The sequence below is a fragment of the Haemaphysalis longicornis genome, unplaced genomic scaffold, assembly GCF_048455015.1.
Source record: "Haemaphysalis longicornis isolate Haplotype H1 unplaced genomic scaffold, Haemaphysalis longicornis Haplotype H1 scaffold_14, whole genome shotgun sequence".
NCBI classification, from domain to species: domain Eukaryota; kingdom Metazoa; phylum Arthropoda; class Arachnida; order Ixodida; family Ixodidae; genus Haemaphysalis; species Haemaphysalis longicornis.
The window spans coordinates 53,144,990-53,217,078 of NW_027526245.1; the positions used below are offsets into that span (position 1 = coordinate 53,144,990).

The 72,089-nt window shown below is 49.8% G+C and overlaps 1 pseudogene; it reads left to right on the top strand.

Annotated features, from left to right (window-relative positions):
* The first annotated feature begins 7,858 nt into the window (after nt 1-7,858).
* On the top strand, nt 7,859-49,481 carry LOC144164906 (uncharacterized; annotated as a pseudogene).
* The last annotated feature ends 22,608 nt before the right edge of the window (nt 49,482-72,089 follow it).

Sequence of the window (72,089 nt, forward strand, 5' to 3'; positions counted from 1 at the left end):
GCTGCCTCAGCAAGCGGCGTGGTGCCGGGTTGGGCTGCGTGAGGCAACCCAGCGGGGGGCGGGGGCGGGACCAAGTCCGACTCGCGGTACTGGGTCCCCGCAGAAACCAGACGCCGCTCCGCCCCCCGGCGAGCTGCGTCGGCGTACCTTCCCAGAGGGAAAGAGGCGAACCTCTTCCGCGCCTCTGGGAAGGTGATGTTCTCAGTTACTTTGACATTGATGATTTTCTTTTCTTGTTGGAATTTCTCACATTTGCGGGAGTACGCCGCGTGCGATCCCCCGCAGTTAACACAAGTGAAGGTGGTGGAGTTGCAGTTATCTGTCGGGTGGTCCTGTGCGGCGCATTTCGCACAGGTCGTTTTGCCGCGGCAAGAGTTGGTACCGTGCCCGAATCGCTGGCATTTAAAGCAGCGGCGCGGGTTTGGTATGTACGGTCGGACTGGACATCGTATGAAGCCTGCATTGACCGACTCGGGGAGCGTTGAGCAGTCAAATGTCAAGATCAAGTGTTTCGTACGAATTTCGGTGTCATTTCGACGCATGATTATCCTTCGCACTGCCGTCACGCCCTGATCTCGAAGGCCATCGAGCAGATCTGTCTCTGTTTCGTTCATCAGGTCAGGATCGGAGATGACGCCCTGGGAACTGTTCAGCGTGCGGTGGGGTGTGATCTTTATGTCTGTATCTACCATGCGGGTTTGTTTGAGGAGGTTGATAGATTGCTGCCTGTTGTTAATTTCGACCAGGATTTCCCCTGTTCTGAGTTTCTTGGCTTTGTAGGATTTCCCTACAATGCCCTCAAGGAACTTGGAGATGAGAAAAACAGACTGTGCAGTGACGGGCTTTGACTTGTCAAGAGATTCCATTATTAGAAAGCGGGAAAAATTGTCAGGTTTTGGAAATGTCAACTCTGTCAAGGGAGGAAAGGAGACTTCGGTGCGGCCCCTTTTCGGGGGCCGATCACGTTTAGGGGGGGGTTTTGAATTATCCATATAGCATAGGAAAAAGCAGGGAGACGGGGGTACTTTCTTCTTTGACCTTACCCTGGTAGCCAAAGAGGTCCCGGAGCTCCCTGCCTGGTAAACAGACAGGGAGCCCATCCGCCGGAGCTTGACCTGGGCTCCGACGGCCACCGTTCGTGGTTTCTAACCCTCCACCTGTAAACACATCGCCACGGTTGGATCCAGCTTATGTTTGGGGGCTCGGGGTCCGCGGTATCGCCAGTACCGTCACCAAGATTGCTCAAGGTGCCCCGTGCGGGGCGCAGAAAAGTTGAAAAGCGTGGATGGCTGCAGGCCGATATCTCTGTGTAACGTGGATTACAAGATATTCGCGAAGGTGCTGGCACGCAGGTTACAGATTGTAATCACAAGTCTTATAGGTTCGCACCAGACTTGCGGTATTCAGGGGCGGAGCATTCAGACCAACATCCATATTGCTCGTTCAGTACTGGACTGCGTATCCGATGGTGGTGGGCAGGTTGCGCTTCTTCAAATTGATCTTGCCAAAGCATTTCACAGCGTTAGCCATCCTTTCCTTTTTGCAGTTCTGGAGTCATCTGGGCTTGGGGAAGCCTTGTGTTACGGAAGGACGAGAGAAGCGACACCAGGGCCATGGCTGCCCTTAGCGGGGATGATCACTTAACTAACACGGTCCCACGATGATGGTGTGGCGCATACCCATTGGGAGATTCAACATCCTCCCGCGCCCGCAACGTTCGTATCGGGCCTTAAATAGAAACGCTGTACGGACGCCGAACAAGCAATCCACCATGCTGACAATTTGTTTCCGGTCCATAACGTCAATCCTGGTGAAGCTGCCCGGAAATCCTGTTCCTTTTTTGTCTCCAGCGGTGCATCCATCGTCTCGCAGCTTTCACTACAGCCAAACGCCGCCAAGGTGCAGCAGCCGACAAGAAAACTATACTCCAAACCTGCTGAGACGTCTCCAGTCGCTCAGTGGAATACGTGCTTCGCTGAAGCTGTTGCCGTGAAAGTCTCAAGCGTCCATTGCACCTGCAGCTACGATGCAACGAGTCGGTCGGTGGATTCTGGTCGGTCCTGTGCCTGCCCCGCGTTTGCATTTTATCGGTTTCCGACACTAGCGAGCACATTTTCTTGATGAGAACCGAGTCAGCATATGGGTCGGCTGATCTCGGACCAGGCGTCCGCGTCTGTTCGCTGGGACGAGAAAGGGTCATCAAGGGTGGTTTAGACTTTCCACGCTCAGTAACATGGAAGGACTGGCTTCCAGGAAGGTCCGGTAAGGATTCATCCTTCATGAAGTCGGGAACAAAGATGTATTCGAGCACATACGGTTGACGGTCGACCTTTTCTTTCACATCTTCGACTTCACGTTCTCTGTCGTCTTCTCGGGTTACTGTCGCTGAACCTTCTTTGACGGCGACAGGCGCTTTATCATGTACACCACGCTTATCGTTCGTGCGTACGCTCGAAGATACGTCGTCATTTAGGAAAGGTGAAGCTTCGGCTGTTGCGATGGCTTGTTCCTCGACGGACACTTCAGGGGCGCTAGTGGACGAAATACTCAGGGTATTGGGCTCTATCGTATTATCGCGTTCTCGTAGAGGCAAAAAGCGCATCCGCGCGTCACACGTCGTGTTGGACTGAACAGTTTCTTGAACAGCCACCTCGGAGCAGTTCTGCGGGCGAGCTCTTGGGCTCCCGTTGCTACAAGTCGAGGTTGTGGACGTCGCGATGTGCTGGAAGCGGCAAAATGGGTTTTTGGTAGGTTTTCCCCGCGTGATGGGCGTGAACGTCAAATCCTCTTCCCGCTGCATGTCGGACAAGTCGGTGTGATCACGGGACGTCGCCTGCAAATGGTTCCCAAGCCTCTGCAGTTGAGGCGACGCACTCTTAGCCGTGCTAACCTGCAGCGTTGGTGGGTCAAATTGCAAGGTTGATGTATGTAAGTCGACGTGAGAGGGGTCACCTGTACGAGTTGCCGTGCGAACACCGTTCGATATAATGGTGAGTGGTCGAAGGAAATTTGGCCTGCTAGGAGTGGCGTTGGTGGTGCCTCTCATGCCGGACGCCTTTGAGACCTTCAAGGCATTGCGGAGCCGGTTGAGGGCGCGGCATATACCTCCTCGGTACGCCAAGGCCTCGAAGTATTCGCGCTCGACTTCCTCATGGTCGATAAGGTCGATAATGTTCTGATCTATCTCGTACATTGTGGCATCTTTGCTCTCCAGAAGGTCAATGGTCGCTTGCAAGTCGTGCGGAGCTTGAGACGGGTCTTCTAGAAGCTCATTCGCTGCCTTGAGCAGTCTTGCAGTAGCTTCGCGAAAGATACGTTGCTGCCGGCGCAGCTTATCCATTCGACACTTACTGTCGATCGTCACTGGACGGTCTGGGCCAGCCATGCCGACCTCCGGCTGAGGGCGGTGTGATCAGCAGAAACAGCAGTCAACAGAACGGGGTTCTGGGTACCTCAAGCCGGAGGGGACGTCGATGGTCTCCTTCGTCGTGTGCGGTCATCCTCCCGGGTTTAGCGGCACCAGAAATATTAACGGAAGGACGAGAGAAGCGACACCAGGGCCATGGCTGCCCTTAGCGGGGATGATCACTTAACTAACACGGTCCCACGATGATGGTGATGGTGTGGCGCATACCCATTGGGAGATTCAACACCTTGTATAAAGGCATATCTCTCTGTTATAAAAGCTGTACGACCCGGTTGATTATAAATCGCGAACTCTTTAGACCTATTCCCATTAGATCTTCCGTACGGCAAGATTGCCGGTTGTCACCCCATTTATTCGGTTTGTACCTTGAGCCCCTCTGCATTAGTATTCTCCAAAGCAGTGCCATTCACGGTTTCTCACTGGAAAACTATGAAGTCAAAGTTTTAGCCTATGCAGATGACCTTGCCTTTTTTTGTACGGACAAGAAAAGTGTCTTGGAGGTAATGGTGCTGACACAGCGGTTTTGCGATGTGGGTTGTGCTAAGGCTAACTTTGAAAAATCAAGAGGTTTTTGGAAGGGCTGGTGGGGTACGCAGCCACGTCACTATGGAGGCTAACATGGGACTCTGAAACAATACAGTACCTTGGGGTTCCTCTACATCAGATTCGGAACAGTGAACCTCATTGGTCTTCTGCACTTACTGTAGTGAAGCGTAAAACGCAGGCATGGATGGGGCGGGAGCTGTCTATATTTGCGCGTGCAGAACTGTGCAATGTATTCCTTGTCTCCAAACTAGTTTATGTTCTGCAGGTCCTTAGTCGCGCACGAAAAAACGTTCAAGCATTTCACAGAGTGTTGGCTATCTTCGTATGGCGATCCAAGTGGGAGCCCATGCGCCGCGATAACCTCTTCCTCCCGTTGAGGTCTGGTGGTGTTGGATTGGTGCATTTGTTTGTACACCAGCTCGTTTCGCGGTTATTTTTTATCAAAACGGCTGATCATCTGCTTTTAAAAGTTTTTAATCAGCATAAATTGAGTGCTCATTTGCCTTTTTATTTGCTTTAACTCACCCCGCGAATTCTAGGCCGCTTTGGGGCGTTCTGAAAGAGGTTGTTGACACTTTCAAGTTTCTTATTGTGCGTTTTTCTCTCGAGCATTTGTACGGTCTCTCAAGGAAAGAATTGACGGGAAGTTTAATTGAAAGTTTATTTCCAGTGCCCATTTTCAGTCAACCATATCTGATGTTTTTAGATGACAGTGTGTTGAAGCGCGTCAAGAAAATGTGCATCCAAGCGGCTGCAAAAACTTTCTTTTTTAAGTTGCACACATCAACGTTGCCTGTTAAAACATGCCTCGATAGTAAAGGTGTATATGTGCCTTGGTCTGTTAACTGTCGCTTGTGTAATCAGCCGGAGACAACTGATCAATGCTTTGTTTTATGTCGGGATGCTGTGTTTTTTGGAATGTTCTGCAGCGGACTCTTAAAAAGGACATAGACATCACCCCTTACAGCATACGATTCCTGCCAGTGATGAAGAACTGCTCCGTGCCATACGACCTTTTCGTGCTGATAGGATTGTTTAGCCTATGGAAGTGTCGCATGATTGACCGCCATACCGAGGAACCTCGTGGAACTAAGTCAATTTTTCACGAACAATGTGGGCTTGTGTACAGTGTCTATGCGGCGCAATCGCAGCTTGCGGACTGGTTGCATCTTCTTGACGCGTGTGTGTGCCTGCCTGACTTTTAAAATGTATTAGTGAATGTACCGTTATTGTAGTTAGGGTGGGACTTTAAACTATTCGGGCTAGTTTCCGTGGTCGAGCGGTTGCGCGCTTGTGTGCTGGCGTTTTGTTTGGAAAGTCAATGGTTCAAATCCTGGCAGAACTTCCACATTTTTTTTGCAATGAGGGCTTCATCGGGGTTTTTTTTTGTTCAAGGCAAACAAAGGGGGCCAGAGCACCTAGCCGTTTAACCTACGAGTGACGTTCGACGCTAACCTCAGAACCAAGGCAGCCCTGAAATTTACTTTGCTCACACTTTGAATTCATGAGAAGCTGCAGTCAGCACATAACATCAAGGTTAAACAAAGTAGAAGTAAAGTTGTGCTAAGTGCGTCATCGTTCATCACCCTAACTTATTTTGTTCAGATTGGATAGTAATGACTTATATCACAGCATGTCAACATTTGCCCGCAAATATTTTTTTGATGAGGCTAGGATCTTCATAACTGAAGTTCAACAATCGACAATACCTGCTCATAAATTACTTTAACTAATGGCATGGTTAATACAAACGTGTCCAGCAGCGCACCGACGCGGCGGCTGTTGCGTGACTTCGCCAGTGTCATACGGTTACTCGGCCTCTTCTGCGTGTGTGCGCGTTGCAGCCGAACGACGCCGACGCTCGCGTGACGCGTGATTACGCGTCTATGTGGTTATGGCTTTAACCCGAACGCAAACACTCTGATAAAGTGAAGACAAAATTTTATTTTCGTCTTTTGTGGTCGCGCTGCTTCGCGGCGGTCCATGGTTTCGCACCGTGCGCGAGCATGGCGTACGCGCTGGGAAGCTGAAGCACGAAGTAAACCTTTGCTTACCTGTTCTCGCCTCTCACTCTCAGCACTCTCTTGCGCACCTGCAGACGCTCGTCTTCCATCCTGTTCCTAGTAAAGCTAGCGCTGGGCGCGGTGCTTTAAGTGCGCGCGCACGCGGACGCTTTTTCGCCTATATATGCATGGTTATTGTTTACGTTCCTGAAAGCGAACAATCTCGACGCTTGCTTTCATGCCAGAACACTTCCATAACGACCCACAAATTTTGCTTCTTTTCACTGGCGCAAAGTTCTGACGCCTCCCAACTCTACAAGCTTGTTAACCACTCGCCGACAGAAGTACGAAATGCTGCAAGTCAACCTAGAACGTTTCTCCACACTGATGAGTACCACGCTGTTCGCTTATTAGTGCACGCGTACGCTGAAGCCACTGACCAAAGAACCGAAGCACACGCGAAAGTTGCCGGCCCGACCTGATGGGCCCAGCGGCGGCAGCGGCAACAGAGGCTCGCCCGCCGCCGTTTGCGTGGCCAGAAGTTTCGTTTTGCAGCTAGTACGTCAGCCTACTCCTCGGCCATGATTCGCTATCCAGTTTTGGCGCCGCCGCGACGGCTGGCTCATCGTTTTGTGGCGACGAGGCGAATCACCAAGTGGAAAAATGCCTACTTCTGCGTCATGGATGTGCACGTGCAGCCGCTCGAGGTCGTCAGAGATGACCTCGCGTCAACAAATCAGGAGTCGGTGTTCCGCGCGAACCTTCTAGACTAAACCGCAGTCAACGCCTTCGTGGACACTTACAGCGGGTGTGCAAACACTGCCTGGATTTCCAGAAGGTCGAGAAACGCGGAGAAAGGTACGTTTTTTGATACGATGCGTTGTAGTACGTGAAGCGGCGTTTTGAAACTTGGGTTGTACTGTTTATATTTTTATTCTTGCTATTTCGTGTTTATATATTTGCATTTTTTGCGTGTGTGTCGCTTACAGTTGAGCCGCGAACTGTGACGCAATGCGCGCTCATTAAAAGGACGCACAAATCGACACAAACCGCTCATCTATCGGCCGAGTGGATCTCGAAAAGTGACAATCCTTGCCGCTATTTGGACTCGCAGCAGTTCACTGGCCCAAAAATAGTGCGCTCAGGGGCTAACTGTTTCCTTTTTTTAGTGAGTTTTATCTCTACTGCGGCTACCGTGATCCCAAGATCACGTGCAGCTACTCATTAATCCCATCAAAAAGAATATACATATCGTATGCAGCAAAATATGTGTGCATGAAGCAGAAATTGTTAAAAATAATAGACATTGACAACAGTGTGAATGGTAGCGCAGATGATTACTGATATCAAACTCTGTCTTGATGGCGTTAGTGCAGAGACTGTGGTCGATAGCCTTGTACAGAAGACATATATCAAATTCGTCGAGTACTTCAGAAGCTGTACAACCCAACCATTACTTAGCCCTTGGTTTGTCTAAAATTTCGATATTGTTACCCTAAATTGTTATGACCACCAGTGAACATTATGCAGCATTCAGGACCAACTGTAAAACGACTATGTTTGAGGTAATGATTTCCAGTCAACGTATCACTACAGTATCACGCTTGCCAGAAGGATTCACATCTTCTGTTGTTGTTTATAAAAATGTCAATGTTTTCCTTAGTGGCACTGTTCCTGAGAAAGAAATCATGCAATGAAATTCTTGTTTACAATATTGAATGCAATAGTGCTTATCATGCAGCTGTAATATTTCACAAGTGCAGGACAGTTTGTAAATGCAGTAATGGTTAATTGGATGCGTTTCTTGTAATCCTCACCTGAAGCACCGAATAGTGTTTTGAGGCGTGTATACAGTGAAAGAGCACTCAACTCAACTGTTTACACTTCTCTGTGTTGCAGAATGGCCTTTCACAAGGTTTGGCGCTGCCAACACCACAAGAGAAACAAGGTGTCGGAGAACCGCAATGCCATGTGCATGGCAAGGTTAGATATTAAGATAAAGCTCGTGACAAAGTCCACGAAGAAGAAGGACCCGTATTTGCGCCTACCTGTACCCCTCGTTGCTGTTATACGCATCGACGCAAGGCACACACACAGCCTGGAGTCAGCGGATGCACTACGCCTCCTTCGTGGCACTGCCGCAACTAGGGAGACATTCATCGGCTACTTCAACGACGGCATGGGAATCGGGGAAGCGAGGAAGCTCCAAGAGAGCAAGCTGTGCCTGCAAGAGAACGGCCTTATGCTTCTGGCGAACGGGGCCATCACCCCTCTATCCAGAACCGTGCAGCATTGGCACTGCGTTTGGAGGGCCACAAGCTTCGGGGGTGGAGCCATCGACCCACTGGCCAAACTAGAGGAGAAGGCGCCCCTCTATTCAGCGCAAGGTACAGTGAGGATTATTTCCCACTAACAGCTTACTCTTGGGAGTAGGCTTGGCATTGCTCTATAATTTGCTTTAGGCTCACTTGCTACCCTACTGAGGGTACAAGAGTACAGCCATTGCAATTATAATGCACAATTTTGCAGTTCTAATTGCACTTCTAATGCACAACAACAGACTTTGCGCAGAGCTTTAGAGACTGTAGTCTTTATTGGGATACAGTCGACCCTCATTTTAACGTAGTATCAGGACACTGATTTAGTTCGTTATATCCAACGGTAGAGTTACAAATAGCCTGAAGCCAATCAGCAGCCTCACTCCCACAAAAATCGTTGATAAAAGTACGAAACATTTTAGGCTTCAAGCCCACTGTAAACAAGGTAACCCTTATTTCAAGCTCAGTGAACCAGAGCATGGCACGTGAAATAGCAACAGAACAAAGCTCATCTTACAAAACAAGCCTGCGTTCTTTTTTTTTTTAATTAGGATGTGATCTTCGTCTGTTGGCTATTCACAGCACTGAGCAGGATGAAATTTTTAGTGTCCAGGAACAAAAAGGCTCTTTCTACTTCTTTTCCAAGTTTTTCCACATAGCTTCTTGGGCTACTGGCCAATATTTCTTCGTTATAGTATCCGATATCACGCATTCCTCTCACGGAATAATTTTCAATTTAAAGGAATAGGTAACATTGAAACGAAGCGTGACCAACCAATGTTGATGATGATGGTTGGATGTTAATGGCGCAAGGCCAACTAGGGCAAAGAGCGCCAAAACAGTGGTTAAATATGAGAGGTGAGAACTTAGACACTGATATCAGTAAGCAAGAACAAAAGTAAAATCAATAAAAGACAGTGAGGATGGCTGGTGTAAAGGGCCAGGTTGTGATGGTGCGTGGCATGAAATAAAGCTTTAAAAAACTACGCGTGATAGGAAATGAGATGTAAAAACTTGATGTCACTGAGAAACTTAAAAGTGCGTTGCACAGGAATCACGGGATCATCCGCTAGAAAGAGTGCTGGGTGTAGTGGAATGTGTTGTCTGTAGAGTTGAGGGAAGTGCTTGCGTCTTGTTGTCTGGAGTGCTTTGCATGTAATGAGGATGTGAAGTACGGATAGGCCCTCCCCACACCTGCTACACAGGGGTCTTGGAGATCCGGTGAGCAGATGGGAGTGTGTCGCGTGTGTGTGGCCTATCCGTAATCTACCTAGGGCAACTTCGATGAATCTGTTGTGTGAGTCACTAGTGTATTGTCCTAAGTGTGGCTTTACTATGTGTAACTTGTTGTCTGTCTGTGTATTCCAGTCGGCTTGCCATGTTTTGCGAAGGTGTTGTCGGATGTGTGGCTTGAGGTCAGTGTAGGGTATTGTTGTTATGTCCACTGTGTTTGCAAGTGCAGCAGTGGCGGCCATTTCATCTGCGGTCTCATTCCCCGCGATTCCAGCATGGCCTGGAACCCAGCACAGGATTAGTTGAAAATTATTTGCATATATAGACATTATGAAATTAAAGACAAGATTGACAATGTGGTTTTTCTTGGGTCTGTGTGAAGACAATGCAAGTACAACGCTCAAAGAGTCTGTGAAGATGACGGACTTAGGAATTCGTTTTTTAAGAATGTGCTGAACGATGAGTAAAATGCCATATGCTTCTGCAGAGAAAATAGTGGTGTGTACACTCATGGTTCTGCAAGCAATAAAGTTGGGGCCATGAGCGGCGCACGACACTGTAATTGAAGTTTTCGAGGCATCGCTATAGAATTCGGCACATTTATATTTATCCTGAAGCGACAAGAAATGCTGCAGAATCGCAGCTCTCGGAACGCTGTTTTTATCTATTTTCATAAATGAAACATCACAACAAACAGGCTGCAGTTGCCATGGTGGTATAACGTCAGAAAATGATGAAGATGTACAGACATCTAAAAACCCAACGGAAAGACCTGAAGCTTCCTCTCTCACCCTCAGAGAGTAGGGCAAAGGAACAGATGGACGATTTGAGAATAGCTGGGTTGTAGATGTATCATTGAGGACAGGTTTAAAAGGATGGTTATTGAATGATGAGACCTTAAAAGCATATAATAAATCTATGTACATTCGTTGATGTTCCAGGCACCATTTGTTACTTTCAGCGTACAGACTCTGGGCCGGGCTAGTGCGGAAAGCACCACACGCAAGGCGCAGGCCCAAATGGAGAACTGGGTCAAGCATTTTAGTGCTGTTTTTGATGCCGACCCATACACAACACTACCGTAGTCTAGCCGAGACCCGACTAAGGCGGTAAAAACGCGAAGAAGGAGTTCTTTGTCTGCACCACAGGACTGGTGGGAGAGGACTTTGAGAATGTTTAGTGTTTTCAGGCATTTATGTTTAAGTTGTTTGATTTGTGAAATGAACGTGAGTTTTTCATCAAATATGACACCTAAAAACTTGTGCTCCTTTTTTACAGGGATAGAAGCGCGATGAAGGGTGATCTCCGGGTCTGCCTTAATCCCGCGCTTGCGGGAGAACACAACACAAGTACTCTTTCCAGGGTTCAGTTTAAAACCGTTTCTGTCCGCCCAGCCAGCAAGTTGGTTCACCCCAAGCTGGATTTGGCGTTCACAAACTGAAAAGGTACAGGACTTAAAAGATATTTGAATGTCATCTACATATATAGAACAGGAAATGGTTGGTGGCAGTGCCTTCCGAAGTGAGTTCATCTTAACAATAAACAGTGTGCAGCTCAAGACACCGCCTTGAGGGACGCCATTTTCCTGCACGTATACATTCGAAAGGGCACTGCCAACCCTCACTCGAAAGGTCCTTTCCGACATGTAGCTACTGAGCGTGTTCAGCATGTTGCCGGAAACACCAAACGACTTGAGGTCACACAAGATGCCGTACCGCCAGGCCGTGTCATAGGCCTTCTCCATATCGAAGAAGACTGTTATACAATACTGCTTATGAATGAAGGCATCTTTTATATATGTTTCCAATGCAACCAGTTGATCATTGGTGGATCTCCCAGCCCTGAAGCCAGCCTGGCAGCTGTCGAGAAGACCATTGTACTCTAAGAAGTACATGAGTCTCCTATTGATCATCTTCTCGAACAGCTTACACAGGCAGCTTGTGAGGGCGATGGGACGATAACTTGCGGGAGAGGAAGGGTCCTTCCCTTCTTTCAGAAAGGCCACTACAATGGCCTCCCTCCATGACACTGGGAGGTGCCCCAAAAGAAATATTTTGTTGTAGAGGTGAAGGAGGGTTTCAAGTGTGTCTGTGTGCAAGTGTTGAATCATAGTGTATGTAATGTTGTCTGCGCCTGGAGCTGAAGGTTTACAAGTACTAAGTGCGATCTTCAGCTCATGCAGTGAGAAGGGGGTGTTATAAGATGAGGTCGACTTATTACTGTCTCGTAAGGACTTCTTCTCACAGGATGTTTTGTGTTTTATGAAAGTGTTGGTGTAGTGCGCTGAACTGGACACATGTTGGAAGTGTTGTGCGAGCGCGTCAGCCTGGTCTTCCAGTGTGTCCCCTGTTGTACTAACCAGGGGCAGGCTGTGTGTCTGTTGTCCTTTTAGTTTATGTATTCGTGTCCATACTTTTCGCGTGTCAGTGTAGGAGTTGATGGAAGTGAGGAAGGTGCGCCAACTCTCCCTTTTCGCCTCACGGCGCACTCGCTTCCCAAAAGCCTTGGCCCGTTTAAACGAAATGAGATTATCTGATGTGGGGTACCGGCGAAGGACACCCCACGCCTTGTTCTGGGCCTCTCGCGCCCGCCTACAGTCCTCATTCCACCACGGCCTCCTTTGGTTGCGCGGAGCGCTGGAGGCGTGGGGAATGGATTTTTCGGCAGCGTCGCGGATGTGTGCCGTGATGAGTTGGGATGCTTCCTCTACGTGTAGGTGTTCTATGGTTGTGTGGTGTAGTTTAGATGTTTCTGTGAATATACTCCAGTTTGCTTTTGATTCATTAAACCTGTAATGGGAAGATGGACTGCATGGGCCTTTACCTATATATGTTAGGGAAGTGGGGAAATGGTCACTACCATATGGGTCTGTGCCCACACCCCACTCAAGACATGGAAAGAGAACTGCGGAACCAATAGCCAAGTCGAGATGTGAGTATGTATTATGTCCTAAGTTATGGTATGTAGGCTGCTTTTTGTTGAAAAGGCATGCTCCTGAAGATGTAAGAAATTTCTCTATCAGGCGACCTCGGGCATCCGTTCTGGAGGAGCCCCAAAGAGAGTTGTGTGCATTAAGGTCGCCTGTCAGGATGTACGGTTCAGGCAGCTGGTCGACCAGCGCCTCGAAGTCAGAGCTGGAAAGTGCATAATCAGGACGAATGTAAATTGAGCATACCGTTACCAACCTATTAAAAATTTTTGTGCGTATTGCTACAGCCTCAAGGACGGTGTTGAGAGTGATAGGGTGGCATGCTAGGGATTTCCGGGCTATTATGGCTACACCGCCCGAAGAGTGTCTGCAGCCAACCCTATCCTTTCTGAATACCATGTACCTATTTAAGAAATTTGTGTGATTGGGATTCAAATGCGTCTCCTGAAGACACATCACACTTGGCTGGTTCGAATGCAATATCTCATGGACATCATCAAGATTTTTAATGAGGCCTCTACAGTTCCATTGACTAATATTTTCTCTTCCCGTTATGGAGATTTAGAAGCTACTGAAGTCTGTGTGTATTTGTGTTCATGTGTCTTTCGGGGCTGTTACTCTAGGATTTGGCTTTTTGGGCCTTTCTGCTGCTGGCTTGGGCGTCGGAGGCCGCTCCTTGCGCTGCGTTGCAGGCAGGAACGGCCCGACATCCATCTCATCGTCGGATGTCCGAGGGGTGCCCGACGGACCGGGCCCCCCGGACTTGGCCCCCATTCGGGAGCCCTTCGTTTGAGCCGCCACCGCCGCGGGCGTCGGGGACGCCAAAAGTGGCACAGGCGGTGCGGTGGCGGTGGGAGCCGATGCGGGGCCCGTGGTGTCCATCACCTCGGTAGCCTCCAACGCACTGGAGGACGGGGAGGCGGAGGCGGGAGCAGCACCGGTCCCTACAGAAGAGGTTGTCACCACAACCGCTGCTGCCTCTGCAAGCGGCGTGGCGACAGATTGGGCTGCCTGATGCACCCCAGGGGGGGGCGGGGAAGGGACCAGGTCAGACTCGCTGAACTGGGTCCCTGTAGACACCAGACGCCGCTCCGCCCCCCGGCGAGCCGCGTCGGCGTACCTCCCCAGGGGGAAAGAGGCGAACCTCTTTCGCGCCTCTGGGAAAGTGATGTTCTCAGTTATCTTGATGTTGATGATCTTTTTCTCTGTGTGAAATTTTTCACATTTGCGGGAGTACGCTGCATGCGGCCCCCCGCAGTTCACACACGTGAGGGTGTCGGATGGGCAGTTGTCACTGGGGTGATCGTACGCGGCGCATTTTGCACAAGTCATTCGGCCACGGCAAGAGTTTGTACTGTGCCCGAACCGCTGGCACTTGAAGCAGCGGCGCGGGTTCGGAATGTAAGGTCGAATGGAGCATCGGATGAAGCCTGCATTTATATATTGTGGAAGTGCCGAGCGGTCAAAGGTCAGGATGATGTGTTTGGTGGGGATTATCTTGTCGTCCCTGCGCATCGTGATGCGCCGCACAGCTGTGACGCCCTGATCCTTTAAACCTTCGAGAAGGTCGGCATCTGTTTCCGTCAGGAGATCTGTCTCAGAAATCACACCCTGAGAGCTGTTCAGGCTCCTGTGTGGCGTGACCCTGATGTCGAGATCATGGATGCGGGTTTGTGCAAGAAGAGTGCGGGCTTGTTGTTCAACATTGACTTCTACCAGGATTTCTCCGGTCCTGAGCTTTTTAGCTTGATATTTGCCACCTATGGTGCTTTGCAGAAATTTAGAGATCAAGAATACGGACATGGAAGCGACAGGTCGTGCTGAGTCAGCAGACTCAATCACAAGAAAGCGAGCATAGTTATTCGCGGATGTTGACAAGACAGTTGTTGAAAGAGGTGGGTACGAAACTTCGGTGCGGCCCCTTTTTGGGGCCGATCACGTTTGGGGGGGTTTGGAAAATGCCATATGACACATTGGAAAGCAGGGAGACGGGGGTACTTTCTCCTTTGACCTTACCCTGGTAGCCAAAGAGGTCCCGGAGCTCCCTGCCTGGTGAACAGACAGGGAGCCCATCCGCCGGAGCTTGACCTGGGCTCCGACGACCACCGTTCACGGCTTCTAACCCTCCACCTATAAACACATTGCCACGGTTGGATCGAGCGTATGTTTGGAGGCTCGGGGTCCGCGGTATCGCCAGTACCGTCACCAAGATTGCTCAAGGTGCCCCGTGCGGGGGACCAACCAATGTTCGTATTTAGTTCAGTATAACCAATAATTTACTATATCAGTGTTCATCATAACGCGGTTAAACTGTATGTACTTTACTTAAACAAAAATTGTAGTCTGTCTGTACTGTACATTTGCCTGTCTTTCGATCCAGTCACCTATCCAAAAGTTAACAGAAGTCAGGTCTCAGCATTGTTGAGCAAAAAGAAAACATTAGGCATATTTGAAACAGCAGATCGATTCATAACTGGTACCAGCAGTGTTCTTTCAAATTACATGGGCAATGAAGAGAAAATATGTTTGTTTTATTCAAAAGATTTTGTGTTTCATAGTACCCTTAGCGCTTGTCCAGCAGCAGGTGATGCTTTATTCACTGCGAAATTGAACAATTTAAAGCAAAATTTCAATTCTCCCGGTGCATCGTGCATTTCGTGACGTCAGCACTGACGTAGTCCAGGCACATACCTAAAACAAAGTTTAGTATTTTGATGGAGGGAGGTGGTAACAGTGAAACGTCTTTTGTTACCTTGGGTACTGTCCGCCCTCCTAGATGTCGCAGTGATACCACTTAAAGACTACTGTGCGGGCTCTCTTTTCTTTTTGACCGGAGTTGTAGCTGGCGTTTTTTATGTTACATGTGATGATTGTTTCGTAAAACATTGTGTAAGGCTTGATGGGCAGAATTGTGTAAGTGGCACCCTCGCTTATGTCAGTTGGCCAGTGTCGTGTTACACAAGCCCAACCCACTCAACAGCTGTGCAGCATCTGCCACAATACCTGGTGCGCACCATACACAGTGTTTATATGTTTATGCATTCGTTTGCTGTTTCCGTTGTTTACCTCACCATTGCTCTGATAAAAAGAATAAGCCTGGAATCCAAGCTCGCAAACCTCTTTTTGTGAGCTTATAATCGCTCATTAGTTTGTACTTGATTTTGTCGGTCTCAGAGTATTGCGAAAAGCAACCCATTATAGGTCACAAATTCAATGCAGAAAAAAAGCGGGTGAGTTGTATGCCCATTATTTTCTTCTTCATTACATAGTTTATTTGATCGTAGTTTACATGAAAAATAGTGTCAGTTTAATTCTAATGAGGCAATCTTTCAAATGAACCGAGCTTACATTTTGTCTTCATTGCCCCTGTAAAATAGATGTGCACTTTTTTTTTAATTCCAAGAGTTTCCTATGCAGCAGAAAATGGTGGGTACAAGTGAGGCTAAATGTACTGGAACAGGTAGTTCTCAGTGAGGAAGTCTGAAGTCTCCTGCGATGGGGAATAAAAAGCCAGTGTCAGACTAGTCAGGTGGCTGCTCTGGGTTGAGCCCCACACTACTTAAGGAGGCACATGGGTCTTTGGGACCAAAAAATTGCCCAAAAAAGCATTTTTTTAGGTGTCACTTTTCTCTTGATTTTCAGTTTTTCCTCCAAAAATTCCGTATTTGAAACAGTGCCGCGCACTCAAAAAGCCATAGAGGCCCGATTCTAACAAACAAATAATTATTTTACCATAATTCCCCACTTTTTCGCCTCGAGTGGTATCGCACTGATACAAAATTCTCGAGAGGTACATCCCAGCATGTCGTGCAGCTAGGAACATAAGTTGTTTTGCACTTTGAAGCTGAATGTGTAAACCATGTGATATGGGAAGCAGATTTTGCATTATGTGTTTCAGTAGTTGTTTAATTAGCATTATTTTTAATTGGTTAGGAGAAGTAGTTCAAACCTAGAAGTTAGAATTGATGTAAACTTGTACGTGATTGCACAACAACAAACTGCTTTCCACATTTCATTCTCCACAACTTCTGTTATGTATTCATGTCCTGCTGGTAATGTTTTGTTGAATACTTTTTTTCCTACTTTTCTAAAAAAATTAAGAAATATTTCCAATTAACCCAGAAACTAGTCATCTCACATCAAAACTAATTATATATTTGAGATCAGCTAAAAAAACTGAACACGCCTATGACGTTTAATGGTACTTGTTGTTAGAAACACTGCAGACCACGCTAAGTCCACAAAATGTGGTGAATGTCTGTGGTCGGTGCCAACATACAGCAAAATAAATGTGTAGGCCCGAATAAACCCTGTCGACCTAGCGGCCAGGTGTGGGTGAAAGCAGGCGTAAATGTGGCATCAGTGCAAATTGTTACTAGTGCCACCTGTTTGCGGCGGATGAGACCACCAGGGAGGTTACATCCACAGGGATAAGCGCACGTGTGGAGCACTGAAGGCATTTTTTCCAAGGTGAGCTCTGTAATAGAGTCAACTGAAAATAGAGGTAGTAGATGCGTCATAGCAGGCATGTGTGTCTGCAACCATCTACCTATCTATGTCCAGGAGTTGACGTCCTCTGGGCCCAAGCAATCTTCACTGTGAAGCTAAGTGTTGTAGTCTTTGCGTGGAACGTTTAGGATGTGGGTACTTGGTGGGGTATTTTCCAAGGGCCTTGTACAGCTTTTATTAAGTCTGAAAATCACAACAGGTTGTGATTGTTCTCACCTAAGACGCTCTATAGTCGTCAATGCTTCGGAAATTGCTTTTAGCCCAGCAAGTGTTGGCAGGGGTCACTGAGTGGCGTAGTTGTAGCAGGTTTGACAAAACTGCACGTCAGGGTTCCCGATTCTCAACTACTGTGGTGACAAGGCTGCCTGAAACACCAGCATTGGCATAAAATGTGTCTTGACTAGCACAGGGTGCAAGTGTGGCACACCACGGCTAGCAAACTCAGAGGCTTGCAACCAGCAATATTTGTGTTTAAGAATGGGGTTCTGGAGAGGTAGATGGTGGTGTATTGAACTAGGTGCATATACCACCTTAAGGCAACCACAAATGAGTACACCTTTGCTTTAAGCAAGCATACCTGTCACCATTGCTGTTAAGGCTAGCTTCTTCCTGTCATGTAGAGATGGGTGTTAAAGGAGCCATGAAGAGAAAACACAAGTTTCGTTCATTCAAAAGATTGCCTCGTTGGAATCATACTGACACCACTTTTAGCGCAAAGCGTAAACTTCGCTCAAATAAGCTACATAATTAGGAAAATAGAGAATGGCCAGGCGACCCACCAGCTCATTTCCCGCAACAGAACCTATGATGTCATTCGAGCCAGCTCTGCGATTGGCGGTGGCCGGCACAAGCACACGCAAATTAGGTAGAGCTTAGAAGCAGGGCCGAACAAGCGATTTGCGCTTAAATTTACGGCACATTCTTTACCAAGCAATAGGAATGGTGGGACAAGCAGTGCAAGTTTAGCTGCACAGCACTGCGGGGCTTGGGGTTGCTTGAGACGACACTGGCCGATTGACGCAAGAGACAGTGTCTCACGTCACAATATTTGTCGAGCGAGCACTGTTTCAGGAAATTATTATTTTCTCCCAGAACAAAAACAAGCCAGGTTTAAATATGGTCAAAAACAAACCAAAGGCTTGCCACGGTATGGTGGCGCCAATCTAGGTTCAGGTAACATAAAGAAACGCGGAAACGCCACTGTACGGTACCTGGAGTCAGTAGTATTAACTCTATGCCTGGAGGCCAGCACCGCCGTACAGGGTGGAGACACCCTTTCAACGGTCCCGTGCCGTCGCGATTGGGCCAACGTGCTCAACGAGTTGTTCTTTTTATTTCCCACCAGATTTAGCAACGCGACATAGATAAGATTTTTTAAACTTCGCCAATAACCCGCGTTGCGGCGATAATTTAGCGGTGTTCTGACACATCGAGTTGCTTCGGCGGCGAGCGAGCGACCCAAAATGGCGGCGCCAGCGTATATGCGTGTCTACCCTGTACGGCGGACGCGTGAATCAAGGAACTCTAGGCTGCAGAGCGGTCGGTTCCCCTGATATCATTGCAGACTCCGAAAACAAACGATTTAGCGGGAAAATCAAACTTTTAACTTAAATTGAATAATTTCACAGTGAATAAAGCATCGTTTGTACCTGAACAAGCGCTGGGGGCACCATAAAACACGAAATCTTTCGAATAAAACGAACTTCATTTTCTCGTCATGGCTTCTTTAAATGAGGAAGGCAGCTAATGATTTCCTTTATGGTCTCTCAGTGAGCCCACTCTGCCCTTGTCATATACTGAAACTGCGCCTGGTGTGCGAGATGACGCAGCGGGATTGCATCAACGAGAAGAGCCATCTTTGTGTGAACTGCTCCTGTGTTTTGTGGAAATCCAGCAAACTAAATGTAACGGTTGAAGGGCATGCTGGTGGGCTTCTTGGAGCCATGGCGTAGTTGATCTGGAGGCTGTGACGTCTATGCCAAGATTGCGGTAGCAAGTAACTTCCATTACAGGTTTGCCATAAAGGATTAAGGAAACGTGCGGTTTTGCAGTCTTTGTTGTGCCCTCCGACTACTGGCGATAAGTAACATGGTCTTATCTTCATGGGATACACTTTTGCACCACGTGTTTAAGAGTATTTTCAGCACTCTGAAGAGTTTGTTCAAATTAAAAAAAGAGGCATTGAAAAAGGTAGTTGGACCCAAAATACAAAAAGGGCTGGCACCTGGGTATATACCTTTAAAGGGGCCATTCAGAAAAAAGGTTTGTTTTATTCGAAAGCTTTCATGTTTTATAGTGTCCCCAGCACTTGTTCAGATGCAAACGATGTTTTATTCACTGAGAAATAATTCAATTTAAGTTAATTCTTTTATTTTCCCGCTAAATCATGAGTTTTCGTGGTCTGCGATCACATCAAAGAAACTGACCGTTCTGAAGCCGATTGTGAAGCTTTGTTTACTGTTAGTGAGCCTAGATGGTGCCACCATACCGCAGCAATCCGTTTTATGCCGTTGCTTTGTTTTTGATCGTATGTATTCCTGGCTTGTGTTTTGTTCAGGGAGAAAATAATCGTTTCGTGAAACCTTGTGCTTTCTCGACAAATATGGTCTCGTAGACACCGTTGCATGCGTCAACTCGCCAGTGTCGTCTGAGACAACCCCAAAGCCCCGCTGTCCTATGCAGCTAAACCAAGCATGTGCACGGAGCACCAACAGCAGTACACATTGGTACTTCTATGTTTACGTGTGCTTTCGTAACTTCCACTGTTTGTCCCAACATTCTTACTGCGGTAAAAAAATGTAACCTAAATTTAAGTGCAAATAGCTTGTTAGGTGAGCTGATAAGCTCTTCCTAATCTGCGTTTGCTTTTGCCGGCCTCCGCCTATCACAGAGCTGGCTGGTATGACATCATAGGTTCTGTTGCGGCAAATGAGCTGGTGGGTCGCATGGCCATTCCCTTTTTTCCTAATTTTATAGCCTATTTGAGCGAAGTTTACGTTAAGAGCGATGTCAGTATGATTCTAACGAGGCAATCTTTTGAATGAACCAAACTTGTGTTTTGTGTTCATGGCCCCTTAAGTGGCATTCCAAGTGCAACGGGAACAAAAGGTTCCGATAGATGGCATGTGAGCAGTGAAATGCAGCAAAAGTGAGCCGACCTGAACAAACTTCCACTGTGTTTGTCAGGAGCGGAGGATGACGTAAAAGTCAGAGCGCAAGAAGTGGGCGGGAAGAGGCATTGAAGTGGCAGGGGCAACAGACAAATATTCTTCTTCGGCGATATTTTCAGTTAAGTGAGCACATACAAGGCCAGTTTTTTTTTGTGTACACAAGGTGGTTCTGAGGCCATGAGGGCCCAACACAATTACTTAAGGGGGACTTGATTGTGAAAGTGCAACTGATTCTTTGTAGAAAAATTTGGAGGCACCACCGTGACTGTCAGTAAGAGCGACAGCAGTACCTGCTGGGCAGTTCTGGTGGCGACCCCCATCATGCAGCGAGCCCATGCACTAGATAGGGCGCGGGACATTGTGTTCATCGACTCAACCTCCTCTTGCGACACAACCAGGTGCACCGTGACGCTGGTTGCTGGTGGCAACAAGCGCTGGTGCAATCCCCGTCGCAGCGCTGCTCCACAACGAGCAAAGCACTGAGGGTTACCTAGCAGCCTTCCAGCTGCTGAAGGCCACCTATCCACTTTGCTTTGGGAATAAGTATGTAAGTTGAAAATGTTAAAGATGATTTCATTGTTAATGTTTATTTTGGCACTGCTTGTCAGACATTAGATGAAACAAATTGGTCCATGTTTCCTCTATACCATCTTTTTATTGATTGGCATGCATCTGCATGCTAAGCAGGGCCCAAAATCTTATGGCCACTGCTGAAGACAACTTCCAACTACCACCTCTCTATGATGTTACGATGTCATAAAGCATGTGTGAGGGATGTTGTGACACTGTTTCAAAAGAGCCGTGGCAGTGTGTTATACTTTGCATGAGTGTCCTGCAAAGTCAGTATTGGGTTTGACTGTAACAATTAAATTAGAAAAAAAATATTGCGTTGTAGACAAATTTAAGTGTCAAAGTATGGAGTTACGTTGCTCTAAATTAGTGCCCAGGCTTCACAGTAGTATTAGTAGGTTGTTTTCAATAAGTACAAAAATTTTCTCTTTGCAAGAAGGAATCGAACTGAAACATGTATAGCCTCCAGTTTTAGTACAGTTGTGTAGCCTTCCATTTGGCCTGTTATGTGTAATAAGCCACATTTTACCATTTTGCAGGCCCCACAAGTCTTCATGACTGACAATTCAAGTGCACAGAAGGCTGCATTGCAGGAAACACGGCCAACAGCAAAACATCTTCTGTGCCACTTTCATGTGGCGCATGCTGAGTGGTTCTGGTTGACTGCAGCTCGAAACAAGGTGGACAGAGACCAGAGGCGTCATCTGATGTCGGCTTTTCAAATGGCAAGATATTTTCATATTCAAACGAACAAGGGCATGTTTTTTGTCCCCACTTTGGCGACACCACATAAAAGTTGCAGTTTTAGCATTGCCGTTTTTTTTAAGCTGCTTCTAGTGCCCACTGCAAAAGCATTTATGCACAACAGACAGTGTGAACACAGTCTGCGTACATATAGACAAGACCTTCCCGAACTAGGGAGACAGGAGGCATGGCTGATACATGTTAATGTGTTTCAGCACAAAGAAATCCTTGTGCATATTTGAGGTGGAAGACTAGTCCATAACCAAGACTGGTGCTGTCCTTTTAAAGGCTCCATGAGGACAAAATACAACTTTGTTTAGTTTGAAAGAACTATGCTTTGGTAGCTCACTCAACTCCACTCCAACCACGCCAGATGTCTTGTAACAGAAAAAAGCAATGAATATAGAAAAGCTTTCAAACTCCACCCCGTAGTGATGCACTATGTGTAGGAGTGGAATGTTATAGGCTGGCACTAAGAAATGCTCATGAAAGTGTCAACTATGGGTTAGCATTGAAGTGGTACAATCAAATGGCACTAGAGCCACTGCCACACTCGCCCAGTCGAGTTTCTTGGCGATGGCTTTGGTCGGCAGCCACCAATTGCAGAAACAAGATTCTGTGACGTCAAGAAAAAGAACCAGAAATAGGATAGGGAGGCGCCGCTGCAGACTGTTTCTTCTAAAATCTTGATTATGAGTTTTCAATACAATCTCCATTGTTGTTATCGTTACAAGGCAGCCTTTTTATTCAACCAAACTTGTATCTTGTCTTCATGGCCCCTATAACTAAAATTCCCCACCATATTGCCCAAAATGAATTTCAATGAAAAAAATAAGAAAACAACATTAAAAATGTGTCGAAAGTAATGTAAGAGCAGATTATAAACAAAGCATGTTGGCTCTGGCTGCAACATGCACAAAAAAGCAATGAAGGAACATGTGCTGGCTCGTGGCTTAGGCTGGTGCAGCACCAACACGTTGAGGTGGGTACAGTCTACGTTTATGGCAAAGCAAAGGAGAGACAAACTGCCACCTGTTGCTACTGTGTTTGTAACATGACCGTAAGGTGGTGTGGCCACTTCGGTGGTAACAGTGCCTATATCCCCGCGCTCAGCGGTTTGTGGAACTGCGGGCGATGACCTATTTGACTTTAATCACCGAGGCCAACAGTCCCTCAACACCATTTTAGGCTCATAAAAATAAACTCACGCTAGTCACATTGTAAACACTTGTTTTATCAAGAGAAACTAATGACCCCCTCCCAGCAGATGCCTTAACATAATTAGGGTTGTTCGTTTTGGGGCTTTACATTTTTAGAAAATCAGTGGTAACAATCGGGTGCTATTTTCCAAACTGATAATTAAAGGGAAATCGAGTCTTTTTGCTGAACCATTCCCGAATTCGGGTTTTGTCGGGTCAAATCTACAGATGTGCTGAGTAATACTCAGCTTATTTTATCAGTAGGTATCACAAGATTGTTAACCCTTTCAGGGTCAATGGTGTTCATGTACGTCCCCGGCAAACACCTGCAAAATGGTCAATGATGCACATGTACGCCATCGCTGGGTTCTTTCAACAGTGCGCCTTTTTCGTTCATTTCTCTCACTTGGCTTGTAATGCCACACTGCAGAAATACGTGAAATATTTCTCTTGCGCCGATGGCTCTGCTTTTCTTTTTTAATGCTTTACTACAGCAGCACGCCAGCTATCGCTCGCGCCACGGCTGCTGGATGAAAGGCCTGTGCTCTCATCCAGAGGCCGTGCTTGCGCATCGGGTCACGTGTGGGCGCGCAGTGGCTGATTTCGGTTTCATCCTCTGGGCGCTTCCTGCTTCTTGCGCCCATAAAACTTTCCTAGAATTTTTCTTGTGTTACTCATGAATAAACCCCGTGTATGTAACAACACAAATGATTTTTTCTCACTTTATGATCACACTAAAAAATTACAATTTTATCTCGATATGGACTCGTCCAAATAATTGATAACAGCAATAAAACAATGACCCTGGGGGGTCGCATTTGATGAAAACATTCGACCCTAACGCGTTAAAAGTGGTGTTTGTTCCAAGCTGTTTATCTGGAGGAATATCGAGGTTTTTTAGCAAATTCTCTACTATATTTGGCGTTTGTTGGGAAATGGATCAGTAATGATGAGAGTAAAGAGCAGTAATAAATTCTAATAAACGAAATATTTTATTCACAAAAAGCTGCTCATTGATTGTTTACACACCCTTGTTTTCGTACATAATTATCCGCATGCACAACATGTTGGTCTCCATTCGAGGTCTGTCCGATCGTTGAACGTATTTTAGCCGGGAGAAAGTTCTTTCGACAACATAGCGTCCATTAGGTAGGCGCAACAATGTCAGTGCAACATTTTCCAGCCTGGGTAGCGAGCGGCAGTCATGCCAATACTCAACAAGTTCGAAAGCTGATGATGATGTTTGGAGTTTAATGGCGCAAGGCCGACTAAGGGCAAAGAGCGCCAAACAATAGTGATTACATGAAAGTGGCATGGAAGTAAAAGTAGAACAATTCAGTAAAAATAAACAAAGTAAAACACAACGTAATGAAGATGACTGGTGTAAAGGGCCAGGTTGTCAACATGCATGATAAGAAATGAGATGTAAAAATTTTACGTCGGTAAGAAACTCGAAAACGCGTTTGACTGAAAACATGGCTTCATCTCCTAGGAAGTATGACGGGTGTGGTGGAATATGTCGCGTGTGTAGTTGTGGGAAGTGTTTGCGTCGTGTAATGTCGAGTGCCTTACATTGTATAAGGATGTGGATCACGGTTAGGGCCTCTCCACACCTGCTGCACAGAGGTCTTGGAGATCCTGTGAGCAGGTGAGAGTGTGTTATATGAGTGTGGCCTACCCGTAACCTAGCAAGGGCAACTTCAGTGTGTCTGTTGTGTGCGTCAGTCGTGTATGGTCCCAAGAGTGGCTTTATTATGTGTAGTTTGTTGTCAGTTCGAAAGCTGTGTTTGTGGGGCTTGCCTCTATCAAGTACTGGTTTAGAACAGCGGACCGTCAGCACACGATAGTGCACTTTGAAAATGTCCATTCGGGGAGAAATTGGGTTTAACCCGATCCTCCTTAAATATGTTCGGGGTGTAAAAATAAGGTAAGATTGGGTTGTACTACAAAAAGAACGACCATAAACATAATATATTGATTATGTCTTGCATATCCCAAGCAATCCTTTGAGGAATCTTTTTTAATTATCGATATTTTATGATAACAATCTGCAAACATTCTCTGGCCTGAGAACCTTTCCTGTTTGTGTACAAAATTCACACAAACTTACATTTCATGTTTGTCTGTCTGTTTAGCTTTGGCTTATGGTGCTAGCCTGAGCAGAAAACAAAATGGCATCTTTATAGCCCAGCATAAACCAAGCTTAAAAAAGCATCTGTAAAAACACAGCCAAAGGTAGGAGTGTCTTAAATTTGTGCCTTAAATAAGTAGGCACGGTCTGGTGACATTTTTTTAAATACATAATACAATTTCATTTTCACTTTAATCTGCTAGGATAAGAAACAAGCAGTCTGATTTTTTTTAAAGTATTTTAAAGAAGCTTCAAAGTGGTGTATTTACAGCACTTTTCATAGAAATCGATTGGAAAATAAATTTGCATGTTTGCGAAATGAGAATTGTGAACTGTTGCTGGGCACATTTCTCACTGCAAGATTATTATCTGTTATTTCAGGTCATGTATGCTGACACGGTGGAAACGCTGTCGGCTGCAACGGCCAAGCTGAAGTCCGAGTCCCACGTTGCCTATGTGGAACGAGTGGAGGCTTTTCTCGCAAGACAGGAGGAGTGGGTGCTGCTGTTCCGTGCTGGTGTTGCAACACGGGGGCACAACACTAATAACATTGCGGAGGCCACCATCCGTGTCCTGAAGGACGTTGTGTTGAACCGGACGGAAGCGTTCAACGTGGTTGCTCTGGTGGACACGGTGGCTGTGGTGTGGGAGCGCTACTTTGAGAGCCGCATCCTCAGCTACGCCAACAACCGCGTTTCCCATCACCGCCTGGTGTACAAGCGGCTGCTATCAAGAATGCCCGAGAGTGCAGCCGAGAGCATTCAGCAGATTGGTCCCCAGCTGTATGCGGTGCCCAGTGCCACGCACCGCATAAGTCACCGCATAAGTCATAAGTTCATAAGTCACCAGGGTGTGACTTATGAAGTGTATGCACACTTCGGAGCCTGCAGCTGTGCCACCGGGAAGCAGGGGGCATTCTGTAAACATCAGGCCCTGGTGCAAAAAAAATTTGGGGGCCTGTTTCCCAATGCTCCTCCCCTGAGCAGCGACGACCGCCACCGACTGGGCAAGCTGGCCTTGGGCGACCCATGCCCGCCCCGGGAATTCTTCCAGCCTTTCCGGGCAGAGCAGCAGCTACCAGAGCACAATGCAGACAGCAGCACCACTCCGGAAGGTCCGCACACTGAGGCCAGCAGTGTAGTTGACGCACCCCCTCAGCCCTCTTCAAGCCTGGCACCCATTGTGCGAGAGACAGACCCTGCCCAGCTTGCTCAGGTAAGCATGTGCTCGGCAAAAGAGTATTTGCTTGTTTCTGTTTGTGAGCACGTGGAACCCGAACTTCAGAGAAACAAGGTGTGCAGACATGACGAGGCACTATCCAGTACAGCTCTAAGTCGTACGCATATATTATAAGCCTGGCTCACTGACATTAGTGCACCCTTCATTACTGCTTGTCTGGGCAGCCAAAATCTAAGCAAAGTCTGAGGCTTTTTTAAAATATTGGCATTTGGGAAAAAAGGTGAGAGCACGCAAATGCAGACACATAATGCAATACTGTTGCTCACTCTTACATGCGGCAAGTCATTTTTATGTGACATTACCACAGTGATAACGGCAAAATAAAGAAAAACAGAACAATACCTGACAGTAATAGAAAGTGGGAAGAAATGTAGTGTAAACTTACATGTAAACAATAAAATGCAAGGACAACAATTCTCTGTGACTGCAGCGCAGCCCCTACGTTCTTTACACAACACCTGCGCTGTTCTCCCAAAAGTACAGGGCTACCACTCGGAAGACTACTCTCATTGGAAACACACCCCCTCAGTTATATCAAAATGGTCCTTCATATGTAAGAACCCCGCCAGTATATTCTGTAACCATTGCACCAGATATGGCCCAGCACTCAGGGAGTGGATTTCTCCCTCCATGTAAACACCCTGACATGATGCATTTGCATCGCTGCAGCACTTGCTGGGGGCTGGGAAGGTGGTGATGGTTGGCAAAACACGCATCCACTGACAACCCAAACGGAACAATAAATCTGCCGCATTCAGCCTTCACTGGCTGTCTACGTCAACGTGAGAGGGGGGGGCGGGGTCTAACTGGCTGTGAGTGTTGAACCTCCATGTAGCTTTCCCTTTGCCCCGGCAAGCATTACAGCACCACTGCATACCGTACGGTCAACTGATGACAAGGGCATAAATGCTACCAGATAATAGCAACAGTGCGTGCACAGCACAGTCCAAAGACTCATTCTAAAGGCTGGTGTTATTGCACCACGTTCTAGTATGGTTTGGAGGTGCTGTGTGTCAGCTGTGTACCAAGGAGGCTGATACACCGTGCCGTCAATTTCTCTTCGTGCGCGACTTCATGCGACGTGGATTTTTTTTTTCCTCGTTTTGGGCGGCGGCCGATAGTTTCGCTCCGTGCGCGAGGCTGGGGCTGCGGCGCTGGGGAGCTCACGCACATTTACTAGAAGTTCAAGGTCCAACCACATGCAGCGTACTTTTGGCGTTTTGTCGCGTGGCGACGCAAGCTGACGCACGAGCAACGCCGATGTCTACGCTCGCCAGATATAGGCGTCGACGCAGCGCGAGAAAGCAGCGGAAAGCTGGCGGCAGCGGGCGGGTTTCACGTCCTTCTCGTGCTTTGGGGTCATTCCTTTCAGCAGAAGAGAATCAACTTCTATTTAACTTGCGGGTATCGGTTGCCTTGATACAAATTGCAAGCTATTTCTGTTCGAAGGCGCTCATACACTTGTGGCTTGTTTGGCTTTCATCGGGGAGATCGCGTATTTGCGGTAGCTTTTTTTAGTTATATAAGGGAGCTCTGGCTACGTCGCTTGTAGTATTAGCATGATAAGGCTTGGCTGCAAGATTGGTGTGTGACGACCAAGCCTTATCAACGCCAGAATGCTAGCGGCGCATGCCATTCCATTCGTTGCTACCGTGGCTTGCATAGGGAAGACCGAGGTTTTGCGATAGCTTTTCTTTTCTCAAATAAGACGGCTGTGGTTACATCGCTTGTAGTAATAGCATAACTGCCCTCGGATGGGTGCGTAAGAAACAAACGTTACCACGGCTCAAATCTCAACAAAATAAGATAGGATGATGAACTAAGGCGCCCTTAGCACAACTTTACTTGCTACTTGACTTAACCTTGATGTTATGTACCGACTGCAGCTTCATGAATTCAAAGTGTGAGCGAAGCAAATTTCGGGGCTGCCTTGTTATTGAGGTTACCGTCGAACGCCACTTGTAAGTTAATCGGCAAGGCACTCTGGATCGGTCTTTTGAGAAAGAATCGGTCTTTTGATGCACCGCTTGAAACTAATTTTACAGCTCATCAAAATTTGGTGGCACCAGTGGCAAGGAACCCTTTCGAATGCCCATTTCAAACACCAAAGTTTAGTGTGCTGTACAATTAGTTCCAAGCGGTGCATCAAAAGACCGATTCTTTTATTCCACTCACCAGGGTTCGTAGTTTTACAAAATATAAAGATTAGTTTTATGGCCAGCACTGTTTTGTCTTTGTTCCTCCAAAAATGACTAATAACCTCTAATCATCTTGGGAACTAATTGACTTACTCAACAAATAATGGCACATTTTAAATCAGTGGGAAAAAAGCAGCAAGACTGACAAGGTTCACAGAGTTTACTGAAAAATTAAAGGAAGCTCTTTTAAGAGCAGTCTCCCCGCTTAACAACATTTTTCCACTTTATTTAATTTTGCCCTCGCTGTTCACCACAACTTTGCAAATCGTATTCATTTCTCGGGGTGTGTTCAATCCTTTTATGAGTGTCTAATGGCTATAGCTTTCACGCACCCATAGGCCTTGTGAGGTGGACTAGAAGAATGAACTTTAAGCAGAAGGCGAATTACGGAAGCAAAAATGCAAGCTGTAATGGGTGAGAAGACAGGAAGTAACTTGCTGCTACCAACATCTCTCTTGCAGGCTCGAGAAGATGCCTACCAGAGCCTGGAGTCCCAGTTGCGACGCCTGCATGCTATGAGCGAGCATAACTCGGCATACCTGGAGGTACTGCAGGGCCTTGGGCAGGAACTTGGCCGTGTGTCAAATGGAAGTCACGCAACTGCTCTTATGCTCGCCTTGAGGGCTCAATTTGTACCAACTAATGGCTATAACTCACCTCTTTCTAAAGTAACATCTGGCGTACCGCAAGGTTCCGTTTTAGGCCCTTTACTTTTCCTTATATTGTAAAAAGGGTAGTAGCGAAAACCCGCACCTACCGGCGCGGGCACGGAGAGGCGATTGCGCCTCGCCCGGACGCAACGTCCCACCTCCACGTCACGCACCACGTGAGTCCAGACGGCCCAATGGGGCGCGGGGGAGAACGTGGTGACGTCACGAGCAGCACGGCCGGGCGGGAGGAAGGACGGCGGCGCGCGCGCCCGGGCAGTCCGTTCCGGGACAACGATGAGATCGGCAGCCAGGTAATCCCTCTTCCCTTTGCAGGGAACTTCATACGCGGGCGAGCCCGTCACGAGCCGAACGGCTCCGGCCGCCACCACATCGGAGCAAGAAGAAGGGGTACTGGGGTTCGGACAATAAACGCCGCCATTGCTTGTTGGACGGTGGCCTTGGTGTTGCCTGCCTCTCACTCCGGCCCGTATACACGGCAGCCGCGTGCGGAGGACCGCCCGAGTCAAATCCACGCAACATTTTGGCGCCCAAAAAAGGGGCAGGGGCTGTCGAAAAGAAGGACGAAGCGGGCGTGAGCACGCGCCAGGATCATCATCGGGAGTTGTTCGAGGACAGCCAATAAAGAAACACGTATCGCTCCGTCTAGGGCTCTGGGCCGTGACTCGCGGTAGCTTCCGCGACATCTTTGGTGCCGATCAACCGGGGAAATCGCCCTTCGGAGCATCACCCGCATGGCTTCGTCCATCGACCGCCTTCCGAAGGCTCGTGGCGTCGTCAGGAGCGGCGTCACGCGAGCTCTCAACCAGCTGAATCACCTGCTGCAGCAGCCGTCTCCCGACGCGGCAACCCTGAGCTCCCACGTCGAGTACATCGTACAGCGAGAGCCTGAGCTCACCGCCATGAACAAGAAAATCGCCGATGCCACGGATGACGACGGGCTGGAGCAGGAGCTCGAAGGAGCGGCACAGTATACTCGCAAGATATCCTACGCAGTCTCTCAAGCACGCTTCCTCCTACGAAACGCCCAGCAAGTGTCCAGCGCGACCGATTCCATCGCCAGCGGAGGGACAGTCGCTCCAGTTATTGATCCCACGGGTGCGTCAGGCAGGCACACGCATGCTTCACGTCATCGGACGGTTATGCTTCCCAAGCTCCAGATCCCATAGCTTTCGGGACATCTGCACGACTGGCAAGCGTATTGGGATCATTTTAATGTGGCGATTCACGAAAATGCCCAGCTGCCGAAGATTGAGAAGTTTAAGTACTTATTGACATACTTGATCGGCGACCCCAAACGAGCCATTGAGGGAATCCGGCTTGCTGACGCGAACTACGACCTCGCGGTGAAGACCTTAGTTCAGCGGTTCGGCCGACGAGACTTGCTCATCAATGATGATGATGATGATGATGGTTTGATTTTATTGGCGCAAGGCCGACACGGGCAAAGAGCGCCAAACAGAAAGTTATTTGATGAGGAGACAACCCGAAATAAAATCAGTTAAAAACTATGAGTACGGCTGGTGTAAAGGGCCAGGGTGAAGAACAAGGGTGGTTAAAAAAAAAATAAGGTGGCTGGTGTATAGGACCAGGGGTAAAACTATGGGTGGTATGAGACGAGTTGTAAAAAGTGAACTTCTGATAGGAACTTAAAGGTGCGCTGAACAGAAAACATGGCATCGTCTCCTAAGAAGTATGATGGGTGTGGTGGAATATGTCGTGTGTGTAGATGAGGGAAGTGTTTGCGTCGTGTAATGTCGAGTGCCTTACATTCTATGAGGATGGGGATCGCGGATAGGGCCTCTCCGCACCTGCTGCACAGAGGTCTTGGAGATCCAGTGAGCAGGTGCGAGTGCGTTGCGTGAGTGTGCCCTATCCGTAATCTAGCCAAGGCGACTTCAGTGTATCTATTGCGTGTGTCGGTGGTGTATGGTCCCAAGTGTGGTTTTATTACGTGTAACTTGTTGTCGGTTTGTTCGCTCCAGTGTGTTTGCCATGTTTTGCGAAGTTGTTGTCTGATGTGTGGTTTCACGTCGGTGTAGGGTAATGTGGTTATGTCTACTGTATTCGAGAGTGTAGCAGCAGCGGCCATTCGATCCGCTGCTTCGTTCCCGGCTATACCACAGTGGCCAGGGACCTAGCAAAGGACTAGTTCAAATTTGTGGACACACACAGACATAATACCCTTGACTATTAGATTTACAACGTGATTTTTTGAAGACTTTGTTGACGACAACGCCCGCAACGACACTGAGGGAGTCTGTATATATAATGGATTGTGGGATGTGACTATGAAGGATATGATTAACAACAAGAAGTACACCATAAGCCTCTGCCGTAAAGATACTGGTATTACTGTTAAGAGTTCTAGTGACATTAAGGCCGGGCCAATGTGCCGCGCAGGACACAGAGGTGGCAGTTTTAGAGGCGTCCGTATAAAATTCAGAAAATTGATACTTCTTCTGCAAATACAAGAAGTGCTGCAGAATTGCACATGTGGGAGCTCGGTTTTTATCTACATGTGTGAAGGATGTGTCGCATGATACAGGGCGGAGATGCCATGGTGCTATAAAATCTGTTTGAGAACTTTGTATGGTGTCTAAAAAGGAGACAGAAAGCTCTGACGCTTCCTCTCTAACTCTGTAAGAGAAGGGCGCAGAGAACGATGGTCGGTTTAGGAGTAGTTCAGTCATAGACGCATCATAAAAAGCCGATTTAAAAGGATGGTGTGGCATAGATGAAATTTTAAAAGCAAAAAGGAGATCTGTGTATGCTCGCTGACGTTGTAGGTTCCACTTATTACACTCCACATAGAGGCTTTCGACCGGGCTAGTCCGGAAGGCGCCACATGCCAGCCGGAGCCCCAGATGAAGCACTGGGTCCAGCATTTTGAGGGATGTCTTACTTGCTGACCCATAAACAACGCTTCCATAGTCTAATCGTGAACCTATCAGGCTGGTAAAAACACGCAAAAGTTGTTTGTCAGCACCATATGAAGAGTGCGAGAGAACCTTGAGTATATTCATGGCCTTAAAGCATTTATGTTTAAGTTGTTTTATGTGTGGAATGAACGAGAGCTTTTCGTCAAGGACTACACCTAAAAACTTGTGTTCATTTCTGACTGGAATTGAGACACCATTGAGTTTGATGTCTTGATCCGGCCGAATGCCGCGCCTTTTCGAAAACAAAACACAAGTACACTTCACTGGATTAAATTTAAAACCGTTGCTATCTGCCCAGCCAGCTAGCTTGTTAACACCAAGCTGGACTTGGCGCTCGCAGATAGACAGGTTACAAGACTTAAAGGATAATTACACGTCGTGTACATAGATTGAGCAGGAAATGGTTGGTGGCAGAGCCTTCCGAAGAGAGTTCATTTTTACAATAAACAAGGTGCAACTCAAAACTCCACCTTGCGGAACCCCGTTTTCCTGCACATGAACTCTAGAGAGTGCACTTCCAACACGCACGCGAAACGTTCTTTCAGAGAGGTAGCTGGCAAGCGTGTTCCACATGTTACCCGACATACCAAAGGACTTCAAATCGCTGAGGATGCCGTACCGCCAAACAGTGTCGTACGCCTTTTCAAGATCAAAGAATACTGTCATACAGCACTGCTTATGGAGGAAAGCATCTTTAATATATCACTCTAACGCAACGAGTTGATCGTTCGTAGATCGCCCAGCCCTAAAGCCCGCCTGGCAGCTCTCGAGAAGACCGTTGTACTCTAAGAAGTACACGAGTCTCCTGTTTATCATCTTCTCGAAGAGCTTACACAGGCAGCTTGTCAGGGCAATGGGGCGATAACTGGCGGGAGAGGAAGGGTCCTTCCCTTCCTTTAGGAAAGCCACTACTATGGCCTCCCTCCAAGAGCGTGGAATGTGCCCCGAAACCCATATTTTGTTGTATAGGTGTAAGAGTGTTTCAAGAGTGTCTGGGTGTAGGTGCTGTATCATGGTGTATGTAATCTTATCTGCACCTGGAGCTGAAGGTTTGCACGTGCTCAGGGCAGCCCTCAACTCATAGGGAGTGAATTCAGAGTTGTAGGAAGTTTTTGATCGGTCTTTGTCGTGTAAGGGCTTTTTTTCTACAGATGTTTTGTGTTTCATAAAAGTGTTCGTGTAGTGTGCTGAACTGGACACGTGTTCGAAGTGTTGTGCAAGCGTGTTAGCCTGGTCTTCAAGTGTGTCCCCTGTTGTGCTAACCAGGGGCAGGCTGTGTGTCTGTTGTCCTTTGAGCTTGCGTATACGTGTCCAGACTTTGTGTGTGTCTGTGTATGAATTAATGGATGTCAAGAAGGTGTGCCAACTCTCTTGTTTTGCCTCACGGCGCACACGTTTTCCTAATGCCTTGGCCCGTTTGAACAAGAGGAGGTTTCCCGACGTGGGGTACCGACGAAGGATACCCCACGCCTTGTTCTGGGCCTCTCGCGCCCGCCTGCAGTCCTCATTCCACCAGGGCCTCCGCTGGTTGCGCGGGGCACCAGAGACGTGGGGAATGGACTTTTCGGCGGCGTCGAGGATGTGCGCCGTGATGAGTTGGGTGGCTTCTTCAACGTGTAGGTGTCCTATGGATGTGTGGTGTAGTTTGGATGTCTCTGTAAATGTGTTCCAGTTAGCTCGTGCTTCATTGAACCTATTATGGGAAGATGGACTGCATGGGCCTTTACCTATGTATGTGAGTGAGGTGGGGAAGTGGTCACTACCGTATGGGTCAGTGCCCACAGCCCACTCCAGGAGAGGAAAGAGAACTGCGGAGCCAATCGCCAAGTCAAGACATGAGTATGTGTTGTGTCCTATGCTATGGTATGTAGGCTGTTTATTGTTGAAAAGGCATGCTCCTGAAGATGTAAGGAATTTCTCTATAAGGCGACCTCGGGCATCCGTGCGAGAAGAGCCCCAAAGAGTGTTGTGAGCATTAAGGTCGCCTGTCAGGATGTATGGTTCGGGCAGCTGGTCAACCAGCGCCTCGAAGTCAGAGCTTAAAAGTGAAACATCAGGAGGAATGTATATGGAGCATACCGTTATCAACCTATTAAATATTATCAAGCGTATTGCTACAGCCTCAAGGATAGTGTTCAGAGTGACAGGGTGGCAGGCTAAGGATTTCCGGGCAATTATGGCCACACCGCCAGAAGAGTGTGTGCAGCCATCCCTGTCCTTTCTGAAGACCATGTAACTATTCAAGAAATTTGTGTGCATTGGAATTCAAATGTGTTTCCTGAACACACATTACACTTGGCTGATTAGCATGCAGTATTTCGTATACATCGTCAAGATTTTTAAGAAGGCCTCTACAGTTCCATTGAATTATGTTTACTCTTCCCATTATTTAGTGTGAGAGCTACTGGAGTGTGTGTGTTTATGTGTCGTCTTTCGGGGCTGTGACTCTCGCCTTTTTTGGCTTGTCGGGAGGCTTTGGCGTCGGGACGCGTTCCTTGCGCTGCGTTGCAGGCAGGAACGGCCCGACATCCATGTCGTCGTCGGATGTCCGAGGGGTGCCCGACGGACCGGGCCCCCAGGACTTGGCCCCCCCTCGGGAGCCCTTCGTTTGAGCCGCCACCGCTGAGGGCGTCCGGGGCGCCAGAGGTGGCACGGGCGGTGCGGTGGCGGTGGGAACCGGTGCGGGGCCCGTGGTGTCCATCACCTCGGTACCCTCCAACGCACTGGAGGACGGGGAGACAGAGGCGGGAGCGGCACCGGTCCCGACGGAAGAGGTTGCCACCACAACCGCTGCTGCCTCAGCAAGCGGCGTGGTGGCGGGTTGGGCTGCCAAAGGCAACCCAGAGGGGGGGGCGGCAGAGGGACCAGGTCAGACTCGCTGAACTGGGTCCCTGTGGAAACCAGACGCCGCTCCGCCCCCCGGCGAGCCGCGTCGGCGTACCTCCCCAGAGGGAAAGAGGCGAACCTCTTTCGCGCCTCTGGGAAGGTGATGTTCTCCGTGACCTTGATGTTAATTATCTTTTTTTCAATTTGAAATTTTTCGCACTTGCGGGAGTACGCTGCATGCGGACCGCCGATGTTCACACAAGTGAGGGTTTCGGATGGACAGTTGTCAGTCGGATGATCGTGCGCCGCGCATTTCGCACACGTCGTTCGGCCACGGCAAGAGGTTGTACCGTGCCCGAACCGCTGGCACTTAAAACAGCGCCGCGGATTCGGGATGTACGGACGGATGGAGCAACGGATAAAACCTGCATTGATGTGTTGTGGAAGAACTGCGCGGTCGAAATCAAGATAATGTGTTTGGTGGGTATCTCCTTGTCGTCTCTGCGGATAGTGATGCGTCTCACGGCAGTGACGCCCTGATCCTTCAAGCCGGCAAGGAGATCCGCATCCGTTTCGTTCAGGAGATCTGTTTCGGATATCACACCCTGCGAGCTGTAGAGGCTCCGATTGGGTGTGACCCTGATGTCGAGATCAGCCAGTCTAGTCTGAGCTAGAAGCTTTGCAGACTGCTGCTTGTCATTTATTTCGATTAGGAGTTCACCAGACCTTTGTTTTTTGCACTTATATGATTTTCCTATTATGGCTTCAAGATATTTTGCGATGAAGAAGACTGACTGAGATGCAAGAAGGTGGGTTGGATTGAGGGACTCCATGACCAGAAATCGAGAGTAATGATCTGGTTCAGGAAATGTCAAAGATGGCAATGAAGGAAAAGATACTTCGGTGCGGCCCCTTTTCAGGGACCGATCACGTTTGGGGGGGGGTTTGTAATTACCATAGGGCATAGTATAAAAGCAGGGAGACTGGGGTACTTTCTTCTCAAACCTTACCCTGATAGCCTGAGAGGTCCCGGAGCTCCCTGCCTGGTAAACAGACAGGGAGCCCATCCGCCGGAGCTTGACCTGGGCTCCGACGGCCACCGTTTGAGGCTTCTGCCCATCACCTTTAAACACATCACCACGGTAGGTTACAGTTTATGTTGGGGCTCGGGGTCCGCGGTATCGCCAGTACCGTCACCAAGATTACTCAAGGTGCCCCGTGCGGGGTGCTCATCAATGAGCACATTGATCAACTCATGGCAACGAAGCCGATCAGAAGCTCAATGGACATCGAGAGGCTCCGCGAAATGTGTGTAACGAAAGAAGACCAGCGTCTGGCTTCCGATGTAGTGATCGAGTAGATAAGCGAGGCAGTGCGCACCCCCCATCCTCCTCTTCCTTTCCTCCTACTGTCGCCACCTGCCTGCTCATCTTTATTTCTCAACACACTCCCGCCGCCGCCCAGTTGGTTGGGAGCTAGCTGGCACCAGCACGGGAAGTGGAGAAGTCCGGGCCTCACTACTACCATTTGTTCGACTTCTGGCGGCGCATAATTTCACACTAGCGATGCTTGTAGGCTGGCTGGGGGATTCAGTGGAGCATCTGGCTGGGTGCCTCGATGCCGTCGATCTCGGTACATGTCTATAGCCAGCGTCACGAGCAACGAGCGCTTGATGGGTTGCTTGACCAAAGTGACGTAGGGCTAAAAGACTGCGAATGTTCATACGGTCACCCAGGGCATGCTCTAGGTTTTTGGCCAGAAGGCAGCCGCCGGGATCGAATGGGAACAGCTGATTCGGACGGTCAAATTTGCAGAGATCATGCGGTGAGCGCAATGGCATCGCCGTTGCGTCCACGTCTGATTCGCCTTCCGTGAAGTAATTGTTGTGTTCCAGAGGCGTGTCCGTTATCTCTGGAAACCATAGGACCTCACTCTCGCCGGACCCAACACGGTACAAAGGCTCGTTCAGAATCGAGTTGCGCTTGCTGAAGTAGGGGTCGTCACCATAGAAGCATTTGTGCTGCTTCTCCACCAGGATGCCTCCTCACGGGGCCTGGAGGAGCGCGGACGAAGCTCGCTTCCGGCGTCGAAGCTGGCTCACGGAGCATCGGAGGAGCAGGCGCTTCGTTATCCCCTGACGCGAGTCCATCTTCTGCACGAACCGCGTTTTCGTTGCTGAACCCAATGGAAACATATTTGACTCGAAACCGGGTTGCTGCACTGCTGGCGAAACGAGAGGTGCGTCACCGACGTAAAGGTCGCAACAGGGATTCTCAGAGGTCTCCCAAACAACAGTCGCATCATCGACGCTGAGGCCGTGGCAGAACGGGTCAGACGTCTCCCGAGCGGTAGTCAATGATGATGTTTGGTGTTTAATGGCGCAAGGCCGACTAAGGGCAAAGAGCGCCAAACAATAGTGATTACATGAAAGTGGCATGGAAGTAAAAGTAGAACAATTCAGTAAAAATAAACAAAGTAAAACACAACGTAATGAAGATGACTGGTGTAAAGGGCCAGGTTGTCAACATGCATGATAAGAAATGAGATGTAAAAATTTTACGTCGGTAAGAAACTCGAAAACGCGTTTGATTGAAAACATGGCTTCATCTCCTAAGAAGTATGACGGGTGTGGTGGAATATGTCGCGTGTGTAGTTGTGGGAAGTGTTTGCATCGTGTAATGTCGAGTGCCTTACATTGTATAAGGATGTGGATCACGGTTAGGGCCTCTCCACACCTGCTGCACAGAGGTCTTGGAGATCCTGTGAGCAGGTGGGAGTGTGTTATATGAGTGTGGCCTATCCGTAACCTAGCAAGGGCAATTTCAGTGTGTCTGTTGTGTGCGTCAGTCGTGTATGGTCCCAAGAGTGGCTTTATTATGTGTAGTTTGTTGTCTGTCTGTTGATTCCAGAGTGCTTGCCATGTTTCGCGAAGGTGTTGTCTGATGTGTGGCTTGAGGTCAGTGTAGGGTACTGCTGCTATGTCCGGTGTATTTGTATGTGCAGCAGCAGCGGCCATCTGATCAGCGGTCTCATTTCCCGCAATCCCGGAGTGGCCTGGAAGCCAACACATGATGACGTCGAGATTTAATGCATATGCTGACATAATGGTTTTATACACTACATTAAGAACATTGTTTTTAGAAGACTTGTTGGATGACAATGCATGTACAACACTCAGTGAATCTGTGAAAATGATAGACTTGGGTATTTCATGTTGCACTATGTGATTTAAAACAAGCAAAACTCCATGGGCTTCCGCCGTAAAAATGCTGGTCTTCGCGTTCAGGGTCATAGAGACTCTAAAATCGGGTCCGTGCGCCGCACACGACACAGTAAGGGCAGTTTTTGATGCGTCACTGTAAAACTCTGCACATTCCTACTTAGACTGCAGGGACAAGAAGTGCTGCAAAATAGCAGTTTGTGGTACCCTGCTTTTATCAATTTTCACGAAGGACAAGTCACAACACACAGGTTGAAGCTGCCAGGGTGGTAACACGTCAGTAAAAGAAGATGTGTGAATGTCTAAAAAGGAGATGTCGAAATTTGGAGCTTCCTGTCTCACTCTAAGTGAGAACGGCAAAGGAACAAACGGGCGATTTACAAACAGTGGCGATGTGGATGTATCATTAAAAACAGGTTTAAAAGGATGGTTATTCAAAGATGAAATTTTAAAAGCGTAGAGAAAGTCAACATACGTTAGTTGGTACTCAAGGCACCACTTATTACATTCAACATATAGACTCTGGGTCGGGCTAGTGCGGAAGGCACCCGACGCAAGGCGCAGACCCAAGTGGAGTACTGGATCAAGACTTTTTAGGGTAGTTTTCGATGCCGACTCATACACGACACTGCCGTAGTCTAATCGAGACCCGACTAAGGCGGTAAAGACCCGGAGAAGTAGTTCTTTGTCTGCCCCATAAGATTGGTGGGAGAGGACCTTGAGAATGTTTAGTGTTTTGAGGCATTTATGTTTAAGTGCTTTGACGTGAGGTAAGAACGTGAGCTTGTTATCAAATATGACACCTAAAAACTTGTGCTCCCTTTTAACAGGAATAGGTGCACGGTTAAGTGTAATCTCAGGGTCCGCGTTAATCCCGCGCTTGCGGGAAAACACAACACAAGTACTTTTGGCCCGGTTTATTTTAAACCCGTTAAGGTCCGCCCACCCAGCAAGTTTCTTAACACCGAGCTGTACTTGACGTTCGCATATTGACAGGTTACAGGATTTAAAAGATATTTGCACATCGTCCACATAGATGGAACAGGAAATGGTCGGCGGCAATGCCTTTTGGAGGGAGTTCATCTTAACTATAAACAACGTGCAGCTTAGAACTCCACCTTGCGGCACACCATTTTCCTGCAAATATACATTGGAAAGTGCACTCCCAACCCTCACTCGAAAGGTTCGTTCAGCCAAATAACTACAAAGAGGGTTCAACATGTTGCCGGAGACACCAAATGACTTAAGGTCCCTGAGGATGCCATAGCGCCAGGCTGTATCATACGCTTTTTCAATATCGAAAAATACTGTAAGGCAGAACTGGTTATGGACAAATGCATCTTTTATGTAGGATTCCAGTGCAACAAGTTGATCATTGGTACATCGCCCCACCCTGAAGCCTGCCTGGAAGCCCTCGAGAAGACCGTTGTACTCCAGAAAGTACACGAGCCTACGGTTTATCATCTTCTCGAGGAGCTTACACAGGCAGCTTGTCAGGGCGATGGGACGGGTCCTTCCCCTCCTTCAGAAAGGCCACAACTATGGCCTCCTTCCAAGACCTTGGAAGCTGCCCCGAAAGCCATATTCTGTTGTAGAGGTGTAGGAGTGTCTCAAGAGTGTCTGGGTGTAGGTGTTCTATCATGGTGTATGTAATGCTGTCTGCCGCTGGAGCTGAAGGCTTACAAGTGGCAAGAGCAACCTTCAGCTCATGAAGTGTGAATTCAGAGTTGTAAGCAGAATTCGACTTGTTTTTGTCTTTTAAGGGCTTCTTTTCTGAAGATGTTTTGTGTTGCATGAAAGTATTAGTGTAGTGTGCTGAGCTGGACACGTGTTGGAAGTGTTGTGCGAGTGTGTTAGCCTGGTCTTCCAGTGTGTCCCCTGTTGTACTAACCAGGGGCAGGCTGCGTGTCTGTTGTCCTTTTAGTTTTCGTATACGTGTCCAGACTTTGTGTGAGTCTGTGTACGAATTGATGGAAGTAAGTGAGGAAGGTGCGCCAACTCTCCCTTTTCGCCTCACGGCGCACTCGTCTCCCAAAAGCCTTGGCCCGTTTAAAAGAAATGAGGTTATCTGACGTGGGGTACCGGCGAAGGACACCCCATGCCTTGTTCTGGGCCTCTCGCGCCCGCCTGCAGTCCTCGTTCCACCAGGGCCTCCTTGGGCTGCGGGACCCACTGGAGGCCTGGGGAATGGACTTTTCGGCGGCGTCGAGGATGTGCGCCGTGACGAGTTGGGCGGCTTCCTCCACGTGTAGGTGTTTTATAGATGTGTGGTGTAGTTGAGATGTTTGTGTGAATGTGCTCCAGTTTGCTTGTGATTCAATAAACCTTTTATGGGAAGATGGACTGCTCGGGCCTATACCTATATACGTTAATGAAGTGGGGAAATGGTCACTACCATATGGGTCTGTACCCACACCCCACTCAAGACAAGGAAAGAGAACTGCGGAACCAATCGCCAAGTCAAGATGAGAGTATGTATTGTGTCCTAAGTTATGATATGTAGGCTGTTTTTTTTTGAAGAGGCATGCTCCGGAGGATGTCAGAAACTTCTCTATCAGGCGACCTCGGGCATCCGTTCTGGAGGAGCCCCAAAGAGAGTTGTGCGCATTAAGGTCGCCTCTGAGTATGTATGGTTCGGGCAGCTGCTCGACCAGCGCCTCGAAATTAGAGCTCGAAAGTGCATGATCAGGAGGAATGTAGATGGAGCATACCGTTACCAACCTATTAAATATTATCGTACGGATTGCTATAGCCTCGAGGACAGTGTTCAGAGTGACAGGGTGACAGACTAAGGATTTCCGGGCAACAATTGCCACACCTCCTGAAGAGTGTGTGCAGCCAACCCTGTCCTTTCTGAATACCATTAATCTATTTAAGAAATTTGTCTGTTTGGAATTGAGGTGAGTCTCTTGGAGACACATGAGACTTGGCTGATTGGCATGCAGGATATCATACACATCATCAAGATTTTTAAGGAGGCCTCTGCAGCTGCATTGAATGATGTTTTCTGTTCCCATTATTTACGTTTAAGAATGAATGGAGTGTGTGTATGTGTTCATGTGTCGTCTTTCGGGGCTGTTACTCTGGGATTAGGCTTTTTAGGCCTGTCTGTAGGCTTGGAAGTCGGTGGCCGCTCCTTGCGCAGCGTTGCAGGCAGGAACGGCCCGACATCCATCTCGTCGTCGGATGTCCGAGGGGTGCCCGACGGACCGGGCCCCCCGGACTTGGCCCCCCCTCGGGAGCCCTTCGTTTGAGCCGCCACCGCCGAGGGCGTCCGGGGCACCAGAGGTGGCACGGGTGGTGCGGTGGCGGTGGGAGTCGGTGCGGGGCCCGTGGTGTCCATCACCTCGGTATCCTCCAACGCACTGGAGGACGGGGAGACAGAGGCGGGAGCGGCACCGGTCCCGATGGAAGACGTTGCCACCACAACCGCTGCTGCCTCAGCAAGCGGCGTGGTGGCGGGTTGGGCTGCCAGAGGCAACCCAGGGGGGGGCGGAGGAGGGACCAGGTCAGACTCGCTGAACTGCGTCCCTGTGGACACCAGACGCCGCTCCGCCCCCCGGCGAGCTGCGTCGGCGTACCTCCCCAGAGGGAAAGAGGCGAACCTCTTTCTCGCCTCTGGAAAGGTGATGTTCTCAGTGACCTTAATGTTTATGATCTTTTTTTCTAATTGGAATTTTTCGCACTTGCGGGAGTATGCCGCATGCGGCCCACCGCAGTTTACACAAGTGAGGGTTTCAGATGAGCAGTTCTCGCTCGGATGATCGTGCGCCGCGCATTTTGCACACGTCAATCGGCCACGGCAAGAGTTTGTACCATGCCCGAACCGCTGGAACTTAAAACAGCGCCGCGGGTTCGGGATGTACGGACGGATGGAGCAACGGATAAAACCTGCATATATATTTTGTGGGAGAACTGCACGGTCAAAGGTCAAGATGATGTGCTTGGTGGGAATCTCCTTGTCGTCTCTACGGATGGTGATGCGTCTCACGGCAGTGACGCCCTGATCCTTCAAGCCGGCAAGGAGATCCGCATCGGTTTCGTTCAGGAGATCTGGCTCTGATATCACACCCTGCGAGCAGTTGAGGCTCCGATGGGGTGTTACCCTGATGTCTAGATCAGCCAGTCTAGTCTGAGCTAGAAGCTTTGTGGACTGCTGCTTGTCATTTACCTCGATGAGGAGTTCACCAGTTCTTTGTTTTTTGGCCAGATATGATTTTCCTATTTGGCTTCAAGATACTTGGCGATCAAGAAGACTGACTGAGATGCAAGAGGGTGGGTTGGATTCAGGGACTCCATGACAAGAAATCGAGAGTAATGATCTGGTTCAGGAAATGTCAAAGATGGCAATGGGGGAAACGATACTTCGGTGCGGCCCCTTTTAGGGGGCCGATCACGGTTGGGGGGGGGGTTTTAGACAATACCATAAAGCATAGTATAAAAGCAGGGAGACGGGGGTACTTTCTCTTTTGACCTTACCCTGGTAGCCAAAGAGGTCCCGGAGCTCCCTGCCTGGTGAACAGACAGGGAGCCCATCCGCCGGAGCTTGACCTGGGCTCCGACGGCCACCGTTCGTGGTTTCTAACCCTCCACCTATAAACACATCGCCACGGTTGGATCCAGCTTATGTTTGGGGGCTCGGGGTCCGCGGTATCGCCAGTACCGTCACCAAGATTGCTCAAGGTGCCCCGTGCGGGGCGAGCGGTAGTCAAGCCGTCGAAGCGAGGGTTGCGGAAAGGCTGTAGCGACGTCTCTGACGTGAGAGCTGTGTCGGCGACGCCAGCGCTGCGGCAAGGCCGGTCAGACATTTCGGAAACGATATTCGCGTCAGCGACGGCGAGTTCTCGGCAGGGTCCCTGAGATTTCTCCACAACGGCAATCACGGCAACACCAGGGTTGGGTGGTCGCTGGAGCCTCTCTCCAGTTCTGAACCCCTCGGGGTCTTGCTTGGCGTCCTGAAAGGCTGCAGCGCCTCCGTCGTCATTGTTCTGTTCTTCTACCGCCGCACCAGTCATGTCCCGAACAGGCGGCACGTCACCCAGAACCATTGTCTGCCGGGCCTCCTTGGGGATCGAGTGAATAATCGAGGCTGCGGTGCGGGTTGTAAACAGGGCTGCCTGAGGTTGAAGGACGGGGCTTGCGTTAGAGTCTTGGCTGCCAGACAAGCGTACGCGCGTTCGCAGGGCGCAGATACGCTCGTCGTAATCGATCGCTTCCAAAACGTCTGCATCAAATTCTTCATCTGTCAGGTTCTCCTGAACTTGAGCGTCGAGTTTGTGAAGGCCCACCTGGTCATGCAAGATGAGGTCGAGGACATTTTGTATGTCAAGGGCCGTTGCTGCTTGGCTCCGCAGCAAGGCCTCGAGGACTGTCATGGTCCCGGAGATGGTCGCTCGCAGGACATCTCGGCGAATACGAAGAGCGTCCATGGCACCAGTCGATGAAGCAAGACGCTGGGGTTGCGAATACCAAGGGACAAGGGCGGGCTTTGGCACGAGCCGAAAGGTGCGGCGGCCGAGGGCAAGGCTTCCAGGATAAAGCAGTACGAAGGTATTTAAGCCTCGCGTGCCTCGGAGCCGCTGCGCCGTCGAACGTAGATTCGCTCGTGCGCGGGTTCCCGGGTTTCACGGCACCAGAAAATGTGTAGCGAAAGAAGACCAGCGTCTGGCTTCCGATATGGTGATCGAGTAGATAAGCGAGGCAGTGCGCACCCCTCATCCTCCTCTTGATTGATTGATTGATTGTGGGGTTTAACGCGCCGACGCAACGCAGGCGATGAGGCGCGCCGTAGTGGAGGGCTCCGGATTAATTTTGACCACCTGGGGATCTTTATCGTGCGCCGAAATCTCGTACACACGGGCGTTTTTGCTTTTCGCGTCCATCAGAAAAGCGGCCGCCGCGGCCGGGAATCGAACCCGCGACCTCGTGCTCAGCAGCGCAACGCCTTAGCCACTGAGCTACCGCGGCAGGTTCATCCTCCTCTTCCTTTCCTCCTACTGTCGCCACCTGCCTGCTCATCTTTATTTCTCAACAATGTACAAGGTGCAATTCCGTGTCAGCGCCCTCGAAGCCTTGGGAGTTCCGCGAGAGCAGTACGCCGTAATCCTGAACCGCGTCTCCTCCGATCCTCCGATGCCTGCCGGATGACCTGACTCTAATGTACCGGCAGAAGGTTAAGGAGACGGACAAGGGGCTAATGGACGAATCCGCGACGCGGCAACAAGGAGCTGGCCAGGTAAAGGAGCTGATGGAATTTCTAGAAATTCAAATCGAAATTCGCGAGGAAGGACGACAAGGACAGCCTTCATCTAACGCAGCTCGGCGATCCGTCCAAACGCCGATTTGATCTCTCCAGGACAACCGGAGGCACCCCTCCCCTCAGCGTCAGCCTTGGCAGCGAAGTCCGAGTCCATAATAATACCAGCGTGTCCCTTGTGTGACAGCCATGGTCACAAGGTGGCGGACTGCCTAGTTGACATGTCGGCGAACGAGAAGAGGACGCGATTGCGCAACGCTCACTGCTGTTTTCGGTGCGGCCGACGCAACCACGTGGCCCGACAGTGCAGAGCTTCCCGCAACCTGACCTGCAGCAGTTGCAATCGGCGCCACCTAACCGTCCTGTGCGACTTGTTCAATCCGACTGGCAGCAGCACGCCCAAATTAACACGCCAGGTACAAGCTGGAGAAAGCGCACCTGCCGTCATGACGGCTTCGACCGGACACTCCGGGGCAACGTCAGTGTTGCTCCAGACGGCCCGAGCCTTGGCAGAGGGTGTAGGGCGACGCCTTGTTGTTCGAGTGCTGTTAGACACTGGCAGCCAACGCACCTTCATTCGCCAGGACGCGGCTAGGGCCCTGAAATGCACGGTTCTCGGCACGGAAGACCTCTCCTTAGTAACGTTCGGTACTGCGAAGTCACCCAAGGTTCTAAGGTGCCGGCGAGTACAGGTGACGCTACGCGGACAAGCTCGTGGAAGGCCGGTCGTGTTGGAAGCTTTAGAAGTTCCGAATATCTGCTCCCTTACGAGTCCGGAACTCGACACCGCGAACGTAAAAACCCTTATAGAAAAGCGGTACGACGTAGCCGACGCCTTCCATCCGAGCGCATGAAAGGCAAATGAAATCAGCGTACTGGTTGGTTCAGACACCTACTGGAAGGTGGCCACGGGCAGGGTGGACAGAATCAACGGAGACCTCACAGCGGTAGAAACAGTTCTGGGCTGGACCGTTCAAGGAAGGCTCGCTTCTCCCGCATGCACTTTTACCAGTGCCATGTTCCTGTCGTGCACCTCACCCAGACATTTGGACTTAGACGCGTCCGCCATGTGGCGGCTGGATGCCATTGGCATTGATGACCCGAGTCACGAAAAGTCGCTGCAGGATAGCCCGATGGAAATGTTCGAGCGAAACATCACCCGTATCGAAGGCCGGTACCAAGTACCCCTTATGATCCAGGCTCCTGGTTTACCTCCTGGCAGCGACAATCGTCAGCTCGCGGAGCACCGTCTGCGGACGCAACTGAACCGATTCCGGGAACAACCTGAGTTGCTCGAACAGTATGACAGGGCAATTCGATCCTATTTTGAAGAAAACCATGCGGAACGATTTGTGGAACAGCAGCGTCCAGGCGACAATTTGTATTACATGCCCCACCACGCCGTCATCCGAAAGGACGCAGTGACAACAAAGCTTCGAGTAGTGTTCGACGCTTCTTCGCATACAGCCGGCCATCCATGCCTAAACGACGTCCTTTGCAAGGGCATGAAGCTTGGGGTCGAAGTCATTCAGCTGCTCATGACTTTTCGTTGTCACCCTGTTGTCATCGCCGCAGACATAAAAAAGGCGTACCTGCAGTTGCTGATTCGACCAGAAGATCGCGACGCGTTGAGATTCCTCTGGATGGAACGACTGCCTACGCGAGATAATCCGGCGTCCCCCATTGTCACCTGGAGGATGACCCGCGTACCGTTTGGCGCGTCATCCAGCCCATTCCTTCTGGCTGCCACGATTCGCCACCATCTCCAGGCCTGTCGGGAGCAGTATCCGGAAACAGTAGCGCTGCTGGAAAGGGCATTCTACGTGGATGACCTCATAATTGGTGTACCTAGCGTCGAAAAGGCAATTCAAGTGTACGAGGAAGCTCGAAAAATATTCTCCGAGGCCGGAATGGAGATACGAAAATGGGCGTCAAACTCAGAGGAGCTCGGACATCAGTTTGTGCGGGACAACGTCGCCATCGAAAATGAAACGGGAGACGCAATCAGGATGAAGGTGCTGGGAGTCCCATGGGAGCGTGCTTGAGACTGCATTTGCCTGTCGACGAAAGACGCATCAGAATTTGCGGCAGCCAATCCGTCAACCAAGCGCACCGTGCTGCAGACGTTTATGAGAATGTATGATCCCTTGGGATACTTTGCACCATTCACCTTAACGACCAAGCTTGTGTTCCAGGACCTCTGGCAAAAGAGCCGCTCATGGGATGAAGGCCTTCCAGATGACGAACAAGCGCGATGGAACAGTTGGTGTGCCCAATTAACAGTGCTGAATGAGGTCCAGGTTCCACGATTCATGTTCTCGCACTCGTTCGATGTGGAAGGTTCAATCGAGATCCACGCTTTTTGCGATGTAAGCCCGCGAGCTTACGGCGTTTCTCTATACGTCCGAAAGCTGGGTGGCAATGGCCTATATGACACCAGATTGTTAATTAGCAAGAGCCGAGTCGCCCCTCTCAAGTCCATCTCCCTGCCTCGGCTAGAGCTTCTCGCCTGCGTTATTGGAGCACGACTCGCACGTTATGCCAAAACAACTGCAGTTCTGGAAGACTCCCCGTCAGTTTGTGGACGGACTCTCTTGTCGCGCTGCACTGGATTACTAGCGCCGCCACAAAGCGTGACCAGTTCTTAGAACACCGCGTGGCCGAAATACGGCGACTAACTGCTCCTACAGACTGGAATCATTGCGGCGGGAAAGACAGCCCGCCAGATTTAGTCACACGAGGTATATCGGCGGCGGCTCTTCTGCACTCAACCCAATGGTGGCACGGACCTTCGTGGCTCCCAGGTCCAAAACAGGAGTTCCCTGAAACGCAGATTGATCATCTTGACCCGAAGGAGCTCGCAGTGTCACACGAAACTTTGGTTTGCCCTTGCGATGTCACGAAGCACGAACAGCTACTGACCGTAGAGAATTACAGCACCCTCAGGCGCCTTTTGCGGGTCGCGGCCTGGATTCTACGTTTTCTGCAAAATGCCCAGCGGCGAGGGCCATCAGCAAGCGGTCCCCTCACAGCAACTGAGATAACGAAGGCTGAACGCTACTGGATGCGGCACGTACAGCTGGAGTTATTCAGCACTGAAGTACGCGCACTGTCAATCGGTCAGACCGTTCCTCGACATCAGCGGTGCTTTGACTTTCACCCTTCATGGATGACGAAGGTCTGCTCCGCGTAGGAGGCCGATTACACAAATTGAATTGCAGCATCGACGTTAAGCAGCCGATTTTGCTACCTGCGCGGCACAAGTTTACGTACCTCATTGTTTTGGCGGCCCATCACCACACTCTTCACGGTGGAGTCGAAGCCACGCTCACGGAGACACGAGAACGGTTCTGGATTGTGAAGGTACGCCAAACCGTCAAAAAGGTGCTGGCCCAATGTCTGACGTGCAGACGCCGGTGGCTGACTGCCCAAACTGCACCGTTTTCTCCATTGCCAGACGACAGAATCACGGCAGCACACCCGTTCTCTGTAGTAGGCCTGGATTTCTGTGGACCACTCTACGGGCGTGGAAAAGCTCCTCCGGCAAAAGCCTACATTTTATTATTTTCATGTGCTGTCATTCGTGCCATACATTTGGAGCTGACGTCGGATATGACAGCGGCTACCACGCTAATTGCTTTCCGTCGGTTCGTGTCAAGACGCGGCATACCGAACACTGTTTACTCTGACAACGCTCAGTCGTTTCATAGTTGCGCTCGAGCATTTAAGGCCGCTGCGTCAGCCCTTCAAGAATATGCCACTGGGCTCAATGTGCACATGAAATTCATCGTTGAGCGATCCCCTTGGTGGGGTGGCTGGTGGGAGCGTCTCATTCGCTCCACCAAGGACGTTCTCAAGCGTTACCTTGGGCGCAGTAGCCTTACTGCCGAAGCTCTGTCCACCACCCTTTGCGAAATGGAAGCTGTTAATTATAGCCGACCTCTAACCTACGTCGAAGACCACCCCGATGAAGAAGTGCCACTTACACCTTCCCACTTCCTGACAGGTAGGCGTGCGCTCTGCATGCCCCAAGAGTTAGCGGTGACCGAGACGTCGTCAACCCCAGCTGACCTACGGCGACGAGCACGGTACCATCAAAGGCTGACGGCTGAGTTGTGGCGCAGATGGAGGAACGCATACTTGCTGTTACTGCGTTCGGCTCACAGCTGTCCCCAGGCTACTTCACCGCAGGTGAAGGTGGGCGACGTCGTTATAGTGCATGGCGACAACGCTCCGCCAATGCAGTGGAAACTGGGACGAGTGACAATGCTGTACCACGGCGTCGACGGCGTCGCTAGAGCGTGCTCGGTGCGGACAGCAACGGGTCACGTGATAAACCGTCCAGTTCAAAAACTTTACCTATTAGAATCAGCCGCCTAATCAACTTTGGCCCGCGGGAGGATGTAGAAAAGAAGGACGAAGCGGGCGTGAGCACGCGCCAGGATCATCATCGGGAGTTTTCGAGGACAGCCAATAAAGAAACACGTATCGCTCCGTCTAGGGCTCTGGGCCATGACTCGCGGTAGCTTCCGCGACAGGGGCAACGCGGTCGGAATGGTGTGCCCACCGAGGAGGGAGGGGCAAAATGTTGCGTGAATTTGACTCGGGCGGTCCTCCGCAGGCGGCTGCCGTGTATACGGGCCGGAGTGAGAGGCAGGCAACACAAACGCCACCGTCCAACAAGCAATGGCAGGGTTTATTGTCCGAACCCCAGTACCCCTTCTTTTCGCTCCGATGTGGCGGCGGCCGGAGCCGTTCGGCTCGTGATGGGCTCGCCCGCGTATGAAGTTCGCCTGCAAAGGGAAGAGGGATTACCTTGCAACCGATTTCCTCGCTGTCCCGGACCGGACTGCCCCGGCGCGCGCGCCGTCCTTCCTCCCGCCCGGCCGTACGGCTCGTGACGTCACCACGTTCTCCCCCGCGCCCCATTGGGCCGTCTGGATTCACGTGGTGCGTGACGTGGAGGTGACGACGTTGCCTCCGGGCGAGGAGCAATTGCCCCTCCGTGCCCGTGCCGGTGGGTGCGGCTTTTCGCTGCTACCCTTTCTACACTCCCCCTCACTTAAAACTGTCACCACCCCGGTTTCAAGATGGTGTCCGAATCCAAGATGGCTTGCGTTCTAACCACCTTAGGCTAAGCGGTTTCGCCTACCTTTCATTCCGCCTCCAGCTCCTCCAAGAGCTTCTGGAGGCGGGCTGCGTGCTCGTCCGTGGCGTCGGGCTCCCCGCACCCCAGGTCATCATGTCGGCGTCCCCATCGCTGGAGGCGTTTGCCTCCTCGTGCTGGGCAGGGGCCGGCTGCAGGACAGCCGCTTCGCAAGACGGCGACCCCTCCCAGAGCCTAAGCGCCTAGGGGTTAGGCCTGGCCGGCGGGGCCTCCGCCACCGGTGAGCGGCCTGGTCGGGCCGCTGGCACCCCTACCTCCTCGGTGGGCACACCCGGTCCGACCGCGTTGCCGCTGCCCGCACGGCACCCACGCTGGTAGGGTCACCTCCGTCCTCCAGGTCGGGCCGGTGCCCCGTGAGGGCCCGGTGCTTCGTCTCCGACACCAGCAGCACCCCGCAGTCGGAGCAGTAGGTGGCCAGCACGACGCGCCAGCACGACGGGCCAGGTAGTCGCGCGGCGTGTGGCCCTGAAGACCCCGGGGACGAGCTCGAGGGGCAGGCTCGGCTCAATGCGCAGCTGCGCCTTCCATGAAGCCGAGCTACTGTAGTCACGTGGGGGGCTACTTCCCTCCTGGGCCACCCACGTGGCCACGCTTCGCTTCTTTCGGGGCTCCCCGCTGCCCCCCGGGACCGACTGATGTCGAGTGTGCGGCGCCGGGTCGCGGAAGTTGCTGTCCCGCAGCGGATCGGCCGATGGTTGTCGCGTGGAGCACGTGGAGGGTACTCGGGCACCGCGGCTCTCCCAGTTCTGCTGCGGCGGGTACGACGGCGCCCCTGGTCGCGCTGCCTCGGCTACACGTGGCACCAGGCTGTCCCATGTGGCCGTTGGGGCGCCTCCGCCGCTGCCGGGCCTCTCCGTCCTCTCGAACCACGGCCGGTAACGCGCGTCCCGGCGGTGTTGACTGAAGTTGGCCCGCGTCCTTCTCCGTGGGCCACGCCAGTGCTGCCGCTGTTGCTGCTGGGTGGTGGTGTCGGTGCGTAGTTTTCCATGCTTCTGCTTCTAACTAACTAACTAAGTGGTTCGAGTGAAAAGGAAAGGAGATGCACTGGGGATATTATTGAGCCCAGCTGGGGGCTCACCTGCATACAACCCAGTGCGGGGGGGGAGGGGGAGGAGGGGTATATAAAGATTGGAGAGGAGAAAGGGAGTGATAAAAGGATAGGTAGGAGAAAGGGAGTGATAAAAGGATAGGTAGGCGAACCGCTCGGCTGCTGCTGCGAGACTGATCCCGCGGGTTGCGGGCTGGCCGCTTCTTGTCTTCCTTGGGAGGCGTTCGCCGCAAGGGGGCCACTTGGCCCGCGATTGGGTGGCTGACGTTGCAGGCTCCTCCCTTATTCCCCAGCCGCCCGAGTGCCGCTCAACTGCCGCGGGCGATTTCGCCGTCCCCGTCGGTGTTGTAGCGATGAGGGGCCGCTTCGTTAGGGGGTGCTTTCGCTTGGTCCTGCTCCTGCGATTTCTCGGTGCTGCTTGCCGTTTCTTCCATTTGGAAATACGGCTTGAGCTCCCCCACATGAATGGGACGAGTGATCCGACCGGCTTCGGCCTCTCGAAGCACGTTGTTAAGCCACTGGTCGGCGACTCTGGCTAGTTTCGGTTTCAAAATTGGGGCGATCCTAGCGGCAGGGTGCTGCGGCATGGCCCTCCGCTTTCCCTCAGAGTTTCTTTCTTTCCACACCGCGCATGCTTCCGTGCATCCTCACGCATGCGCAACAGCTCACCGGTGTCAATATTTTTTTCTTTCTTTCGGCGCGCAGGGCGGGCCAGTTCGGTGCGTGCGTAAGCGAGTCGGCGTGCGAAGGGTTGCGTGGGTTGCCTAAACGCCTCCACGGGCTGAAAGTTTCGCTGCATTATAAAATGTACTCGAATGTATTCTAAATATGGGGCAGCGGGGAAAGGAGCGTCACCAGTCCTGCGCAGATCTATCGTGCAGCAACACAGGGCGAAACAGTTCGGCCAAGTTTCTCGTCTTCTCCAAAGATGACAGGTAAGCAAATTAGCGTTGTACAAGTTATAGTATTTTCCAAAAAAGCCAACCGATGGCACTCTTCTGTTTTCAAAATACTTCGCGCATGTAACGTGAAGTTAATGAGACATGTCAGTAGTCTTGGCGTGGAAACTAATGTGCAAATATATCCCAGCCTTGCAGGTACGCAAAGTTTTAAAGGGGCCCTGAAAGGCATTTTGAGCACACTAAATGAACTAGCGCAATCGCTAGATTGGGTCGCCAACGCCACCTGTGCCAAGTATTACTCTTTTACGCGCAGCGGAAAGCTCACACTTTTGTTGCAAAGTTTGTCGCTTTTTTCTCACCCTTTCCTTCGTGTTTTTGGACGCCGCCATCTTCACATGTCTACATCATCGATTCCCAGATGTTCGTCATGAGCTAGACATCCTGCTATTGGGCGGCTTTTTCACGCACTTCCGGCAAAGAGATGAGTCGTCTGCTCAGCGTCGGCTCGCCGGCTGATCTGCCAGCGGAGTGCCGGAGTGCTTTGACATTTTACGACAAACGAAACAAGTGTAAACAAACGCTTAACCGTTTGTGTTGAATGCAACACGGCCATAACACGACGTGGATTTTATCTTACGTGAGTACGTACCATAAAGAAAGTCCCGTGGCACTTCTTTGGTGCAATCGCAGAGAACGCCCTGAGCCGAATGCCCGGGTTCGACGCGTACATTTTATTCAACTTCAAAACAATCCAGAGATGCGTTTCGAACGAACGCAACGTCACAACATGCGTTGCAAGTCTGAACCGCGATTGACAGACGATGAGTTGCCTCCTCCTGCCCGTCGTAAATTCGGCACTCACCTCACACCCGGTTTGCGGGGACGAGCAGCAAGTCACAACTCTGGCGCGCAAGCGAGAAGGCTTTTAGCCAGGCACACTGCACATACCCCATGCGAGGTTGAGTGGTACGTCGTTCGAGAAAGATAATCCAGACCATGGGAAGCACTATCCACCCGCAGAAGTACAATGTCGCATTTCATCGCGAAACGAACGCGTCCACAACACACAGGAGGCGATGCACACACACACACACACACAGCTTCGGTCGCTGCATTGGCTTAGCTGCAAGCTTCGTTCGGACAATCAGCGATGCTACGACGATACAGAGCTGCGTGAGGACGACGTGCTAACCACTTCACGTATTTAAAAACACAGGGGCAAAGAACTAGGTTCATCGGAAGCAAAAAATCTTTCCTCCATTATACTGCCTGAAATATACTGGCTAGTGTGCCGAGGGCGGGCTCCAGGCGGGCGCCGGGAGCGATGTACGCGGCCGTCTGCCGCTTGGGGCGCTGCCGTGCGGGAGTGTGCGCGTTCATCCGGCCCGAGCAGATCGCGCGGTTACCTCCGAGCTGCGTAGCAGACGGCAGCGGCAGAACTTTCCATTCCCGCTTGCGACGAAAGCGAGCGAAAGCGACGGGAATTCTGTCGCGCAACCAAAATTTGTCCCGAACATTCGACAAAAACGATCGTCGCGCGACAAAGCGACGGAATTCCTGCCGCTCTCACTCTCTTTCGTCGCAAGTGCGAACGGGCCTTTATGCGCAATCTCCGCCCCACATAAAACAAGCTCTTGCTTGTCGCCTGAGCATACGGTTGATATCTGACTACGTTACACTGTGCTTGCCAGTGTATTTAAACGATGTCACTAGGTTTGAAACGTACGCGCTCGGCGTGCAGCTTTGTAAACGCAAGCGGTTTCACATACGCACGCTATTTTGCTGCTAATAGAGTTTTAGTACAGCGCTTGTGGCCTTTGCATACGCTAAACGCTAAATTTTTGCGTCCCGCTACGTGACACCGCGATGGGAGTTTTATTAGAGCGTCTCATCAGTTTTGCGTAGCGACACACTAATGCATACGGCGCCATCTGTCAAATGTTTTCCGAAATGTTTCGCCGGCTGATCTGCTAGCGGAGTGCCGGAGTGTTTGGACATTTTACGACTATCCAAACAAGTGCAAACAAACGCTTTCCCGTCAGTGTTGAATGCAACACATGGGTGCAGCTTGTCAGAACACGGGTTCTCGCTGATCGAGTGCAGCGTTGGTTTGCTCTTCGCCTTCACGTTCATCGCCGCTGATAAAGCGATCCGATCCGGCGCGTTTTGTGCACGGGTTCTGTGTCGGTTGAAAATGTCTTTTTTCACGTGCCGCCGGTAGTAGGAATTACAACCACCGCAAAATAACTCCCGGCACCAGCGGGGCCACATCTGAGACCGCGCTTTTTGGATAAACAGTGCGCGGTGCACCAAAGGGAACGAGCGCACGACTCTCCCCACGCGGCTGCGAGTTCGCCGCCGATACCAACTGCAGCTACGTGCACCGCGAAAGGGCAAGGCCAGGCCGCACACATGCGGCCAGGTCATTCGTTCGCTTTTCCAGCCTGTGTCCATGGTGTCTACAGAGATGAAAAAGCCGAAAGAGCTGGCCCGTAGCAGACGGCAGTCTGTGGGAGCGCAATAGCGGAAGTACGTCACCGCTGAGGAGCGGAGCATCATGGGAGGGGAGGCCAACAGCAAAGAAACAGTTGAAAGGAGGAGGAAATACGGCGCGACGATAATTCGCGGTTTTTGATTTACGATTTCTCAGCTAATACTCATCGCTTTAACAAAATTCTTGCAGGAGGAGATTGCTAATACATTGCTTTATTTGGTTAAATGTACATCCATGCATCGGCGGAAGGCATTTCAGGACCCCTTTAATAGAAGTAAGCGTGCGTTCGGCGCGCACACTCTTGCTCGTAAGGCGAATTTGAGGCGGCATTGCCGTTGATGATGGTAAGTGTTTAATGGCGCAAGACCAACGAGGGCAAACAGCGCCAGAGACAAGGTTATTTAATGAAGTGAAGCCGTTAGCACAAAAAGGTAGGTTAAAAAAAACGTGTCAAGCGAACAAGTAAAATCAATTAAAGATAATGGTGATGGCTGGTGTATAGGGCCAGTTTGATTATGCGTGATAGGAAATGAGGTTTAAAAACTTGACTTCTGACAAATACTCAAACACACGTTTCACGGAAACAATGGCATCGTCACCTAGAAAAAACGATGGATGTAGGGGAATATGTTGTCTATAGAGTTCTCTGAAGTGTTTGTGTCGTGTTGTGTGAAGTGCTTTGCATGTGATTAGTATGTGCACTACGGATAGGGCCTCTCCGCATCTGCCGCACTGGGGTCTAGAAGATCCCGTCAGCAGATACGAGTGCGTTGCATGGGTGTGCCCTATCCGCAGCCTACTCAAGGCGACTTCCGTGTGTCTGTTGTGTGAGTCAGCTGTGTACCGTCCCAAGTGTGCCTTTATTACATGTAGTTTGTCTGTCTGTTCGTCCCAGTGTGTTTGCCATGTTCTGCGCAGGTGTTGTCTTATGTGTGACTTGAGGTCTGTGTAGGGTATCGTTGTAATGTCTACAGTGTTCCTGAGTGCAGCAGCAGTGGCCCTCTCACCTGCCAACTCATTCCCAGCGATCCCTGCGTGTCCTGGGACCCAGCAGAGGACCAGCTCATGCTTTTGTGCATACACGGACATGATAGTGTTGAATACAAGATTAACTATGTGGTTTTTGGGGGGCTTGTGCGATGACAGTGCGCGAACAACACTCAAAGAATCTGTATAGATGATGGAATTGGGAATTTGATTTTCAAGAATGTGTCGTACAATCAGTAAAATTCCATACGCTTCTACTGAAAAAATTGTTGTGTGCACGCTCATGGTTCTTGCTGCATTGAAGTTTGGACCATGAGCAGCGCACGACACCGTAGTGGAGGTTTTAGAAGCGTCACTATAAAATTCTGCACATGTGTATTTAAACTCCAAAGACAGAAAGTGCTGCAGTATTGCACCTCGTGGTACACGATTTTTGTGAAGTCTCATTAAAGAAAGGTCGCACGACACAGGGCGAACTTGCCAAGGTGGTAAACTGTTAGTAAAGGATGACCTGTACACATTTAAAACAAAGCACTGAGATCCGAGGCTCGCTCTCTCACTCTAAGTGAAAAGGACAAAAGAACGGATGGGCGATTTACAAAGAGCAGAGATGTTGACGTATCATTAAAGACAGGATAAAAAGGATAATTATTCAGCGACGAAATTTTAAAAGCATAAAGCAAGTCCATGTACGTTCGTTGGTTCTCAAGGCTCCACTTATCACACTCGACATAAAGACTCTCGGCAGGGCTAGTGCAAAAAGCACCCGAAGCAAGACGAAGGCCCAAGTGTAGCACTGGGTCCAGAATTCGCAAGGCTGTCTTAGTCGCCGACCCATACACCACACTGCCATAGTCTAAACGAGACCCAACCAAAGCAGTATACAAGCGAAGCAGTAGTTCTTTGTCGGAACCGTAGGATTGGTGGGAGAGAACCTTAAGTATATTCATTGTTTTGAGACATTTATTTTTACGTTCCTTGATGTGGGGAATGAATGTGAGTTTGTGGTCAAAAACAGCACCTAAGAACTTGTGCTCCTTGTTCACAGGAAGCGACACGCCATTAAGATGAATGTCTGGGTCTCGATGGACCCCGCGCTTCCTGGAGAACACAACGCAGGAGCTTTTTACAGGATTCAATTTAAAACCATTCTTGTCTGCCCAGCCGGCAAGTTTCTTAACACGAAGCTGGACTTGATGTTCGCAGATTGACATATTGCATGATTTATAAGATATCTGGACGTCATCTACATACATGGTATAAGAGATTGTAGGTGGCAGTGCCTTACCAAGAGAGTTCATTTTTACTATGAAGAGAGTGCAGCTCAACACGCCACCTTGATGATGATGATGGTTCGTGTTTAATGGCGCAAGGCCGACGAGGGCAAAGAGCGCCAGAGAAGTTATATAATGAAAAGAAGTGATTACCACAAAGGATAGGTATAAAAAGAGTAAACTGGACATAGTAAGATCGATAAAGATAATGGTGATGGCTGGTGTATAGGGCCAGATTTGATTATGCATGATAGAAGATGAGGTTTAAAAACTTAACATCAGACAAATACTTAAACACGCGTTTCACAGAAATCATGGCATCGTCACCCAGAAACAACGATGGGTGTAGGGGAATATGTTGTCTGTAGAGTTCTCTGAAGTGTTTGTGTCGTGTTGTGTCAAGTGCCTTGCATTGTATGAGTATGTGGACTACGGATAGGCCCTCCCCACACCTGCTACACAGGGGTCTTGGAGATCCCGTGAGCAGGTGCGAGTGCGTTACATGCGTATGGCCTATCCGTAACCTAGCTAAGGTAACTTCAATGTGCCTGTTGTGTGAGTCAGTAGTGTATTGTCCCAAGTGTGGTTTTATTACGTGTAGTTTGTTGTCTGTCTGTTCGCTCCAGTCTGCTTGCCAAGTTTTACGGAGTTGTTGTCTTATGTGTGGCTTGAGGTCTGTGTAAGGTAGTGTTGCCATGTCGACTGTGTTTCGGAGTGCAGCATTGGCGGCCATTTCATCCGCCACTTCATTACCGCCAATGCCAGAGTGGCCTGGCACCCAACACACAGTCACCCCAAGGTTTGAAGAATAAGCTACCATAATCGTTTTGAAGACAAGATTAATGACATGGTTTTTTGATGACTTTCCGGATGATAATGCACGGACGACGCTCAACGAATCTGTATAAATGACGGATGTAGGAATATGATGTTCAACTATGTGACTTACAACCAGAAATATGCCATATGCCTCTGCCGTAAAAATACTTGTATTAACATTCATTGTTCTACATGCTTCAAAATTGGGCCCATGCGCAGCACAAGACACCGCAGTGGACGTTTTAGATGCATCGCTGAAAAACTCTGCAGCTCTGTATTTATGCTGGAGATGCATGAAATACTGCAAAATCCCACTTCTTGGTGTCCTGTTCTTATTGTATTGTACGAAAGAGAAGTCACATGCCACAGGACGAAGATGCCATGGTGCTACAAGATCAGTGTGAGATGATTTGAATGTGTCTAAGAGGGAGACGTCATGAATAGTCACCTCGTCCCTCACTCTCTGCGAGAAAGGAACAGCAATGGATGGGCGGTTTAAAAAGAGTTTAGTTGTGGACGTATCATTAAAAACTGGTTTAAAGGGATGGTTATTCATTGATGAGATTTTGGAGGCATATAAAAGGTCAACATAAGTTCGCTGGTACGCTAAGCACCATTTGTCGCACTCTGCATAAAGACTGTGGACAGGACTGGTACGGAACGCCCCACAAGACAGGCGAAGCCCCAAGTGAAGCACTGGGTCGAGCATTTTAAGTGCTGTTTTTGTGGCTGACCCATACACAACGCTTCCGTAGTCCAACCGTGACCCCACCAACGCGGCATAAAGTCGAAGCAGGAGTTGTTTGTCTGCACCATACGATTGGTGAGACAGGACTTTTAGAATATTAATTGTTTTTAGGCATTTTTGTTTAAGTCGTTTTATGTGGGGTATGAATGAGAGTTTCTCGTCGAACACCACACCCAAAAACTTGTGCTCTCTTTTGACTAGAATCGAGTCACCAAAGAGTTTTAAGTCGGGATTGGGCAAGATGCCCCGCCTTTTTGAGAATACAACGCAGGTACTTTCAGAAGGATTAAGTTTAAACCCATTTTCATCTGCCCAGCGAGAAAGTTTATTTACCCCAAGCTGGACCTGACGTTCACAAATGGATATGTTACATGATTTGAAAGATATTTGAACGTCATCTACATACATCAAGCAGGATATGGTTGGCGGCAGTGCCTTTCGGAGAGAGTTCATCTTAACTATAAACAAGGTGCAGCTCAATACGCCACCTTGAGGCACGCCATTCTCCTGCACGTGAACGTTTGAAAGTGCCGAACCGACCCTCACACGAAATGTTCGCTCAGACAGGTAACTTGAAAGAGTATTCAGCATGTTACCTGTCACACCATAGGATTTTAGGTCTGCAAGAATGCCATAACGCCATGCCGTATCATAAGCTTTCTCGATATCAAAAAATACGGTCATGCAGTACTGTCTGTGTATAAAGGCATCCTTATTGTAAGATTCCAGTGCAACTAATTGATCGTTAGTGGATCGCCCTGCCCGGAAGCCTGCCTGGCAGCTCTCGAGAAGACCATTGTACTCAAGAAAGTACACGAGCCTACGGTTTATCATCTTCTCGAGGAGCTTGCACAGGCAGCTTGTCAAAGCAATGGGCCGGTAACTGGAAGGAGAGGAAGAGTCCTTCCCTTCTTTTAGGAAAGCCACTACTATGGCCTCCCTCCAAGAGCGAGGAATGTGCCCCGAAAGCCAAATCTTGTTATATAGGTGGAGGAGTGTTAGAAGAGTGTCTGAGTGTAGGTGCTGTATCATTGTATATGTGATGTTGTCTGGGCCAGGAGCTGAGGGTTTACAAGCGCTCAGAGCGGTCCTCAGCTCATGAAGTGAAAACTCCGAGTTATAAGAGGAGGTTGACTTATCATTATCACGTAAAGACTTCTTTTCAGCCAATTGTTTGTGTTTCATGAAAGTGCTAGTGTAGTGTGCTGAACTGGACACGTGTTGGAAGTGTTGTGCGAGTGTGTTAGCCTGGTCTTCCAGTTTGTCCCCTGTTGTACTGACCAGGGGCAGGCTGTGTGTCTGTTGTCCTTTTAGTTTGCGTATTCGTGTCCAGACTTTGCGAGAGTCAGTGTAAGAGTTTATGGATGTTACGAATGAGCGCCAACTCTCTCGTTTTGCCTCACGGCGCACACGTTTTCCCATCGCCTTAGCCCTTTTGAACAATAAAAGGTTTCCCGACGTGGGGTACCGACGAAGGATACCCCACGCCTTGTTCTGGGCCTCTCGCGCCCGCCTACAGTCCTCATTCCACCACGGCCTCCGCTGGTTGCGCGGGGCACCAGAGGCGTGGGGAATGGACTTTTCGGCAGCGTCGAGGATGCGCGCCGTGAGGACTTCGGTAGCTTCTTCAACGTGTAGGTGTCCTATGGATGTGTGGTGTAGTTTGGATGTCTCTGTAAATGTATTCCTGTTAGCTCGTGCTTCTTTGAACCTATTATAGGAAGATGAACTGCTTGGGCCTTTACCTATATCTGTAAGTGAGGTGGGGAAGTGGTCACTGCCATATATGTCAGTTCCCACACCCCACTCGAGAAGAGGAAAGAGAACTGCAGAGCCAATAGCCAAGTCAAGACATGAGTATGTGTTGTGTCCTTTGTTATGATATGTAGGCTGTTTATTGCTGAAAAGGCATGCTCCAGAAGATGTAAGAAACCTCTCTATCAGGCGACCCCGGGCATCCGTACGAGAAGAGCCCCAGAGAGAATTGTGAGCATTAAGGTCGCCTGTTAGAATGTACGGTTCAGGCAGCTGGTCAACCAGCGCCTCGAAGTCAGAGCTCAAAAGTGTAACGTCAGGAGGAATGTATAAGGAGCATACCGTTATCAACCTATTCAATATTATTAAGCGTATTGCTACAGCCTGAAGGACGGAATTCAAGGTGACAGGGTGGCATGCTAAGGATTTCCGGACGATTATGGCCACACCGCCAGAAGAGTGTGTGCAGCCATCCCTGTCTTTCCTGTATACCCGGTAACTATTCAAGAAATTTTTGTGTTTAGAATTCAAATGTGTTTCCTGAACACACATTACACTTGGCTGATTGGTATGCAGAATCTCATACACGTCGTCAAGATTACTCAGAAGGCCTCTGCAGTTCCATTGAACAATATTTTCTCTTCCCATTACTTAGTGGAGAGCTACTGGAGTGTATATGTTTATGTGTCCTCTTTCGGGGCTGTGACTCGTGATGATGATAATTGGGTTTTACTGGCGCAAGGCCGACTATGGGCAAGGAGCGCCAAAAAGAAGTTACTGAATTGTGATGAGACCGTAAATACTAGAATATGTGACTAAAAGACAATAAAGTGATGCAAAACAAGACAATGGAGATGGCTGGTGTATAGGGCCAGGATGATTACACGTGATATGACAAGAGCTGCAGAAAGTTCACCTCAGCTAAAAACTTAAAAACATGCTAAATAGGAAACATTGGTTCGTCGGCTAAAAAATATGATGGGTGCAAAGGAATGTGTCGTCTGTATAATTCAGGGAAATGTTTGTGTCGTGTTGTGTCAAGTGCTCTGCATGTGATTAGTATGTGGGCTACGGATAGGCCCTTTCCACACCTGCTACACGTGGGTCCCGAAGTTCCAGTGAGCAGGTGGGAGTGCGTCGCATGTGTGTGGCCTATGCGCAGCCTAGCCAGGGCGACTTCAGTGTATCTGTTGTGTGAGTCAGTTATGTAGCGTCCTAGTTGTGGTTTTATTACGTGTAGTTTGTTGTCTGTTTGTTGACTCCAGTGTAGTCGCCATGTGTTACGAAGCTGTCGTCTGATGTGTGTCTTTAGGTCGGTGTAAGGTACTGTTGTTATGTCAACTGTGGTCATGAGAGCAGCAGCACTAGCCATTTGATGATGATGATGATGGTTAGTGTTTAATGGCGCAAGGCCAACGAGGGCAAAGAGCGCCAGAGAAGACGTTATTTAATGGAGAAGTGATTACCATACAAAGGTAGGTATAAAAAAGAAGAAAAAAAAAGTGTAAACCGAACATAGTAAAATCAATTATAGAAAATGGTGACGGCTGGTGTATAGGGCCAGATTTGATTATGCGTGATAGGAAATGAGGTTTAAAAACTTGACGTCTAACAAATACTCAAACACACGTTTCACAGAAACAATGGCATCGTCACCTAGAAAAAATGATGGATGTAGGGGAATATGTTGTCTGTAGAGTTCTCTGAAGTGTTTGTGTCGTGTTGTGTGAAGTGCCTTGCATGTGATTAGTATGTGCACTACGGATAGGGCCTCTCCGCACCTGCTGCACTGGGGTCTAGAAGATCCCGTCAGCAGATGCGAGTGCGTCGCATGGGTGTGCCCTATCCGCAGCCTTGCCAAGGCGACTTCTGTGTGTCTGTTGTGTGAGTCAGTTGTGTACCGTCCCAAGTGTGGCTTTATTACGTGTAGTTTGTTGTCTGTCTGTTCGTTCCAGTGTGTTTGCCATGTTCTGCGCAGGTGTTGTTTTATGTGAGGCTTGAGGTCTGTATATGGTACGCTTGTTATGTCGACAGTGTTCCTGAGTGCAGCAGCAGCTGCCCTCTCGTCTGCCAACTCGTTTCCAGAGATCCCAGCGTGTCCTGGGACCCAGCAGAGGAGCAGCTGATGCTTCTGCGCATACACATACATGATAGATTTAAATACAAGATTAACTATGTGGTTTTTGGGGGGTGTATGCGATGACAGTGCGCGAACAACACTCAAGGAATCTGTGTAGATGATAGACTTTGGAATTTGATTTTCAAGTATGTGTCGTACAATCAATAAAATTCCATATGCTTCTGCTGAGAAAATTGTTGTGTGGACGCTCATGGTTCTGGCTGCACTGAAATTCGGACCATGAGCAGCGCAGGAGACCATAGTGGAGGTTTTAGACGCGTCACTGTAAAATTCTGCAAGTGGGTATTTAAACTGCAGAGACAGAAAGTGCTGCAGTATAGCAGCTCGCGGTACCCGATTTTTGTCAAGTTTCATAAAAGAAAGGTCAGAGGAAACAGGACGAACTTTCCAAGGAGGTAAAATGTCTGAAAAGGATGATCTGTACACGTCTAAAAACGAAGCGCTCAGATCCGAGGCTCGCTCTCTCACTCGAAGTGAAAAGGGCAAAGGAACGGATGGGCGATTTACAAAAAGCAGAGATGTGGATGTGTCGTTAAAGACAGGATAAAAAGGATGGTTATTCAGCGATGAAATTTTAAACGCATAAAGTAAGTCCATGTACGTCCGTTGGTTCTCAAGGCTCCACTTATTACACTCGGCATACAGACTCTCGACAGGGCTCGTGCGAAAAGCACCCGACGCAAGCCGTAGCCCCAAGTGTAGCACTGGGTCAAGCATTCGCAACGCTGTTTTGGACGCCGACCCATATACCACACTACCATAGTCTAAACGAGACCCAACCAAAGCAGTATAGAGCCGTAGTAGGAGTTCTTTGTCGGAACCATACGATTGATGGGAGAGAACCTTAAGTATATTCATTGTTTTCAGACATTTATGTTTAAGTTTCTTGATGTGTGGAATGAATGTGAGTTTCTGGTCAAACACAACACCTAAGAACTTGTGCTCCTTGTTCACAGGAAGCGACACGCCATTCAGAGTAATGTCTGGGTCCGGATGGACCCCGCGCTTCCTGGAGAACACAACGCAGGAGCTTTTTGCAGGATTCAATTTAAACCCATTCTTGTCTGCCCAGCCGGCAAGCTTCTTGACACCAAGCTGGACTTGACGTTCGCATATTGACATATTACATGATTTAAAAGATATTTGCACGTCGTCTACATACATAGAATAAGAGATTGTTGGTGGCAGTGCCTTTCCAAGAGAGTTCATCTTTACGATAAAGAGAGTGCAACTCAACACGCCTCCTTGCGGCACGCCATTTTCTTGGACGTGAACCTTTGAAAGTGCACAACCAACTCTTACTCTGAGCGCTCTGTCCGACAAATAACTAACAAGGGTGTTCAACATATTACCCGAAACACCGAATGACCTGAGATCACTAAGGATCCCATAACGCCAAGCGGTGTCGTAGGCCTTCTCGAGGTCGAAAAAGACAGTTAAGCAGTACTGCTTATGCACGAAGGCATCCTTGATGTATGAGTCAAGTGCAACCAGTTGATCGTTCGTCGATCGCCCCACCCTAAAGCCTGCCTGGCAGCTCTCGAGAAGACCATTGTACTCGAGGAAGTACACAAGCCTGCGATTGATCATCTTCTCGAAGAGCTTGCACAGGCAGCTCGTCAGGGCTATTGGACGGTAACTTGAGGGGGACGACGGGTCCTTTCCCTCCTTCAAGAAAGCCACTACAATGGCCTCCCTCCAAGAGTGTGGAATGTGCCCCGAAAGCCATATTTTATTATATAGATGTAGAAGTGCTTCAAGTGTGTCTGCGTGTAGATGTTGTATCATTGTGTATGTAATGTTGTCTGGGCCTGGAGCTGAGGGTTTACACGTGCTCAGAGCAGCCCTCAGCTCATGTAGTGAAAACAGAGAGTTGTAAGAAGTCTGTGATTTGTTGTTGTCGTGTAGGGACTTCTTTTCACAAGAGGCTTTATACTTCAGGAAAGTGTTCGTGTAGTGTGCTGAACTGGACACGTGTTGGAAGTGTTGTGCGAGTGTGTCAGCCTGGTCTTCCAGTGTGTCCCCTGTTGTACTGACCAGGGGCAGGCTGTGTGTATGTTGTCCTTTGAGTTTGCGTATACGTGTCCATACCTTGCGTGTGTCTGTGTATGAGTTTATAGATGTTATGAATGAGCGCCAACTCTCTCGTTTTGCCTCACGGCGCACACGTTTTCCTAACGCCTTGGCCCGTTTGAACAAAATGAGGTTACCCGACGTGGGGTACCGACGAAGGACACCCCACGCCTTGTTCTGGGCCTCTCGCGCCCGCCTACAGTCCTCATTCCACCACGGCCTCCGCTGGTTGCGCGGGGCACCAGAGGCGTGGGGAATAGACTTTTCGGCGGCGTCGAGGATGTGCGCCGTGAGGAGTTGTGCGGCTTCATCTACGTGTAGGTGTGCTATGGATGTGTGGTGTAGTTTCGATGTCTCTGTAAATGTGTTCCAGTTAGCTCGTGCTTCATTGAACCTATTATGGGAAGATGAACTGCTTGGGCCTTTACCTATATATCTAAGTGAGGTGGGGAAGTGGTCACTACCATATGGGTCTGTTCCCACACCCCACTCGAGAAGAGGAAAGAGAACTGCGGAGCCAATAGCCAAGTCAAGACATGAGTATGTGTTGTGTCCTATGTTATGATATGTAGGCTGTTTATTGTTGAAAAGGCATGCTCCAGAAGATGTAAGAAATTTCTCTATTAGGCGACCTCGGGCATCCGTTCTGGAAGAGCCCCAAAGAGAGTTGTGAGCATTAACGTCGCCTGTAAGGATGTATGGTTCGGGCAGCTGGTCAACCAGCGCCTCGAAGTCGGAGCTCGTAAGTGAAACATCAGGAGGAATGTATATGGAGCATACCGTTATTAATCTATTAAATATTATTGTGCGGACGGCTACAGCCTCAAGGACGGTGTTCAAGGTGACAGGGTGGCATGCTAAGGATTTGCGGGTGATTATGGCAACACCGCCAGAAGAGTGTGTGCAGCCATCCCTGTCTTTCCTGTATACCATGTAACTATTCAAGAAATTTGTGTGTTTGGAATTCAGATGTGTTTCCTGGACACACATTATACTTGGCTGATTGGCATGCAGAATCTCATAAACGTCGTCAAGATTATTCAGAAGGCCTCTGCAGTTCCATTGAACAATATTTTCTCTTCCCATTATTGTGTTCAGAGCTACTGGAGTGTGACTATTTATGTAGGGTCTTTCGGGGCTTGCACTCTTGGAAGGGGTTTTCTGACCTTCTCTACTGACCTGGACGTCGCAGCCCGTTCCTTCCGCTGCGATGAAAGCCGGAAGGGCTCGACGTCCATGTCGTCATCTGAAGGCAAGGGGGTGCCCAGCGGACTGGGCCCCCTTGACGTGGTACCCTTTCGGGTGTTCTTTGCCTGCGCTGCCTGTGCCGAAGGCGTGGGGAGCACCCCAGATGGCACAGGCAGTAAGGAGGGGGAGGGGGTCGCTGCGACCGCCTCCGTCTCCATCTCGTCCGGGCCCTTGCGTGTGCTTCGGGCCGGTGGAGAGGGGGAAACGGTGGGTGCAGCAGCATCCCCACCGGACGTGGATGCCACCACAGCCGCTGCTGGCTCAGCGAGCGGTGCGGAGGCGGGTTGGGCTGCCAGAGGCAACCCTGGGGGGGCGGGGGCGGGACCAAGTCCGACTCGCGGTACTGGGTCCCCGCCGAAACCAGACGCCGCTCCGCCCCCCGGCGAGCTGCGTCGGCGTACCTCCCCACGGGAAAAGAGGCGAACCTCTTTCGCGCCTCGGGGAAGGTGATGTTTTCAGTGACTTTGATGTTGATTATTTTCTTCTCTAGTTGAAACTTTTCACAGGCGCGAGAGTATGCTGCATGTGGACCCTGGCAATTCGGGCAGGTAAGGTTGGTTGCTGTGCAGTTGTCCGATAGATGATCATGCTGGCCACATTTGGCACATGTTGTTCTGCCACGACAGGAGTTGGTACCATGCCCGAACCTCTGGCACTTGAAACAGCGCCGCGGGTTCGGGATGTATGGCCGGACAGAACAACGGATGAAACCTGCGCTGACATGCTCGGGCAGTGTGCAGCGGTCGAAAGTGAGAATTAGATGTTTGGTGGGTATTTCTTTGTTATCTCTCCTAATGACGATGCGCCTTACTGCTGTCACGCCTTGATCTTTTAGGCCTTCGAGCAGATCGGTCTCTGTCTCGGTTAGGAGGTCTGGCTCAGATATCACACCCTGGGAGCTGTTGAGGCTGCGGTGGGGTGTGACTCTGATATCCAGGTCTGCCTTGCGGGTTTGGCTCATGAGAGTTGTGGCTTGCTTCTGTGAGTTAACCTCAACTAGGACCTCGCCAGTTCTTAGTTTTTTAGCATTGTATGTCTTGCCAAGGATTGATTCAAGAAACTTGGATACAAGGAATACAGATTGTGAGGAAAGAGGCTTGGATTTGTCTACCGATTCAACTATCAAAAAACGTGGGTAATTGTCAGGTTTCGGTGAGTTGATGGCAGGAAGAGGTGGAAAGGATTCTTCGGTGCGGACCTTTTTCAGGGTCCGATCATGTTTGGGGGGGTTTTTTCGATTTACCATATGGCATAGGAAAAAGCAGGGGACGGGGGTACTTTCTTCACTCGGTTTACCCTGTTGCCGAGAGAGGTCCCGGAGCTCCCTGCCTGGTAAACAGACAGGGAGCCCATCCGCCGGAGCTTGACCTGGGCTCCGACGGCCACCGTTCGTGGTTTCTAACCCTCCACCTATAAACACATCGCCACGGTTGGATCCAGCTTATGTTTGGGGGCTCGGGGTCCGCGGTATCGCCAGTACCGTCACCAAGATTGCTCAAGGTGCCCCGTGCGGGGAGCACTAGCCATTTGATCAGCGGTCTCATTGCCAGGGATCCCACAGTGACCTGGTACCCAGCATATGGTTATTTCTAAATCTGAAGCATATGCAGTCATTATGACCTTTAAAAGACCATTGATTACATAGTTTTTGACGACCTTCCTGATGACAATGCCTGCACAACGCTTAGAGAATCTGTGTAGACGATGGACTTTGGAATCTTATGTTCGAGGATGTGATTTGACACGAGTATTTTAAAATGCCATAGGCTTCTGCCGTGTAAATACTGCTGTGAAAATTCATTGTTTTGATAACTCTAAAATTTGGTCCGTGCGCTGCACAAGAGACAGTAGAATTAGTTTTAGACGCGTCGCTATAGAATTCTGCACACCTGTACTTGTCCTGCAGGAACAGGAAGTGCTGCAAAATTGCATTCCTGGGTACCCTATTTTTTTCTACACGAGTGAATGGCAGGTCGCATGTTACAGGACGAAGATGCCATGGTGGGATAAAATTATGAATGGGTGTCTTGTGCGTGTCTGAAAGGAGGACATTGAGTGCAGAAGCCTCCTCCCTAACTCTGAGAGAGAACGGTAAGGGAATAGATGGCCTGTTTAAAAAGAGTTGTAAATTTGATGTATCGTTCATGATGGGATTAAAAGGATGGTTGGTCAGAGACACGATCTTGGATGCATACAACAGGTCAACATACTCCCGCTGATGCCCTAGGCACCATTTGTCGCACTCGACATAAAGACTTTCAACAGGGCTAGTGCGGAATGCGCCACATGAGAGGCAAAGGCCAAGATGCAGCACTGGGTCGAGCATTTTCAGTGCTGTTTTTGTAGCCGACCCATACACGACACTGCCGTAGTCGAGCCGAGACCCCACCAACGCTGTGTACAGCCGCAGCAGGAGTTGTTTGTCGGCCCCATAAGATTGATGTGAGAGGACCTTAAGAATATTTATTGTTTTTAAGCATTCGCATTTGAGCTGTCTGATATGAGGGATGAATAAGTTTTTCGTCGAATAAAATACCTAAAAACTTGTGCTCCTTGTTCACAGGAATTGTCACGTTCGCAAGAGTTATGTCTGGGTCCGGGTGGACGCCACGCCTCCTGGAGAACAGAACACAAGAGCTCTTCGCGGGATTAAGATTAAAGCCATTCTTGTCAGCCCAGCCGGCAAGTTTCTTGACGCGGAGCTGGACTTGACGTTCGCAGATGGACAGGTTACACAATTTAAAGGATATCTGCACGTCATCTACATACATAGAATCAGAGATTGTAGGTGGCAGTGCCTTTCCAAGAGAGTTCATTTTTACTATGAAGAGGGTGCAGCTCAACACTCCACCTTGCGGCACGCCATTTTCTTGCACGTGAACATTTGACAGTGCACAAACAACTCTGACGCGAAAGGTTCTCTCCGACATATAACTACAAAGGATGTTCAACATGTTGCCCGCAACACCGATTGACTTTAGGTCACTGAGGATACCGTACCGCCAAGCGGTGTCATAGGCTTTCTCTATGTCGAAAAACACCGTAAGACAAAATTGTTTATGCACAAAGGCATCTTTTATATATGTTTCAAGAGCTACGAGTTGATCGTTCGTTGATCGACCCGCCCTGAAGCCTGCCTGGCAGCTCTCGAGAAGACCGTTGTAGTCAAGGAAGTACACGAGCCTGCGATTTATCATCTTCTCGAGAAGCTTGCACAGGCAGCTGGTCAGGGCAATGGGTCGATAGCTAGCAGGAAAGGAAGGGTCCTTCCCTTCTTTCAAGAATGCTACAACTATGGCCTCCCTCCAACACATTGGAATGTTCCCCGAAAGAAATATCTTGTTGTAAAGGTGAAGGAGTGTTACAAGAGTGTCTGTGTGTAAGTGCTGTATCATTGTATATGTAATGTTGTCTGGGCCTGGAGCTGAGAGTTTACACGTGCTTAGAGCAGCCCTCAGCTCATGTAGTGAAAACAGGGAGTTGTAAGAAGTCTGTGATTGGTTGTTGTCACGGAGGGACTTCTTTTCACACGAGGCTTTATGTTTCAGGAAAGTGTTTGTGTAGTGTGCAGAGCTTGACACGTGTTGAAAGTGTTGTGCAAGTGTGTTAGCCTGATCTTCTAGTGTGTGTCCAGTCGTGCTGACCAAGGGCAGGCTATGTGTATGTTGTCCTTTAAGTTTACGTATTCGTGTCCATACCTTGCGTGTGTCTGTGTATGAATTTACGGATGTTATGAAGGAGCGCCAACTATCCCGTTTTGCCTCACGACGCACGCGCTTTCCCAAGGCCTTTGCTCTTTTAAAAGAAATTAAGTTAGCCGACGTGGGGTACCAGCGAAGGACACCACACGCCTTGCTCTGGGCCACTCGCGCTCGCCTGCAGTCCTCGTTCCACCAGGGCCTCCTTGGGTTGCGTGGGGCACCGGAGGACTGGGGAATGGACTTTGCGGCGGCGTCGAGGATGTGCGCCGTGAGCAGCTGTTTCGCCTCTTCTACGTGTAGGTGTTTTATGGATGTGTAGTGCAGTTTAGATGTTTCTGTGAATGTACTCCAGTTTGCTCTTCCCTCATTGAACCTTTTATGAGAGGGGGAAGTGTTTGTGCCTACGCCTATGTATGTCAATTTGGTGGGGAAGTGGTCACTACTATATAGGTTTGTGTCCACATGCCACTCAAGAAATGGGAAAAGAACTGCAGAGCCAAGAGCCAAGTCAAGATGTGAATAACTGTTTTGTCCCATGTTATAATATGTAGCTTGGTTTTTGTTAAAAAGGCATGCTCCCGATGATGTTTGAAATTTTTCAATTAGGCGACCTCGGGCATCTGTGCGGGAAGACCCCCGATTGAATTATGTCCATTGAGGTCGCCTAAGACTAAGTACGGTTCAGGTAGTTGATCTATCAGGGCCTCAAAATCAGTGTTCGATAGTTGGTAATCCGGAGGGATGTAGAGGGAGCATACCGTTATTAACCTATCAAAAATAATTGTTCGAATCAAGACAGCTTCAGGCATGGTGTTAAGGTGGATGGTGTGACACGCTAAGGATTTGCGGGCTACTATGGCCACACCACCTGAAGAATAAGTGCAAGTGTGCCTGTCTTTTCGAAAAACCAAGTAGCTATTCAGGAAGTTAGTATGTTTACTATTTAGGTGTGTTTCCTGAAGACACATGAGACTTGGCTGATGTGAATGAAGTATCTCGTACACATCTAGATTGTTGATAAGGCCTCTACAGTTCCATTGAATGATGTTGTCTGTTCCCATTATTTACATTTAAGAATGACTGGAGTGTGTGTGTGTGTGTTCATCTGTCGTCTTTCGGGGCTGTTACTCTGGGATTGGGCTTTTTGGGCCTATCTGTAGGCTTGGAAGTCGGTGGCCGCTCCTTGCGCTGCGTTGCAGGCAGGAACGGCCCGACATCCATCTCGTCGTCGATGTCCGAGGGGTGCCCGACGGACCGGGCCCCCCGGACTTGGCCCCCCTTCGGGAGCCCTTCGTTTGAGCCGCCACCGCCGAGGGCGTCCTGGGCGCCAGAGGTGGCACGGGCGGTGCGGTGGCGGTGGGAGCCAGTGCGGGGCCCGTGGTGTCCATCACCTCGGTACCCTCCAACGCACTGGAGGATGGGGAGACAGAGGCGGGAGCGGCACCGGTCCCGATGGAAGACGTTGCCACCACAACCGCTGCTGCCTCCGCAAGCGGCGTGGTGGCGGGTTGGGCTGCCAGAGGCAACCCAGGGGGGGGCGGAGAGGGACCAGGTCAGACTCGCTGAACTGGGTCCCTGTGGACACCAGACGCCGCTCCGCCCCCCGGCGAGCCGCGTCGGCGTACCTTCCCAGGGGGAAAGAGGCGAACGTCTTTCGCGCCTCTGGGAAGGTGATGTTCTCAGTTACCTTTGTGTTGAATATTTTTTTTCCAGTTGGAATTTTTCACACTTGCGGGAGTACGCTGCATGCGGACCTCCGCAGTTCACACAACAGAGGGTGTCGGATGGACAGTTGGCAGTCGGATGATCGTGCGCCGCGCATTTTGCACACGTCGTTCGGCCACGGCAAGAGTTTCTACCATGCCCGAACTGCTGGCACTTAAAACAGCGCCGCGGATTCGGGATGTACGGACGGATGGAGCAACGGATAAAACCTGCATGTATGTGTTGTGGAAGAACTGCGCGGTCAAAAGTCAAGATAATGTGCTTGGTGGGAATCTCCCTGTCGTCTCTGCGGATAGTGATGCGTCTCACGGCAGTGACGCCCTGATCCTTCAAGCCGGCAAGGAGATCCGCATCCGTTTCGTTCAGGAGATCTGTTTCGGATATCACACCCTGCGAGCTGTAGAGGCTCCGATTGGGTGTGACCCTGATGTCGAGATCAGCAAGTCTAGTCTGAGCTAGAAGCTTTGCGGACTGCTGCTTGTCATTTATTTCGATTAGGAGTTCACCAGACCTTTGTTTTTTGCACTTATACGATTTTCCTATCATTGCTTCAAGATACTTGGCGATCAAGAAGACTGACTGAGATGCTAGAGGGTGGGTCGGATTGAGGGACTCCATGACAAGAAATCGAGAGTAATGATCTGGTTCAGGAAATGTCAAAGATGGCAATGGAGGAAACGATACTTCGGTGTGGCCCCTTTTAGCGGGCCGATCACGGTTGGGGGGGGGTTAGATAATACCATACGGCATAGTATAAAAGCAGGGAGACTGGGGTACTTTCTTCTTTGACCTTACCCTGGTAGTCAAAGAGGTCCCGGAGCTCCCTGCCTGGTAGACAGGCAGGGAGCCCATCGGCCGGAGCTTCACCAAGGCTCCGACGGCCACCGTTAGAGGTTTCTACCCTTCACCTTAAAAACACATCACCACGGTAGGTCACGGCTTATGTTGGGGCGCTCGGGGTCCGCGGTATCGCCAGTACCGTCACCAAGATTACTCAAGGTGCCCCGTGCGGGCGGCTGTGACTCTTGGATTGGGCTTTCTGTAGGCTTGGACGTCGGAGGCCGATCCTTGCGCTGCGTTGCAGGCAAGAATGGCACGACGTCCATCTCGTCGTCCGATGTCCTGGGTGTGCCCGTCGAACCGGGCCCCCGGGACTTGCCCCCCCCCCTTCGAGGGCCCTTCGTTTGACCCGCCACCGCCGCAGGTTTCGGAGGCACCAGAAGTGGCACGGGCGGTGCGGTGGCGGTGGGAGCCGATGCGGGGCCCGTGGTGTCCATGGCACCCTCCAACGCACTGGACGATGGGGTGGCAGGGACGGGAGCGGCACCGGTCCCGACGGAAGAGGTTGCCACCACAACCGCTGCTGGCTCAGCGAGCGGTGCAGAGGCGGGTTGGGCTGCCAGAGGCAACCCAGGGGGGGGCGGGGGCGGGACCAAGTCCAACTCGCGGTACTGAGTCCCCGCCGAAACCAGACGCCGCTCCGCCCCCCGGCGAGCTGCGTCGGCGTACCTCCCCAGGGGAAAAGAGGCGAACCTCTTTCGCGCCTCCGGGAAGGTGATGTTTTCTGTTACCTTTGTGTTAATGATTTTTTTCTCTAGTTGAAACTTTTCACAAGCGCGAGAGTATGCTGCATGTGGACCCTGGCAATTCGGGCAGGTAAGGTTGGTTGCAGTGCAGTTGTCGGATAGATGATCATGCTGGCCACATTTGGCACATGTTGTTCTGCCACGACAGGAGTTGGTACCATGCCCGAACCTCTGGCACTTGAAACAGCGCCGCGGGTTCGGGATGTATGGCCGGACAGAACAACGAATGAAACCTGCGTTGACATGCTCGGGCAGTGTGCACCGGTCGAAAGTCAGAATCAGATGTTTAGTGGC